The sequence below is a fragment of the Barbus barbus genome, assembly GCF_936440315.1.
Source record: "Barbus barbus genome assembly, chromosome: 27".
NCBI classification, from domain to species: Eukaryota; Metazoa; Chordata; class Actinopteri; order Cypriniformes; family Cyprinidae; genus Barbus; species Barbus barbus.
In genome coordinates this window covers 11,813,619-11,885,707 of record NC_136755.1, presented here as the reverse complement: position 1 = coordinate 11,885,707, position 72,089 = coordinate 11,813,619, and the positions used below count along the sequence as shown (strand labels likewise).

The 72,089-nt window shown below is 37.7% G+C and overlaps 1 protein-coding gene across 3 annotated transcripts; it reads right to left on the bottom strand.

The window, feature by feature from the left end:
• Window positions 1-29,222: 29,222 nt before the first annotated feature.
• LOC306847035 (triple QxxK/R motif-containing protein-like) lies at window positions 29,223-57,704 on the bottom strand. 3 transcript variants are annotated; one of them, XM_079380773.1, is made up of 4 exons: window positions 57,641-57,704; window positions 51,762-51,833; window positions 41,977-42,062; window positions 29,223-31,038 (listed from the first exon to the last, which is right to left on the bottom strand). In XM_079380773.1, exons 2-4 carry the CDS (start codon window positions 51,820-51,822, stop codon window positions 30,931-30,933), a joined length of 255 nt encoding a protein of 84 aa, XP_079236899.1. In that variant the 5' UTR covers window positions 51,823-51,833; window positions 57,641-57,704; the 3' UTR covers window positions 29,223-30,930. The 3 variants fall into 3 exon arrangements, with proteins under 3 accessions (XP_079236899.1, XP_079236897.1, XP_079236898.1); XM_079380771.1 differs by lacking the exon at window positions 57,641-57,704 and adding an exon at window positions 57,300-57,405; XM_079380772.1 differs by lacking the exon at window positions 57,641-57,704 and adding an exon at window positions 57,304-57,405.
• Window positions 57,705-72,089: the final 14,385 nt, after the last annotated feature.

The window sequence follows — 72,089 nt, the reverse complement described above, 5'->3', positions numbered from 1 at the left end:
CGAGCCAAATGCAACTCAATTCTATATTCATTATGACAAAATCAATAGCTTCACACCCATTACACCTTGAATAATATTGTAGTTGACATAAATCGTTGTTACTATTTTGTGACGTAACTGTGGTAAAGCGACCGAATTTCAGAAATAGAAACTATTGACATTTCCCCACTCTATATTACAGTGTGCCCTTATATATTTTAAGGGCATAGTCAAAACATTAAGAAAACAATCAACATTCAGTTTTTAAGACTGCAAATCTAAACTGCCATGTTACAACATATACTCAAGCTGACGCATGTTAAATACAAGTAAATGTTTCAGTTAATTTTTGTGAAAATAAAATGTCAATACACAAGTGAAATTATGTTCTCTCATCATTCATCATAACAGATATATATATATATATGTACAAATGAAACACCATATTTATTCTGACCTGTACTTATTATTAAATCTAAAGTAAAAAGAATAAAATACTAAATGTCTTGCTGACAAATGGGTAAAACCTAGTGAAGGAAAGGATAGTGCCGCAGATTGGTAAAGATTAATTAATTCATAATGATTGTATATGACAATGATTGACGTTTTTGTGGATGTCTTCTGTAAATCACTGTAAAAATGTAAGAGTCTTTTTTTCACTTTTTGCCTTTGATCATATATAAATAGCTTTACATAATGTTATTGCTGCAATTAAAGTTATTATAAAACGTTAAGAATGTAATTTCTTTGAAAAGCAACTACCACATACAGTCTATATGCTGTATTTGTAGACTTTGCTCATTAATATCTATGATGTTCGCCCATTAAAGAAATCACACTATTATCAAACAAAGGACATGGTGCTATTAAAAAATGAATGAATGAATGAATGAATGAATGAATGAATGAATGATGCATTTATATAGCGCTTTATTGTGTATTTGCTGTACACCCAAAGCGCTTTACAATCATGTGGGGGTCTCTCCTCAACCACCACCAGTGTGCAGCATACACTTGGATGATGCGACGGCAGCCACACTACAACGGCGCCAGTGCGCTCACCACACACCAGCTACAGGTGGAGAGGAGAGAGAGTGATAGAGCCAATCAAGTGTATGGAGATTATTATGAGGCCATGATAGACAAGGGCCAGTAGAGGGAATTTGGCCAGGACACCAGGGTTACACCCCTACTCTTTACGAGAAGTGCCATGGGATTTTTAATGACCACAGAGAGTCAGGACCTCAGTTTAACGTCTCATCCGAAAGGCGGTGCTTTTTGGCAGTATAGTGTCCCCGTCACTATACCGGGGCGTTAGGACCCACACAGACCACAGGGTGAGCACCCCCTGCTGGCCTCACTAACACCTCTTCCAACAGCAACCTAGTTTTTCACCGGAGGTCTCCCATCCAGGTACTGACCAGGCTCAACCCTGCTTAGCTTCAGTGGGCAACCGGTCTTGGGCTGCAGGGTGATATGGCTGTGGCTATAATGAACATTAATTGAGTTATAACAATAACAATTTCGGGGCATAAACAGCCCTGCAAACATGTCCTTGCGGGGCCCATGCTGGCTTTTTGCGGGCACAGTGGGTTAGGGCCAGCCCAAACCAAACCTATACAGGCCCAGTGCAGGCTTGCCCAGGGGAGGCCCACAGCTTTGGGCTCACCGCAGGCTCTCTGTGAGCAGACCACACTATGGGACTGCCCACATTAATCCAATGATGGCCCAGTGTGGGCCAGACATGAGCCTGACATGAGCCAGACATAAGAATTTTGTGGGCAGTTTTCATCCTTACCACTAGGGATGCTAGAGTGTTTTAGGTTTCCTTAAGTAAAGCCATGTGGGTAGAGGGAGTTAGCAACAGCAAGCAGGAGTAGCCAGCATGGCACACCTGCTGAACACATTGTGCTGTGTCCTGGTTGGGAAATGTATAATTTCAAGACCAGTTTAATTAAAGGAGTTTTTTTTTTTTTGTGTACATTGTTGATGTTTTTTGCAGAGATGGTACATGTATGTATGGCCTATGTTTGGATTGATGCTAAGAGTTTAAGACAGTGTATTTGTATGTATTTTAGAAGGACTCTTTATTGGTGAGGTTACCACATCATGGTCCAGTTTGAATTGAATGTTTTCTATTTTGGATTTAATAAAATCCATTGATTTGAAATCCCTTTGACTACTGTATATTTGTGACAATACAGACATTATAGGTGGTGACTGCATCCATTTCAGATGTATAATAACTGTTTTTCCCAAATATTTAAGTTATAGTAGCTGAAAAGTTTTTAAAGTGAAACAGATGTATTGTTATAGATCAGGGGTGCATCCTGTACCTGGAGATCTACCTTCCTACAGAGTTCAGTTCCAACCCTGACTAAACAAACCTGTCTGTAATTATCAAGTGCTCCTTCAGATCCTAATTAGTTGGTTCAGGTGTGTTTGATCAAGACCAGGGTTGTAGATTAATAGTGTGGGCTAAGTGAGGGCTGCCCGTGCAGGGCCAGCACTAAGGGGCCAACGTTTTGCCAATGAGCAAAATCTCAGAGGCCCTGCGCTGGAAGACCGCTGGGGGCCCTTTGGCTAGCCCTAATTGGGCCCATAAAGGGCCAGTGCAGGCTTGTTTGCAGGGAGGCTATAGGATGAGTTTTGGTTAAAAAAAAAGAAAACGTTTGAAAGCGGCTCATGACAGAGTGAAACGTAACTTGCATAGAGACGCAGAGAAAGTGTGCCTTACTTTGTTGAACAATGAATGCCTTGTGATCGTTCACCCTTGTGCTGTTTTTAATCACAAAACTAGCACGGAAGACGACTGATAAAACAACTTTAAAGCCGCTAAAGTTAGCAGTGCCCTCTCTGGGTCAAAACCTTCTTGATTATTTTACCTTAAACACGTGCATGAGCATTGACAAAACTGTTTATTTTTTCATTTGGAATATCATGGACCATCCATAAATATGCATTAAGAAAGTAGCCTAATTAGGGACAATTAACAGTCAGAAATGATTTATATAGCTAATATATAAAACTGATAGAAAAACAGAAATGAGTTTAAATTGGTACATCTAATTCAACCATGTAAGTGATCTTGAAATATCAACAATCATCTCATTCCAGGGTATCACACTACATACAGTGTAATTGTCTCTATGAGAAGCCACAAAATGTGCCACAAAATAACTTTGATTTGGCTTTGCAACAAGAAAATTGCACTGATTTTGGCAAACAACAGTATCAAGTTAAAATCTCCCTCATTCTCTTCCTTCCTTTTCTCCTCAGAGACCATTAAAGTGAAAAGAAGAAAAAGAGAAAGAAAAAAAAGAGAGAAACTGAGAAAGGGACCTGCTGTGCAGTGCATCACAGCGCCTCATCATTGGGCTAATTATGATGAGTATTCTCCCTGCAGGCGCGTGGCTGTGGAAATGTACAGGCTTTGTTCTCCCACATCCTGATGGAGCTGATGGGGCATGGCGCGGTGTAGATGAGCAGCCCCCCAAATGTGTGCTGCCACCAGGCTCCCCACAAGCAGAGAGAGAGACACTCTCACATACATGCGCACACACACACATTAACCTTCAGCAGAACATTACACACAATCAGATGCACCCAAACAGCAATGTGTCATACTCAAACACAGAGCTACAGACAAAGACACAGAGGCACATAAATGCAAACATCTAAATATAGGTAAGCATGTCAACTGTGTCTATAGCATTGAGACTGAAGAGTGTAGTGGAATGCAAGAAGTCAGATTCAGTTAAGTCAAGTTTATAATTTAACAGCATTTCTTTTATTTTTTCAGTGCAGTAAAACACTGGCTTACATTGCATCAGCTCTCTCTGTAAAAGGAAGAAGAAGAATCAGTTTCCTTATGCCACACCATTATAATGATAAACTTTAAAACAGACAATAAACATGCTTATGCGAGTAATGCAGTTTTGCACCTGGCTTGCATCATTTCCTGATTCTGTTCGTTTTCTCTCTCGTCAGTTCCATACATACATGAATATATATATATATATATATATATATGTGTGTGTGTGTGTGTTATAAATACCATTCACAAACATTCTAATAGGTGTGAATGAATGAATTAATAAACTGTACAAAGCAAAAACACTACACTTTTTATTATCTATTTATTTATTATTATTATTATTTTTTTTTTTTTCATTTTTAAATTGTGTGTAAATATGTCTGTAATTTAATGTTACCATTATTTTGGCAATAAAAAGCCTTTTAGCCTTGCCAGTTAAGGCCACCTGAATCTACATACATGTTCTAATGGGCAAACACAACACAGAAATGTATATTATAGTGATATGCATTAATGAGCCATATGTTTTTTTGTTTGTTTTTTTACAAGATCTCTTGAGAATGATGTCTAGAATACAAATAGGCTACAATATCTGAAATAATGCAGTCTGTGGGTGGACAGCTATGAATCAGAAAACACAGCGCAGGTGAGCAGTGCTTCTCAAATCTCACACACACATATGTAAATGATTTAACTGAAAACCCTAAATGTGTGTTAAGAGTGTCGGTGAGAAAATAACAGGTGCTGGAGCAACGTACGCCCTTGCCTGGCCTCCACGAGATGTTTTGTCTCAAAATTAAATTTGTACTGTTTTGTCCCCACTGAACACAGAATTTCCATATAATTTACCATATCGTGCGATCCAATAGCGACATGACCAGGCTAATCGCTCCTTCAGTTAACAATCTGAATATTGTGTAGGACAAATATCAAGTGATATCAATGAGCAATTGCTGGCCTATCAAAGGCCCATATGCTTCAAATCAACTCCAGGTGTAAAAGTGTCCCGAGCTTAAGAGTTTACTTACTTCACCCAATCCTGACAATACACGACCCGGGAAGTCTTTGTCCAGGGGCCATATTGAGTCAATGGCTTCCTCATAATGACAGAACCAAAGGCACATTCAAGTGCAACACAGTGAAGTTAAGTTTCTTTTTCAAGACTCAATGGGAACAGAGTCCCGGCTGGCTCGTGATGGACTACGGCTGCCATTTAGGCAGGCATGCTCGCAATGGGAGTGAGAGAGGATTAGGGTGCTTGTGAATGGGATAGACAGCTCTTTGAGTGGCCAGTGTGTGTGTGTGTGTATGTTTAGGGGCCCCAGGCACTCGGGAAGTCTTTGTGGCAGCTGCCCTCGCACAGACTCGCGCTTCCAGCTCCTCCTCACCACTCAACTCCTTCTGCCAGGTCCCATCATTCTGGCCACACCGTTAGGCTGATTGTTTGCAGCTCTCTTCAAAGCCCAGTGAATAAATGCCTATTTTCTCTCGTCCTCCCCTGCTGCTGAGACTATCAAAGCTCTGGAAGTGGCCCGCAAAGGCGCAATTTGATTAGGCAAAGACTGCGTACACTCACCTCCCCCAAATAAATGCAAACACAACAGCACTGATGTCCAACTTTTACTTGATTCCATCTTTTTTTTCTGGCATGTTTAAGCATTGTTCAGACCTGTTTAGCACTTGCTTTTGAAGCCTGTCCGAGGCCAATTTAATTTAATTAAATTCAAAATATATAATGCTTTTAACTAGAGCTGTCAATTTAATTTAGCGTGATTAATTATTTAAAAAAAGCAATGCAATCATCAAATACCACCATCATGTTATTGTTATTATGGTAACGTTATTCTTGCAACTTAATAGCATGCAGCAGAAAGAAATATAATGCAGGTGTTTTATGATTTTTTTTAAACTTTTAACATGACATTATGAAGTAGTTTTTAGTTTTATTTTTAAAAAATTAAATTTTAGTGATTTTTTGTGTGCTAATGTCATTTTATGAGTTTTTTTTATCTCATCTTTATTTATTTTATTTCAGTTTTAGTCATCTTAGTCTTTACATTGCTTTTTTACTTTTCATCTCATATTTATATTTAATTTCATATTTAATTTTTATTTAAATTATTTTTAATAGCGTTAGTTTTGATTAACGATAATAGCCCTGGGAAAATGACTTTTATTTATGTGATGTAGTTAGGTTGATTCAGTCATACTCAATTATATTTTGGCCTTTAATTTTAACTAAAATTAGATTATTTTTAACAGTCAAGTTACAATAATTGTTAAATGATAGTAACATATATGCTTCTGTCAAATCTGTAAATAAATGTCAAATTTGTAATTCTGTCCGACCTGTAATTTGAGCTTCAAGTTTTCTTAGGATCATCCCCCTTTTTCCATCATTACTCTTCATTAGTTTGGCCGAATTGCACTTATTCATCAACCCTTTTAAGACACTCAGGCTGAAATAACAGGAGTTGGCAGAATTGTTTTTCTTTCCCCTGCACATCCCAAGGCTTCTTAAGTGTCTTTGTGTGTGCGAACCTCTTATGAATGCCCATAATCCAGTTTTATTGAGAGGCAATTCTGCCCCTCAAAGTAACAACATTAACTGAGATGAATAGAACATCAATAGTGCAAAGAAAATCTGTGGCCCCCATTCAAATGGAATTGCTATGCAGTTTCAATTGGGTAAACATAGATTTCATTTTCCTTCTTCTTTCTCCTCTCCATTTCTTTTTTAACAAAGAGGCCTGGAGATGTTTAAATGGAAATAAATGCAACATGACAGAAACAAATTCGGCAAACATTGCATATGAAGCAGGTGCATCGGTGATGAAAATGCAGTGAGGGAGAAGGAATGAGGATGGAAGTGGCTCCAGTGGGGCTTTGATCATATTGGTGTTGGAGATCTTTCATATGATGCTGTGATGATGAGACTGGGGCATCTGTGTATGTGACAGATTGATCTATCTAACTGTATTCAGGTGAACGCTCGTCTTCAGAGATCAGCTGGCTGTGAGTGTCAGCCAGTTCACAACATTTGTTGTAGAGCTAAAACAAACATTTACAGAATCATATGACATTTTATGATACTGCTTTTGAAGTTTGCCTCCAAATAATGTACAGCTTTGTTCATTAAAATGTTTTCAAGCTAGAAACATACCTTCCATTTCATAGGAGAAAGAAAACAAAACATTTATACCAGGTCATAAAGTGCGTATTGTATGTTTACTGTTGCATTAAAACCCTGTTTCATTTTTCTTTCATAACACCAAACAAATCTCCCGCGAGTTATTGTGGTCTATCTCTTAATATTGGTTAACTATTATTATTAAAAGAATTAATAAATTGAAATGCAGTTATTAAAAAAATTATAATAAAATGGTCAAAGTTTGGGTTGAAGATGCAAATGTACATTTGTAAAAATGCATAATTATGTCTGTTTGGACGTTTGCTCTCATTGCTCCAAAATAAATGAAACCTAAGCCTCAGTAATTTACCTGCCAAACAACAGAGATTAAAAGAAAGAAAAGAAGAAATCTGTAAGAAAAAAATCAACTAGACAAGCGGAAATGTTGCTGGTAATTTTCTGCCAGGAAATTACGAACATATCCTTCAACCCCAAAACAAAACACAATCCAACACAATCCAAAGACACGTGAAAATTAAATCGAATAAAAAAAGTTTAAGTTATAATTTAAGTTACAGTCAACACACACATACAGTTTATAACATATGGCCATATGGATGTACAAAGAATACCGCAAATATTTATTATATTATATTATCAAAATATAGGCATAATGTCCATAGCGACCAAAATGTAAAAAGACGTTTGGTACAAATATCTAAACATCACCTAAGTAACATTTAATAATATTGATTATTTACCATGACTTAATGAATTCAAAATTTTAATGAAAGCTATCTGGCCTATACCACATACCTGTATTTTAAAGTTCTCCAGTTTTTACTGTACGTACAGTAGGAGGAAGGCACGAGAGGGTGTGTGAGTGTGTGTATGTTAACTTATGATGCGTAGAGAAGGAGGGATTTGACTTCATGACCTGGCGGTGGGTGACTCAGGGGGCAAATATGCAGAGATGCGAGTCGGTACCAGTATGTGTAAAGGCCTGTGATCTGTCTCTCCCACATGCGGCCTGTCTCCGGGGAGCAGAGGAAGGATACTTTCGCTTGGGTACCTCCAGACTCCCATAAGACCCACGAGGCACAAGTCCCACCCGCAGTGCTCTAACCACAAGCTTCTGTTCTAATGGCTTACAGGTGGCGAGGCAGGAGACAGAGCTTCACACACTCTCACACTTTAGCGGCAAAAGCAAAAATATAAAATGTTCAAGAAATATTGCAGGTTAATTTCAGGTTAAAAGGGATAGTTCACCCAAAAATGAAAATTCTGACATTTTTTACTTTTTACTACCTCATGACATTTTGTTCTGTGGAACACACATGAAGATACTTTTTAAAGATGTATCAGTGTTTTTTTTTTTTTTTTTTTGTCAAAACAATGAAAGTCAGTGGGGTCCAATGTTTTTTTTTAGACCCAAATGACTTTCACATAACAGTTATTCAAAATATCATCTTTTTTGTTTTGCAGAAGAAATAAACTCATACTGGTTTGGAATGACATCAGGGAGATTTTTGGCTGAACTATCCCTTTAAGCTATTTTATTTAACACATAAAATAACAAAAACTTGTATCTCAGTTTGTAAACGCAAACAAAAACATCTGGGATAAGTATTAAACACCTATTTAAACTTTTAAGTTGGACTGTTTGCTTCTTCTAATTTCATTTTAGTCACAATCTACATTCAGTTTGTACCACATGACCTACGTTAATAATATTTCATCCCATCTCAGCCATAAACAAATCAGCACGGATCATCATAATTCTGATAATAAACATAACAGAGCTGATTATTTCTTGCTGTCTCCAGATATCACTGCTGCTCATTTAAATCTAAATGTAGCGAGCTGAATGGGCCCATGAGGAGCCATGTGTGCCAGTGTTGGGGCTACATCGCACCAGCGTTATTGGTCCAGTCTGGTAGTGAGACTATGATTAGGGCCACAGGTGTGCCATTCTCATTCCCATCATTAAGTAGGGGCTCGGCACTGATAGGTGCTCGCTTTGGCCACACAATGGCTGCCGCAGCTGTCAAAACATATTATGTGTGCAGCTTCCCCATCTCTATTCTTCAGCTTGTACCATAAAACACGCTGTAATTACTCAACTGGACAACTGGCTCTGCCTCCCTTAGGAGAACCATGTCAAGACACACACCTGAGGGACACAGTCCCTGCTGGAAGAGGAGAAAACATGTCAACAGTTGACCATTTTCTCATGGTCTGCCGTTCCTCAATGTAAATAATGAAGTAGAGAGAAACTGGCTTGTTGTAGTGAAGATTTTTGTCATATGTGCTACAGTATATGCCAGTATATGCCAGTAAGTTTTTTTATTTTTAGGCAAAAGTTCAATTACACAAATGCATTTTTCTTTCTTGCAGTGATTCTGTATGTTAGTTTCAAATCAGTTCAAAACCTGCTTATATTAAAATATCTTTGTTAACTAAATGTTCAAAAGCTTTTTTTTGTAGACGACTTCAAAGTACACTTTTTTTTTTTTTTAGAAAGAAGTCTCTAATGCTCACCAAAGGTACATCTATTTTATAAAAAATACAGTTTATTACGATTTAAGATATCAATTTTCCATTTTAATATATTTTAAATTGTAATTTATTCATGTGAAGGCAAAGCTGCATTTTTTTGCATTATTGCACCAGTCTTCAGTATCACATGATCCTTCAGAAATCCCTATAATATGCTAATTTATTGCTCAAGAAACATTTCTTATTACCAGTGTTTTCACTTTTCAGGGTTGTTTTTGGTTGAATAGAAAGTTCCAAAGAACTGCATTAAAAATATATATATATTTAACATTATAAATGTCTTACCCACTACTTCTTGCTGTCACTTTTGATCAATCAATCAATCTTACTGACTCCAACTTTTTAATGACTGCATAGGACTAAAAACTGTTGATAACCCTGTGAAAACAAACAAAAAAAAACATGAGATGAGGCTAAAGTGGCAAGTGTACCTCAAGTTGTGTGTTTCATCAGGGGTATTTGAGAGTCAAATGGCAAAACATAAATACTGCTTTTTCTAATGGCAGTTTGAGACACCTGTGCAAACTGTCAACATGCATGTAAAGTTTTGAGTTCATGAAGCTTGAGTGTCGCTGTCATTAAAACAAGAGGAAAAATCTTCAGACATTCAGCAATTCATGTTCACTTTTCAGTTCCACATTTCATTCAATTATTCTGATAATACATTTGCAATTAAAAAGATATCAAATGATTAAAATGTAAAATAGAAGCCTTTTTACTAGTGATCTCAGATCCGCAACTGAACAAACTGAAAATAAAACTATAAAGCAAGTCCTGAGACAGACTGAATAAAGTCTTGATGTTTCCCTGTTTGGATCAGACCTGAGTTAGCTTCACATGGGATCTTATGAATAGTCTCTGTTGTGTTCATTCTCCCACAATCTGTCCCACTATAATATCACAATGCACTAAACATCTAGAATGACCATTGAAAAGAAAAAGCAAAGAAATCAGAGGATGAAAGACATCCCTTCATAATTCGAGCCATTCTTTGAGAGAATATCTCTCGCACTGACCCCTACTGACCCACAGGCCATGCCGTGGTCCCTCATTGGTCTTGTTGTAGGGAGGAACGGCGGCATCTGTGTGGAAGAGTGGCGGTTGGTCTCTCCTGCCCTTGGGGGACAGCGGTGGACTTCAGAGAGCGAAGAGCGGCGGTGGACGTGTTTAGCGCCTTTAATTGCATACTCCACCCTGTGCCCTTGTTACGGGGCAGTGCCCCTGCTTTCATGCTGAGGGCAGTTCTCATGGCCCCTGCTCGTTTCCCATCTCTCCCCAGGGGCCCCACACAGACCTCACTGTTCACTGCAGACAGGAGACCCTCAGCCAGGTGAAATAAAGACAGCTGGCTTCAGGCAAAAAGAGCGAGGGAGAGGTAAAGGGCTGGTTTGTACATAGATGTAGGTTTCACAGTGAGATTGATAGCTCTCTACTTTCACAGCATCTCTGCTCATCTTTTACCAAATTGCTGCCAAACTGAAGCCATTGATATTACAGGCCTTTCAAAATTTAGCACTGATGATTCATTCTAAAACATCTGTTAGACACAAACTTTACTTAAGGACTTTGTGAAACCTAAAGGATTAGTTCACTTCCACAATAGAAAATTGTCCCACCATGTCATACAAGATGTTCATGTCTTGCTTTCTTCAGCTGAAAAGAAAATAAGGTTTTAGAGGAAAACATTCAAGGATTTTTATCCATATAGTGGACTTCATTGGTGGCCAACGGATTAAAGGTTAAAATTGCAGTTTCAATGCAGCTTAAAAGGCCCTACGCAATCCCAGCAGAGGAATAAGGGTCTTATCTAGAAAAAATGATCAGTAACTTTCTAAGAAAAATACAAATTTATATACTTTTTAACCACAAATGCTTGACTTGCACTAGCTCGACTTTACACATTACGTAGTCACATTGGAATGGTCACGCATGACGTAGTCGGAAATACCAACCCAGTGTTTACAAAGCAAACGTGGAAAGAAAGTTAAACACCCTTAACAAAAAAAGGTAAAACAACAATGTTGGACAATTCTGAAGATGGAGGAGAAAATTAGATTTTTGCCCTACCCTACCTTTCTGAACCGGAGTACACTGATGAAAAACTAACCACGCGTGACCTTTCCAACATAATTACTTAATACGTGAAGTCACAAATTAAATTTTTATTTTGGAAATGAACTAATCCTTTAATGAAAAAAATGGACAATAAATAAAAATAAAAATAAAAAAAATCCACAAAACTTGAAAAGCAGGTGTTCAACCAACTGCAGAGAAGATTCAACTTAAAAAATAAAATAAAATAAAATTAACATTTCAGCCAACTTTAAGGCCTTTATCAGACATCTTTTTAAATAGATAAGGTTAAATTTATATTTGTAGAGTGAGTGTACTTTGTGTGCACTTTTTTCTTGATATATATATGAATATGCCATGTATATGAATATATTATTAATAAAGTTGGAAAATGGATGCTAGTTTCACTTTTTTTCTAGTGAAAATTTTAATTTGTCTATAGTCAAATACTACAAAAAAGCTACCAAACATTCCCACCATAACTCATGTTATGCACAACAAAACAGGTTGCATATGATTGTCTTGCTTCTAAAATATTTTATTGGACCAAGATATGTTCTTATTGTCTACTTAAAATCGAACAGCAACAATAAAAAGCACTATCTATATTAGCTGAATTTCTGAAGACGAAAGCTATTAGCATCAGTTCATAACAGCACGTCCACAACCAACATTGACAATCAAAAAATGTTTTTATAGACAATATATGTCCAGTCATATTCAAGTTAGTTATATAATGAATATGGGCTTAAAGTGCACACTGTGAGCTTTAATTTGTGTTTTCTCATCACGATTGGAGGAAATATTAAGGAATTTCATGGACAGATGTGGGTTATTCCTTCGTTATTTCTACATCAATTAAGCAGGTAAAAGGTTAATTCTAAGTGTGCCATTTGCATTTGGAAGCTGTTGCTGTGAACCCACATCATGCGGTCAAAGGAGCTCTCCATGCAGGTGAAACAGACAATTGTTAGGCTTCAAAAAACAAAACAAAAAAACAAATCCATCAGATAACAGGAACATTCAGAATGGCCAAATCAATAGTTTGGTAAATTCTGAAAAAAAAAAAAAAGAATGCACGAATGTCAACGGAGGACAAAAGTGGTGGATGATCAGAGGGTCCACAACATCCAGCCAAGAGAAGAACACTCTCCAGGAGGTAGGTGTGTGTCACTGTCAATGTCTACAATCAAGAGAAGACTTCACCAGAGCAAATACAAAGGATTCAGCACAAGGTGCAAACAAGGCCAGATTAGACTTTGCCAAAAAAACATCTAAAAAAGAAAGACCACTTCTGGGAAAGTATTGTTTGGACGGCTGAAATTAAAATGAACCTGTACCAGAATGATGGGAAGAAAAAAGTATGGAGAAGGCTTGGAACTGCTCATGGTCCAAAGCATACAACATCATCTGTGAAACATGGTGGAGCAGTGTGATTGCATGAGCATGCATGGCTTCCAGTGGCACTAGTTTACTGGTGTTTATTGATGACATGACAGAAGACAGAAGCAGCCGGATGAATTCTGAAGTGTACAGGGATATACTATCTGCCCAGATTCAGTCAAATGCAGCAAAGTGGATTGAACAGCGCGTCATAGTACAAATGCATGATGACCCAAACCATACTGCAAAAGCAACCCAGGAGTTTTTGAAGGTAAAAAAGATGAATATTCTGCAATGGCCAAGTCAATCTCCTGATCTCAACCCGATTGAGCATGCATTTCACAAAACTAAAGGCAGAAAGACCTACAAACAAACAACAACAACTGAAGTCAGCTGTAGTAAAGGCCTGGCTAAGCATCACAAAGGAGGAAACCCAGGGCCTCACTTATAAAGCATGCATATAAACAGATTTGATCGTAGAGTGTGCGTACGCTTAAATCCACACCAACGCTTATATTTAATATTTTTATATATTATAAAACCTGTCTTTGATGTGTAAAAGTGCTTAGTGTCACGTCAGGGTCTGAGCAGACATAAGCACTTTTTCTGATCGGAGTACTGCAGGTTTTTGAAAATGTAAGCTGTTCTTGCAGCTCGCTGTTCTAAATTATGATGATTGGTGATATTTTATATGTTAATGACATTAATTATGAATTGTTTACAAGACAGAAAGCTGAAACAATTCAGTTGTGTGCAAGTTCAAGACCATTTGCGATTCATAGATTTCACATCTGAAAGAGACGCGTACATGCGTTTTCTGTTCGTACGTTCATTCTATGAAATCACAAGTACACATATTCGAGAGATGATCGTAAGATCAAATTTAGGATAGTTTGTGCGCAACATTTTATAAATGAGGCCCCCAATCTCTGGCAATGTCCATGAGTTCCAGACTTAAGGCAGCCATTGCATGCAAATGATTCTCAACAAAATATTAAAAATGAACATTTTATTTATGATTATATTTATCTGTCCAATTACATTTAAACCCCTGAAAATGGGGAAGTGTGTATAAAAATGGTTGTAATTACTTAGCTTTTTATGTTATATTTTTGTTCAACACCTTGAATTAAAGCTTAAAGTCTACACTTCAATTTCACCTTCATTTTTTTTATTTTAATTCTATTATGGTGGCATATAGAAAATATATGAAAATTTTGTCAGTTCCCAAATATATATGGACCTAACTGTGTGTATATGTATAGTTAAGTCATGAAGCTCTAGATGGTGCAGGCTGACGGGTTGTTAACGTAACTGATGATATTCACAGCATTAAACAATTTGGCACAAACTGATTGGTTCATGCTGCATACGTGCCCAATGAGCTTGCATTCACTTGAGCATTTGCAGTGCGCTTTCAGAGTTCCTCTGAAACCCACCACCTTCTCCAGCTCCACCTGTATAGATCTGCTACGGGTTATTTTATATGCTATTTGTGCTGCAGCAGAATGTCTTAAATACTCAGCACTGTATCGCCGTTCTCGTACTTGCTTGCAACAGCAGCAATAATCTACAACTAAGGCAATAACCAGCCCGTATGTTTACATTTATAATTTACACTGATGTTAATTCACATGCAGGGGCGCGGGAACTGCAGCACCCCCTGTTTTTTTCTGTGGGCAACTGTAAACTGTTGTGAATTAAAAAAAAAAAAAAAAGGCTCTATATATATATATATATATATATATATATATACTGTATATTTATACTTGAATATTTGGGATTTGACTATGAAAAGAGATTTGATTATGTTTGAGTTTTGAGTTATTCAATAATTCAAATCAAATCACGGTGTATTATTAACCAATCAGATTTGTTGTTGCCGATTACAACGCGTAACTAAGGTTACCTTGAGGGACATAATTTCACTTAGAGAACAATGAAATGATGTTTACTTTTTAAACGTGTAAACAATAGTTTTGAATGAAGTGTGAATAGTTGCGTAACTTAAGAGAAATTTGTTATAATAATGATTCATTTAAACATTTCTATGGTTGCTCCGATGTTTATAACATTTAGTTTACATTGGCTATTTTGCTATCTATTTATATGTGCTCTTCGACATATTTACCATTTGCCCATTAATTTAACAGTTGTAAGAATTAAAGTTATCAAAGTTATTAAACTGATGCAGGGCTACTTGATGCGCACATCCTGCCAAATCAAGCACGCAGCACTGCCAATGCTTGCTTTTATGTTTGTGAATGTTATGTTTGTGTTGTGGGATCTGTAGGTTGTGGCTTAAAAGCGGAACATGGAAATATCATGGATGTACTGGGAAAAAAATATGTTTTAAACTTTTTTTTTTGTTGTTCTCAGCGATATGAGTCTTCGCCTTCTCCCAAAACAGCTTATTAAAACCTTACCTATTAAAATAGTTCAGTTTTGTATGTAATGGAAAAGTGATTAGGCTGTTTCGTTTTTTTCCTTCTTCATAAAGTTAATGTAGAAAAACCTTGGGAGACGGACACGGAGGCTCCAGCGCGGTCACTTGTATTTTTTTTTTCTTCTTACAGTAAAAACGACTTAAAATACGCCGTCGTTTTGCTCATAAAGGTAAGAGTAATATATCATTTGGAACTGTAAAGGGTCTACTTTTATTTGTGTGCATTCACAATATCAACATTGTGCTTTTATAAAATAGGAAAACAGAGAATGCGCTTTCTGCCGGTTTTGAACAAGAGCGCTTCAATGATGAACCGAAACTTGGCAACTCGAAACTGGCTCACAGATAAAATATATCTATAGAAAGCTTTAAATTACTACTTTAAAATGAAATAATAAAAAGCAAAGCAAAACTCTTCATTAGCCTATGAAATCCGTTAAGATACATATATTTCTCTCTGCGCGTCCAATGAGGAGATGGCAAGTAATTTTTTCCCCATTACCATCTAAAATATAAAAAATAAGGGAAAGCCTAAAACAGGCCCGATTATAATTTGTGTTTTATTTTATAATTGTATTCAATAATAATAAAAAAAGTATGTAATATTTGTCCTTGAAATTTAAAGGATTTGCTGCGATGCAATTTTGTCTGACTGATGTGAATTATTTATTGGCCTATCTTTTTAATCCTTGCAGCAAATGCTTTAAAAACAGCTTTAAAATTACTTTATTGCATTCCAGATGCTTTTAAACAACTTTTCACTATACATTTTAAGTTTTTTTAAGCTTGAATGTAAAACATTGTTATGAATTCATTGTAGCTATTCCCATTTGTAAAATAGCTAATTGATGTCTAACACGGTCTCATGAAAGTGCATGGGCTATAACAAGATTTTCTGTTTCTATTTGGTGTAATATTTATACGCAGAAATTGACTACCCCCCCCCCCCCCCCCACACACACACACACACCCTACATAAAACCCCTTCCTGCGCCCCTGTTCACATGGATTTTCCCATTTAATTGAATTTTTTTTTAAATAAACGAATTAATAAAAATAGTAAAAACCCATGTGACCCCTAGCAACAGTCTCCCAATAAACGGACATTAAAGTCATATTAAAAAGAAATATTAATTTTTCATGTAATTTTGCTTGTTAAGTAAAATGATCTCTTCAAGAATGGTGATATGTTTGTACTGGGTAATAAGAATACCATACTGATTAAAATAACAGATTTCTAGCAGTGTGACTCCTTGATGAATTGTGTTTCGAGTACCTTATTATTTAATGGAGTGTAAATGTATACTGAAAACAAGTGAAAATGTGCCACTGCAGTAAGACAAAATCCACTCCTATTAAATATGCACTCTCTTATGTATGTATGTCTTAATCTTATGTAGTGTTGATTTATCTTGTTTCCAGGATTTTTAGATATTTCAACTGAAAAATAAGATCAAAATATTACTATTATCTCTATGGGATTTTTTTTTTTTCATATTTCATAATGTTAATTCTAGTTTTTACAGTCTAATGTGAATGATTCCTTCTGATATACAATCAAAGCATTCCTGAAAGCCTTTATCTCTCCCCAGTCTTTGCACCTGTGGCTCTGGGATATTTTCTGTACAATTTAATTCTGCGATACTCGCTGGCTGTTGCTTATCAAGTGGAGGGCTGGATGTGTGTGTGTGTGTGTGTGTGTGTGTACATGTGTGGTTCCTGGTCTGGACAGGAACTGGCAATGCGCCACGCTCTGACGGCCAGCCGGACCAGGTGCGCAGAGCCCAGGTGTTTTTCTATGAATGACACAATGAGCCAGACCAAACAGAGAGAGGGAAAGAAAGCATGCAAATAGACAATACGTAGTGCCATAGCTCACCTGTTGAACATCTGCGATGTGCTGTCCAAAACACACAGATACATATTTCAAAAACAGATTCTAAACTGCTTAATATTTATTCGTCTCTGTTTACCTTGCTTTTATGGATGAAAGTAGCAGCACTCTTAAACAAACTCATGATTCACATGAATCAGATTTCTCTGTGTCCTTTCCCATACACATTCTATTTGGGTTGCTCTGCTCTGATATTAAAAGCACATCTGGGATTAGGGATCCAATCAGGCTGTGTGATAGGCTCAGAAATCCTTTAAGTCTGGCATTACCACACACCTCACAAAACACAGAGGTGTTCTAATCCACACAGCCGCCGATCCTGCTAATGCATGCACATCAGTCTCACACGCGCCGTGGCTTTGCTGTCTCAGTGCCCCACATTCTGTTCCCTGCAAAAACACGACGGCCTCTGAGTGGTCTTAATATGTAAATCTAATATTACTTCAATAATCATTGTGAATGCTGATGTCTGGTGAGACATTTTATTCGTGTATCGGAGGCTACAGATCATTCTGTTGAACTACACTGTTACACACTGTAAAGTATGTCACTTAAAATGTGCTTCATGAGGTAAAAAAACAGTATATCACAATATAATCTTTCATATTTTTTACCTGTTTTTATGCACTGGTCAGTTTTGAGATTTGGCACTATTTGGCGTTTCAAAAGTTATAAGAAAACATCCAAAATACACTTTTAAAGGGATAGTTCACCCAAAAATGAAATATCCCCTTTTCTTACCCTGTCAAAATCAGCTCTGTAGTCCATGCTGCTTTAAATGCTAATGAGCTCTGCTGAACCCGCCCCTCTCTTCTGTGACAATCAGACTGTAAACTTCAGATGCGAAACTGGCTAACTAGCACATTATTAGGAAAGGCGATTTGCAAAGATTCATAAAAATGATTTGCGCAAACATAGACGCATTTAGGCAGATCGAGAGGCGCATTCCCTTCAAAATTAAAGTAACATTTAATCCTCTGCGTCTTCAGTGGCTCAGATGTCGGGAGTTAATGACGACTGCTATATTCATTATTACATCCAACATCAAAACATCTCTCACTTAGTCTGAGTCATCTTGTCTTCCCCTGCACCGGAGTCAACACAATGGCGGACAGCTCTCAGCTCACTCAGGGCGGCTCTAAGGTAAGATGGCTTTGTCAATTAACTTTCATGGGAGTGGTCTGTGCAGAACTATGTCATTCTGACAGGAATCTCAGAACAGCCTGATTTGAGAAAGGGGATTTTAAAATAGGGATTTAAAAAAAAAAAAAACGGGGTGGATTTTTATCATTATAGAATCAATATTTGAGAAAGTACATAACCAGCCAGTGTTCAAAACTATCGCCTTACTTTAGCCCGATTCACAACGTTAAGCTTATAATAATGTTTCTAATTTGACTGGTATACGGGTAGGTTTTCGCGGGAAATTCAAGTATGGCACTGCGTCATTTCGTCACGTCTGTAAACATAAAGAAGTTGTTCCGGCTAGTAGGCTCTCTCATGTGAGGATCCTGCAGGTTGAGGATCGTTTATAGCCTTTTCTCACAGCAGCTAGAATAATTAAATGTATCATTTTGATGGCAGATTGTAATCCAGAAAGGATTGTGTGTTTATGAAACACATGTGAATGAAATTAAATTATATTCCAGTTTTAAATGCTTCTGATTACAGATAGCCTGGGATTACACACAATTTGTTTTTTAAAGAAAACCAGTTCGATGGGAGCATAGTTTGCTTTTGGGGTTAAAATAATTTATTAATATGAAATTCGAATGGCATGACAATTAGATTAGACTGTACAGAAATTGAAATCTACACGCTAATACACACTATACTCATAGTCAAGCAATGCTGATGTTATTAACATTAATAATTTGAGAATAAAGTATAACAATAATAATAATTTGCATGGCTAGATGTGATCTGAGCTAACCGATTGTTAGATTTAATCACCATTGGTAGCGTGATTTATGGTAATGCTTTTTTCCTCAGTTGGGCAGAACAAACGTGGCAGACTTGTTACTTACTTGTTCAGATGACAATATATGGTGAAATTTGTTATTTGGGTCATATTTCCAAGACAAAATCTGTGAAGTACAGTAAACATCCACACCAGTGCTGTGATTGACATTCACCTCAAAATATTACATTCATCCGCGCTGGAGCCGTGCAAACTCACAACCCCACGCAAGCGAGATAATTCCGCAAGCAGCTGCAATTCCAGGTTTTCAAACAGAGATGGCGACAAAGAGGCAAAACTTATGGATTGCAGCTTTAAGTAAGAAATCTCCAATTCAGAAGAATTTACACACATCAAACTTGATAATTTTATTCCTATCTATATTGTGAAGGTTTTTACAGATGGGTTTTTTCATATATTTGCCTGGTTTTATACAAACATGGTGATTGATTGATTGATTTATTTGGCTGTTGACAGCATTTTCTGATTTAAGAAGTGATAAAAAAGAGATATCTAAAATCTTTCAAAAAATGTCAACAAAATGAAGCAAGATTTTTCAGATTTATGTTCTGGAAATGCAAATTAGTGCATATTTAATTAGACAGACTCATTTGGGGCATATTTCAACATAACATTTCAGAAAACTTGTATTACAAAACAAAAGACTTAAAGGGATAGTTCACCCGAAAATTCTGTCATCATATACGCACCCTCAAGTAGTTCCAAACCTGTATGAATTTCTTTGATCTGCCAAACACAAAGGAAGATATTTTGAAGAAAATTTGTAAACAGGCTGTTTTGGGGCACCATTGACTTCCAAAGTAGGAGAAAAAAACACTATGAAAGTCAATGGTGCCCCAGAAGTGTTCTGTTTCCCCCATTCTTCAGAATATCTTCCTTTGTGTTCTGCATAACAAAGACATTCATACTGGTTTGGAACTACTTGAGGGTGAGTAAATGATGACAGAATTTTTATTTTTGGGTGAACTATCCATTTAACGTACTATGATTAATCAACTGGGGAAAGTAGTTATATATATATATATATATATATATACATACAGTCATGGTCAAAAATATCGGCACCCTTGGTAAATATGCTCAAAGAAGGCTGTGAAAATTAATCTGCATTGTTAATCCTTTTGATCTTTTATTAAAAATAAATTCACAAAAATCTAACCTTTCATTGGATAAGAATTTAAAATGGGGGGGAAATATCATTATGAAATAAATATTCTATCTCAAATACACATTGGCCACAATTAACGGCACCCTTTTGTTCAATACTTTTTGAAACCTCCATTTGCCAGTTTAACAGCTCTAAATTTTCTCCTATAATGCCTGATGAGGTTAGAGAACACCTGACAAGAGATCAGATACCATTCCTTCATCCAGAATCACTCCTGACCCTTGTTGAATCATCCAGAATCACTCCAGACTCCATGTTGGTGTTTCTTCTCGTCAGTTCACCTCACTCATTTTCTATATGGTTCAGGTCAGAGGACTGGAATGGCCATAGCAGAAGCTTGGTTTTGTGCTCAGTGACCCATTTTTGTGTTAGTTTTGAGTTTTGTGTTTGGATTATTGTACGGTTGGAAGATCCAAACATGGCCCATTATAAGATTTCTAACAGAGTCAGTCACTTTTTGATTTTTTTATCTGTTGGTATTTGATAGAATCCATGATGCCATGTGTCTAAACAAGATGTCCAGGACCTCCAGCAGAAATATAGGCCCACGACATCAAAAATACAGCATTATATTTGTGAAGTGAAATACTGCCAAGTATGGTTCTTAATTGCACCACTCTTGTTTAACCTGTATATGCTCCCACTAAGTCAGATAATGATGAAGAACCAAATTGCCTATCACAGCTATGCTGATGATACCCAGATTTACCTAGCCGTATCTCCAAATGACTACAGCCCCATTGACTCCCTCTGTCAATGCATTGATGAAATTAACAGTTGGATGTGTCAGAACTTTCTTCAGTTAAACAAGGAGAAAACTGAAGTCATTGCATTTGGAAACAAAGATGAAGTTCTCAAGGTGAATGCATACCTTGACTCTAGGGGTCAAACAACTAAAAATCAAGTCAGGAATCTTGGGGTGATTCTGGAGACAGACCTTAGTTTCAGTAGTCATGTCAAAGCAGTAACTAAATCAGCATACTATCATCTCAAAAACATTGCAAGAATTAGATGTTTTGTTTCCAGTCAAGACTTGGAGAAACTTGTTCATGCCTTTATGACCAGCAGGGTGGATTACTGTAATGGTCTCCTCACCGGCCTTCCCAAGAAGACCATTAGACAACTGCAGCTCATCCAGAACGCTGCTGCCAGGATTCTGACTAGAACCAGAAAATCTGAGCATATCACACCAGTCCTCAGGTCCTTACACTGGCTTCCGGTTACATTTAGGATTTATTTTAAAGTACTTTTACTTGTTTATAAGTCACTCAATGGCCCAGGACCTAAATATATTGCTGATATGCTCACTGAATATAAACCGAACAGACCACTCAGATCATTAGGATCGAGTCAGTTAGAAATACCAAGGGTTCACACAAAACAAGGGGAGTCTGCTTTTAGCTATTATGCGGCCCGCAGTTGGAACCAGCTTCCAGAAGAGATCAGATGTGCTAAAACATTAGCCACATTTAAATCAAGACTCAAAACTCATCTGTTTAACTGTGCATTTGTTGAATGAGCACTGTGCTATATGTCCGAACTGACTGCAATGAATTTTATTTATAATAATTTTCTTTAAATTCATTTTAAATAAATTTCTATATCATCTTAAATTTCCTTGTTTTTATTATTTTTATTTCCATGTTTTTATTGATTTTTAATGTCTATTTCACTTTCTTTTATGTAAAGCACTTTGAATTACCACTGTGTATGAAATGTGCTATATAAATAAACTTGCCTTGCCTTGCCTTAATTATTGCCCTGATGGTGGAAATGGGAATTCTTCGCTTTTCTTAAAGCCACTTCACTAATTTGTGAAGCTAAATTATCTTTTGCTGCACATTAGAAATATATTCTTTGGTTTTTCTCATTGTAATGGATGATTAAGGGAATTTGGGCTTTGTTTTCCCTCCTATTTAGATTTCTGTGAAACAGGAAGCCATGAATAAATCCCCCCCCCCATTTTAAATTATTATTATCCAATGAAAGGTTAGATTTTTGTGAATTTTTCAAATAAAAGATCAAAAGGAGTAACAATGCAGATTAATTTACACAGCCTTCTTTGATCACATTTACCAAGGGTGCCGATATGTTTGGCCATATCAGTATATATATATATATATATACTTTATGGTGTTGTAACAAAATTTTGGTGAAATTTCATAGACATAAAAAGTCCATTGTCTATTGTGTAAATAGTGTAGTGATTTATCACACAGACGTCACTATGTGGCTGTGCCTCCCAAGATTATGTATTTTAAGGATGCAACAATATTATTTTTACTGGAAAATAAGACAACAATATAAAACGATGTTTGGCAGTGTATTATTTTAGTTATTATAGTTAAAATATTATATTTATTATTGAATTAAATAAACTAACATTTGTTAATAGAACATTAGCATAAACATATTTAAATAACATGAGCAAATATTAAAACGGCCCAACCAACCCAAATACAAAAGTAGGTCAAGTAGAAATGTCTCTTAATTTGAAAATAAAATTAATAGTAAAAAATAAAAATGAAAATAATAAAAATATGCATAGATTATATAGCATTTAACATTTAACATGACGCATTCACATGAACATACTGACACCAAAATTCCACAATAATTAAAATTAGAATGACAAATTTTAAGTCTTGGTTGAACTGATACTTCAAGATAACAGCACATACACTGCAGAGAGTATGTAATATAATATATTGTCGAAATATGCACAAATATAGATTTGATTTGGGTTGCTCTGTTAGTGACGGATATAAAGCTCTTTATAGTAGTGTGCATCAGATTGCTGCAAAATCTGGAAATGCAATTGTATAATCATCCCTAATTGCGTATATGATGCACAGACTCTTTGAAATGCAAATACGCTGCAGGTAGCATGAAAGCATTACACTAAATTATTCTTCGGGGGGGTGCACGTGTGGTAGAAGAAAGCAAAAATAACCAGGGACAGGTGGAGAAAAATAGAGATGGGAAAAGAATGTTGTAAGAAAGACAGAGAGAAATGAGAAGGTAGGTGTTCCCTGTGTGGGATTAGAGGCTGTGTGTGATGTGGATCATGAGCTCCGGTGCCGCCAGTGCACCCTTAATGACTGAGTGGGATACTGTTACTCACACAGATTGGGACAGTTTTATAAGGGCTGCCAGGCCCACCTGTCACAAAGGAATATGAGGGAAGGGTACAAGAGGAGAGGGGAGATGAGGGTTATAGTAAGAGGGAGGAAAACTATACAGAGAGGTAGAGAGAGAGTAAATGAGCCTCTCCTGAGAGTGACCCTCCTCTCATCTCTCGCCTGTCTGTCAGTGCTGCAGGTGTCTGCACAGTCAGTGAGAACGAGTGTGTGCTTCACTGGAGCATGCAGCTAGACCAGGAAGTGCTCTGAATACTCAACACACACACACACACACACACACACACACACACACACACATACACGCAAAATACACAGGAAATACTATGAGGAGAGAGGATATACAAAAAAGCTGACCTGCTCCGAATGCTTAAAATCCTTATTCTGTTGCCCTGTGTTTCACAGGTTGTGCGTCACAGGTTGTGCATGGCATTGTTCTGGATAGTCCTGTCTTTTCATCTTCCTTTTGTGGCTTTTAGTCCATGTCTGTAAGTTTTGAGGCGATCTATTTACAAATGTACTCCTACATTTAGCAAAATTAGCTTTTAGCAGATTTTAACAGCTGTACACAGTTTATCTTCTACAAAAACAGACCAAATCATCGATGACTCATCCTGCACCACAAAGATTTTTGTCCAATCAAATGCTTTAAAATGGGAATGTCCCTCCCCCAATACCAGAGGACAAGTGACCTCATCAAGTGATTAAATGGGTCTTTAATGGAAATAGTATATTATATAAAATACATTACAATTTATTTTATAATTTATAATAATATTTTATATTTAAAATATTAATTTGTTAATAAATTAATGTAAAAGTGAATTATTTTTTTAAAATACACTACCGTTCAAAAGTTTTGAGTATGTATGTATGAATGTATCTATCTATATCTATATCTATCTACCCTCTAAAAAAATGGTGCAATATAGCACTAAAAGTGGTTCTTGGCACGTAATCATAGGGGAACCACTATACAGCACCTTTGTCAAATGGTGCTATGTAGAACCATAAGAGGTGCCATATTGCATTGCATTTCTTCAACAAAAATGGTGCTAAGCAGCCCCAACAGTGGTTTTTGTAAAGAACCTTTACAGGGGCTTAACAGGTTCTTTGACAGTGGTGCTATATAGCACCTTAATCACCCCAAAGAACCACTGAATAACCGCTGAAGAAACATACAGGAGCTTAACAGGTTCTGTATATGGTAGCGGTGCTATATAGCACCTCAGTCATGCCAAAGAACCAGTGAAGAACCACTGAAGCACTAAGATTTGATGCTATACAGCACCAAAAGTGGTTCCCCTATGATTACAAGCCAAATAACCACTTTTATTGCTATATAGCACCATTTTTTTGGAATGTAGATATATATAGATAAATAGATACATACATACTCAAAACTTTTGAATGGTAGTGTATTTTAAAAAATAATTTAGCAAGAAGGAATTAAAAATTTAGCTGTTATAAGCTGTTATTTTTTACTTTTTATTCATATAAGAATTCTGAAAAAGTATAATGTTTTCTATTAAATATTTAGCAGCACTGTTTTCAACACTGATAATAATAAGACATATTACATTATAATAAAATTAAATGATATATAAATCAACATAGAATGATTTCTGAAGGATCATGCGATACTGAATACTGGAGTAATGATGCTGTAAATTTCAGTTTTGCCATCACAGGAATAAATTACATTTTAAAACATATCAATATTAAAAACGTTATTTTAAATTATAATAATATTTCACAATGTTACTGTGTATAAAAAAATTGCATCAAAGAATTGTTTTCTTAACTCGTAACACTTACTGAAAGCAAAAAGCACATTGAGAAATGCAGTTACATTAAAAAGCCAGAGGCAGCTGACGATGGACTGGCTGCAGGTCTAGCAAGACTGAACACTTCCATTCCAAGCTACTTCTGGACTATGATTATGATTCATCACAGAAGCAACAGCATTTTTTGCCAAAGGGAAATGCGTGTACGTGTGTGGGAAGCTCTCAGCTTTAGCAAGCAGGAGGTGGACCTGAGCCGAAGTAATTACTCCAAATTAATTACTAATTACTCTGACGTACTTCACATGACTAATAAGACAATCTCAGGCCACCGCAACCAGTCCATTTGTCACCCAAAGCTACGGCGCCACAGAACGCAAACTCCTGGCAGCGCTGCTGAGGTTACGGTAAATGCTGCATCGGTAGCACCTGATTAATTCCCATGTAAAGGCAAGGAAATAAAATTCAATTGATCATTCCCAATTAGCCGAGATCTCTGGGATGACAAGGCTGCGAAGGTCATAGAACCTTTTGTAGAGCATGATAATTACAGAAAACCATGTAAGGACTTCTTATATCGGGCAGCGTCTCAGAAATCAATACGAATGTTGCAAGAAATGTACCATAGATCAATGAGAGCAGTCAGCTAGCAGTCCTTCCTTAAGAATGAAGGTAACAACAAAGACAGCCACGAGATGAAGAGCCAAGGTCAGAGAGCTAAACTATGAAAGTGCTGGAGGTGAAAAGGTTCAATAAACTCTGGTAAGGAAAAATAAAATTCAATAATATGACAATGGAAAAAAATCATACTCAAAATGCATCATGGATTTATGTCTTTAATGCTATTAAATGACTTCAAAAGAATAAAGCACTTGAGTTTTACGGGTAAGGTTTATGGTGCTGTGTGTGTTTTTTTTTTGTGGAAAATATTATGCACACTTTTTTTCCACAAATATATATACATACATATATATGTGTATATATATATATATATATATATATATATATATATATGAAATAACTATGCACGTTTGAATCATTTTCTAACATTAATGGCACTATTGTGCCAGAATGCTCATCAAACTGAAAGATATTTAAGATGCAGCGTGATGATAAGATGATAGCAGCACATTCATAAATACATACAGCCGTAGTAGCTGTAATTACGGATGCAGTGCCATTTTCCAGAGCTACATTCGGCTTCCACTGTCTGCCCACTACTGGCCACCTGTTGCTGCTAATGAGTGTAGTGGGGTGTGAATGTGAACAGCTCCCAGCTGTAGCCTAGGGTTCATGAACTAACACAGTGAAACTGGATATAATTGACATTGGTGGCATTGGGCATGGTTAGGCCGGGCTCCTACAGTTTAACTGCCATTGACTTAATGACCGAGGCAGAGGGGTGCTCACATCGCTAACCCGAGAGCATGTGACCTCTCGGGAGGGTTTCTACAGCCAGGGCAACCATGGCAACAGCTAAGCTTTACCTGCTAACTTACACAAACATTGCCCGCACACACCCACGTACAAACATAAAAACCCATCCCCAGATGTTAACAAGGCACAGTGATATGGACGGAACGAGGGGACTTCCTTATAAGCCAAGTTTGCAACTAATCTCTGACAAAAAGCCCCAGAATGCAGCCAAGTGTATGTCCACAAGTGACCCAATTCTAGAGTGCAAGTTGGTTTAAAGTATGGCCGACCAGCCATTAGGTGTGTGCACTGTTCTGACAAATGAGAGAATCAAGGAATATACAGTGCCTTGCAAATGTATTCATACCCCTTATTTTTTTCACGTTTTGTTATGTTATTGCCTCATGCTACACTGCTTTAAATTACTTTTTTACACATCAATCTGCACCCCATACACCACATTGACAAAGCAAAAACAGAATTGTCACAACTTTGTAAATTAATTACAAATAAATAAACTGAAATAAGTACATTGCACAAGTATTCACTAAATATTTAGCCGAAGCACCTTTACAGCCTCAAGTCTTTTTTGTTTGAGCCATTCTTCTCCTCGCCTCTTCACTTCTCAAGCTCTGTCAGGTTAGATGGGGGCAAATGCACATTTTCAGGTTTCTCCAAAAATATTTGATTGGGTTCAAGTCCAGGCTGTGGCTTGGCCACTCAAGGACATTCACAGAGTTGTCTATAAGCCACTCTTGCTGTGTGTTTAGGACCATTGTCCTGTTGGAAGGTAAACCTTCTATCTCTATATGTTGGTGCATTGAGCTTTTCTTCTACTCTGACGAGTCCCTCAGTCCCTGTCGCTGAAAAAAAGCCCCATGAGGCTGCTACCAGCACACTTTACTTTTGGGATGGTACTCTGCAGGTGATTAGCAGAGCTGGTTCCCTTCAAACATGATGCTTGGAATTGAGATTCATCAGACCAGATAATATTATTTCTCACAGTCTGAGGGTCCTTTAGGTGCTTTTTTGCAAATTCTGAGTGTGTTTTCATGTGTCTACACAGAGGAGAGGATTCAGTTTGGCCACACCGCCATAAAGCCCAGATTGATGGGAGTGTTGCAGTGGTGTTTGTCCTTCTGTAGATTTCTCCTATCTCCACATATGATCATGGAGCTCAACTAGAGTGACCATCAGGTTCTTTGTCACCACTCTAACCAAAGCCCTTCTTCATCAGTTGCTCAGTTTGAACAGATGTCCAGCTCTAGGAAGAGTCCTGGTTGTTTCAAACTTCTTCCATTAAGGGTAACAGCGACTACATGCTTTGGTGACCCTTCAATGAAGCAGATTTTTTTTCTGAACTCTTCCCCAGATGTGTGGCTTGACACAAACCTGTTTCTGAGCTCTACAGACTGTTCTTTTGACCCCAGGGCTTGGTTTTTGCTCTGATATGCATTATCAGCTGTTGGACCTTTTATTAAGACATTTTTGCCTTTCCAAATCATACCCATTTAATTGAATTTGCCACAGGTTGCCTTCACTCAAAGTCTAGTAACACCTACAAGCAATATGAATGCTCCTGAGCTAAATTCCAACTGTCCCAGAATGGAATCATTTAAGTTTTTTATTTTTAATAAATTTGCTAAATAAATAAATTTGATGTTAAAAACCTTGCTTTACCATTATAGTGTATGGAGTGTAGCTTGATGTGGAAAAAAACAGTGCATTTCTTTATTTGGTTGTGTTGTGAGCATTTGCAGCGCGCGTGTTGTCAAATTGATGAAGATGTTTTCTTAATTTGCTGGTGTTTTTTTTCTATTTGCAGCACGTTGAGCTCTCTCGGCCACTGTAGAACACTGATGTGTCACTTCACTTCAAAAGTAGGGAAATTTACACATTACTCATTGCACTAATTAAAAATTTAATAATATTTTAAAAAACATATTAAACTTACCAATTCGAAATTTCTGTTATCATAAACACTGAAACATTCATTTAAAACTACATTTAGAAGATTGCAGTTTATCTCTGTCTGTCTGTCGATCTATCTGTCTATTTTTTAAACTGATAAAATATATTAAACTGAAATATTTATTATATTTTATTTTTGTATAATTTTCCATGCTAATTTTAAACACCTGTATTTAGTGATAAATGACTGCTGAGATGACAATAATAAAAATGTTTTAAAATAAGTTATGTTTATTTATATTTGTACATAATCATCTTTTAAAGATACCCTCTAGTAAGTGTGCAGTAAACACTGTGTAGGGACCGTGTGAGTGTGAACACAGCTTGAGCCTTTCATTTTGTGCAGAGGGTGATGTGCTTCGGTCTCGTAGTGAGTGTTTGTTTGGCATTAACAAGTGGAACGCCACAAGGCACTGAAACAGATACTATTTATATGCTCAACATTGTTATACGATTTCGAAAATGAACACAATAAGCTTTTATCAATATCAACGTGTTTTGACAATGTTTATTATTTTATCTCAAGTATGATAGAAACAAGAGAAGAAAAAAAAGCAAAACAGTCAACAAGGAACACGAGACTCTTTGTTTTGGTTTAATTCAGTCTCACTATGAAAGAATTTGGAAAGCTCTCGAGTCCAAATCAAAAACAGACTACAAAAATGTTTTGTTCAATAGGGTATCAATCCTTGAATTAATGATAACAGTCAGACGTCCCAGGAAAATAAGGGTTGAGCAGCAAAGTAGTTGTCCTGAGTTAAGCACATATACCTCATGCAGGGAAAGATAAAACAACTCTCACGGCCTGGAATGAAATAAGTCGTTGCTGTGCGTTTGTACGAGATCCAATGCGCTATACAAAGAGAATGTAAATGAACTTTGAATGTCATCAGCTTCAGCCTTTTATTTTCCACCCTACGACTCTGTCTTACTCCCACGAACGCACACACACAGGCCCAGCAGCGTGTAAAGGAAGCGCTGGATGTCAGAGACCAAGGCAGGGCCATGCGTCTTATCTTCTGAGATAGATCAAAAGATGCACGCTAGCTAAACGTAACAGCACCTCACGCTGATTGATAATGCTTCAAATGCGGTTTCTATACGTCTCTAGGTCACATAAGCACACGCATACAAAAGTGGAGAGCACATCAAGGTCTACGTGGTAATGTTTGGTATCTTCACTGATGCTCTTCTGGCTTTCAATAACCAAGGTTTACGATGTTTGATATGCTAACGAGCTGCACACTGACGAGAAACGAGACAGAGAATGTCAGCATTACACACAAAAACAAGATCACAGATTGCCTCTGATCTCCAGCATTGAGATGTCTAGATCTGTAAGACATGTTTGTGGTATGGAATGCAATATACCTTCTTGTCTGCCTCATTTATCTGAAATATTTTCTCCACAGGATGGGGATTTTTTTTTCTCTCCAAAGGATTATGTAATAAAATTTCAACCAATTTGGTTAAAAATGAATCCATCTGTGCTAATACACAATAGTGAGATGGAAATGATTAAAGGGATAGTTCACCAAAAAAAATTAATTTACTCATTTACTCACTTTCATGTCATTCCAAATCTGTATCAATTCTTTTGTGGAACAAAAATAAGAAGTTTAGAGTTGAGCTGCTCTTTTTCATTCAGTGAAAACAAAGATGGACCAGTTGTTGTCAAACTACAAAAAGCACCATAAAAATTTCCTGAAGCCATGTAATAGCTTTGTCACTGATATTTGTTATTCAGTAAAAATCTAGTGTTTGATTATATATAAATACAACAGCCTAGAAATTGCGATTTAAATAACTCCTTTTGTGCTTCATGCAGAGAGTCAAATGCATTTCAAAAGACATGAGAGTGAGTTAAAGATGACAGAAGTTTAATTTGGGTGAACTATTCCTTTAAAGCTAAAAGATCCAAAAACAAGCTGGTTCTTCAAATCCCAAAGCTGTGGGACATGTGATGCTTTATTAATAATCAAAAAGGATATCAACACTGCATGGGGGGAAAAAATCTTTAACTTCATGCTTCTATGCACTTTAAGACTCATCTTCTTTCAGCTTCTGCTGGTATAAAAGGGGACAAAGATAGGAAATGTGTAATACTATCAAACAGCTGGCACACCGTGAGTGGTTCATGGGTTGAGCCACCCAGAATCCTCTGAGATGGCATCTGTGAGAAAAGTCCTTCAGTCCATGTCCACATCCAGATCCAGCTCGGTGCTCAGGTTGAGGTAAAAGAATGCATAGACGCCTAGCAGGAAGAGCAAGACAGCCACAATGATCAATATGGTGTCCTGCAATCAGAAAAAAATAAGAATGGTTTATTATTTCTGATTCATACATTGCATAAATCACTATTAATAACACTAACATTAAATTGTTCATAAAAGGTTATACACTTGGATAATGTTTTTAAATCATCTGCCAATGTGGAAACAATGATTCTGAAAGGTGCAGGTTCATACAAATACAGACATGAAAACAAAAAAAACATTTTACAGTCTGAAGCCATAGAAAAACTTTAAAATTCAATAAAGAACTTTTTATTAGATAGTTTTTCAGAAAAAAAAAAAATCAATGCTTCATAAAACCCAGAAACCATCTGATCTGAAGAACCTGTAATCTAACATTAAGAACCTTTTAATCTACTAATAAGGAAGCTTATTTGCACCAAAAGTTTATTTGTACCATTTCACTGTACCAAAAAAAAAAAAAAACATAATAATATATATATATATATATATATATATATATATATATATATATATATATATATATAGATCGGATAGCTCTTTGCTGGAGTTTTTATGGTTTTAATTAATCATAGACACATGACTGATCATAACCAAACAAAGATATGTAACCCACACCACAAATGCTCAGCAGAAGTATCAGTATATTTTGGGCTCTTTATCTTTCCTCTCACTGTGACACAAATAGGGTTTGGCAGACCCAGCAGGCTCAGAGAAAGTTAATCTCCCAGAAATGTCTTTGTTCTAATTAAGAGTTGTTGGGAGCTTAATGCCCGAGCTAAATTGATGATGGCTGAAGGAATGGTATTCAAGCATGAATTAGATTTAAAGCAGTCATTTATTACCTTTTGTGTTAAATTACAATCCTCATCAACCTCAGTTTCATTAAGAGCTCTCAAGTATTTAACAAAGCAATTGTTCTTCAGCTTGATAACTCGTTATCCAACTTTCTAATCAAAACTTGTGTGGTTGTGGGACTTTTTATGCCTTGTTGGAACATTCAGAAGTTGATGTTTTTCTAGAAATGAATTACAATTAGAGAAAACGTCTCAGGTTACATATGTAACCCTGGTTCCCTGAAGGGAACGAGACGCTGCGTCGAAAACGCTAGGGGAATGCCTTCAGCGTGACCGCGCTCTGAATACATGTGTAATCTGTCCAATGGAAGGGCGAGACGTCACGGGTGGGTGACAATCGACCAGAAAGCATAAAAGCACGTGTGGTGGAACCGGCATCAGCTTCTAGGAATAAAGCAACCGCCAGCAGGGATGCTGGAAGTATGGCCTAGAGACGCAGCGTCTCGTTCCCTTCAGGGAACCATGGTTACATACATAACCTGAGACGTTCCCTTCCAGGAACTCGAGCTGCGTCGAAAACGCTAGGGGAACGAGATGCCCACGCCACCAGACTTCCAAGTACCTGCCCTGTGTGTATCCCTCAGGAGCACAGCGAGGGCGAGAGAAAAAAAGGCCATGAGTGGCTAAAGTGGTCGGGCCTGCGTCCCAAAGGACAACTTCTGAGAAGTGAGTCTTGATCCCCAAGAAGGGGGAGAGCAGAGGACTCGAGGCTATGGAATAGCATCCTGATCCACCACATAGCATAGCTCTCTGGCCAGAGGCCTCAGCCTCTGGAGGAAACATGTACTAGGGGGTGCCTACCCATTGAGAGGCCACCAAGAAGGGCGCGGTAGGCCAATAAAGCCGCCACATAAACCTTCAGGGTGGAGTGGGTTACCCCTGCGGAGAAATGAGCTTGCAGGAACTCCAGCACTGTACCAATCGGTCAGTTAACTGGTTCGAGGTGGCGGTCTTAGCACCATGAAGTGACAAGTTTCCTCGTAGAGGGAGCTCTGGATTGGAAGATGGTCTCAGCAACCTCGGCTGAGAGACTGGAAGCTGTGAGCTGTGCCTCCTCAGAGGCCACATCCACAGCTTCCACAGCTCCGGGCAAGGGTGGACAATAGTGCCTCCCGCCTGTGAGAGGAGATCTCTCCTGACAGGAATCTCCCATGGAGAGCCGTCGAGGAGAGAAATCAGGTCCGAGAACCATACTTGGCCCAGCCAGAACGGTGCTACCAGTAGTAGACTGACCTCGTCCCGGCGCACTCTCGCCAGAACTCCCGGGAGCAGAGCGATCGGGGGAAAGGCGTACAGACGAAGCCTCGACTAAGTCTGTCCCATAGCATCCAGTCCCAGTGGAGCTGGATGACCTGTAGAACCCGGACTCTCTTTCGTGAGGAGGAACCACCTCGATGGCCTCCTTCCTCAAGAGAGTGTCTACTTCCTGTTCCATGACCAGAGCCTGCTCGGGGCCCACCAACATGGGAATCACCCCATTGAAAGGCGGCGGCGGAGTGCCGAACTGAATACGATAACCTTTCTCTACAGTACGCAGGACCCACTGAGACACATTTGGCAGTAGTTTCCACGCTGCCAGATGGTCTACTAAGGGAACCAGTCTCTTGAGACTGGCCTCTGATGTACTCAGAGCTGCTGGCTGGGTGCCCTGAAGCGGAGGACCGGCAGGAGACGGCCGAACCAGGAGCTCTAGAGACCCCCGCAGGGGTGGCGAGCTTCTCAGCTCCGCTACACTTTGGGGCGGAAATAACTGAGATAAGCGCTCGCTAGAGCCAGCTGCGCCCTGGAACTCTGGCAGGGTTGGCAGACTGGTCTCCCAAGGGCACTGGGGGGAAACGGACACCGTATAATGAGGTGAAATCCGCTCGTCCCCAGAGGGACCTGCCCTCAAAAGTCCTGGGCCATAGCATCAGGACTGCCTCAGCTGAAGCCTCCTATTGAAACGACGGTCCTCAGACCCGCGTCATTCCTAGGAAGATCAGGCTGATAGAACCAGAACCTGTAAGGCAGGACCCAATGAGACACGCTTGGCATGGGCTCCCACATCGCCAAGTGCCTACTAAGGGAACCAGTCTCTCAAGACTTGCCTCTGGTGTACCTAGAGCTGCTAGCTCGGTGCCCTGAAGCGGAGGACCGGCAGGAGACGGCTGAACCAGGAGCTCTAGAGACCCCCGCAGGGGGGCCAAGCTTCTCAGCTCTGCTACGTTTCCGGGTGGAAGTAACTGAGAGAAGTGCTCGCTGGAGACCGCTGCACCCTGGAACACTGGCAGGGTTGGCAGACCGATCTCCTGAGGACACTGAGGAGAGATGGGCACCGTGTAATGTGATGTACGCTGCTCTTCCCCAGAGGGGCCGGCCCTCAGAAGTCCTGGGTCATAGGCAGCAGGACGTTTTAGCCAAAGACTATCCAGCGAGAATGACGGTCCGCAGATCCGCCTTCTGCTAGAAGCCTTTGGCCCGTGAGCGCCACTCTGACTCCAATATCATGGGGAGTACGAGAAGTGATGCTCCCTAAATGAGGAGCTGGAACACGGTTGGGGTTGCTCCGCCCAGCAGCCCCTGCTAACCACCTCAACCTCCTCAGAGGAAGAGAGGTAAAGCATCGTGCTCTCACTCGAGAAATGTCCCAAGAGGCTCCTATACACACATATATGTATATGTATACATATATACACATCTAACTTCTCCTAGTTAGATGAAATGCATCATTTAATTCCTCAAAATTAAATGCAGAAAGACAACCAGATGAGTAAACACGGTCTGATATGAAAAGGATTCATAATAAGAATGAGAATGACGTAATGCACGTGTCGCCTCGGCAACGCGCGCTGCAACAGCGAGCGCTCACTCAAATGGGGAAGAACCGCACCGTGGGCTTCCAGCCCCGAGCTACCGTGCTAGATCTGGGGAATGCAGGTGGAGATAGGGCAAACCCATCTCCAACCCGTCCGCCAGATCCATGTTGTGATCTCCGCGATCTCACTCGCCGCCGTGCCTCAGCAGTGGCGGACCGGAACCGTGAGATCGTACGGCGGGGAGAAGCACAATCAGCCCCTTATCTTTAGAGCTGACTGCGCGAATATAATGATATCGTCATTCATAATATGCTTGTGCAAACACTGCAGCTTTACAAAGCTCATCGACGTCCTTCACGTCCATCTTCCGATCCCAGAGAGCAGGTGCTGGATCTGATGGGAAAGGAAGAAGATAGGGGCTCGCCCGTCTTCATTCCCTCCACCTGATCCATGTGCGATTCCTACGAGCGCAGCCGCCGCTCTGCCTTTTTTTCTTTTTCTTCGGCAGAAGCGGGACCGGCAATGCGAGGAACACTAGTGAAAGCTCACTCCTCAAAGAGAGCCTTCCGAGAGCAAGCATACGCAGTGACAAACGCTCACAAAGCGGGCAGTCAGCTCCCTCGAGAGCTGACTATGCGTGCTCTGCTCTCAAGCAGACCACACACGGACTGTGTGTATCCCCAGCAGTGATGTAACGTTTGCAGGGAGGAACATACAGCCTGTAATGCGATCTGCTCTCGCCCAAGTGCTTGCGCACATTGTGGAGCTTATTTCAAGTGGTTGTAAGGGACAAACAACACTAACTAAGATTTACAACACAGATTGACAGACACACACACACACACACACACACACACACACACACACACACACACACAGAGTAGCGGTTGCTGAATGACAAAAAGCTGATGCCGGTTCCACCGCACGTGCTTTTATGCTTCCTGGTCGATTACGTCACCCGCCCGTGACGTTTCGCCCTTCCATTGGACAGATTACACATGTATTCAGAGCGCGGTCACCCTGAAGACGTTCCCCTAGCGTTTTCGACGCAGCTCGAGTTCCTGGAAGGGAACTGCAAGTATATACACTGAACAAAGGAGTGAGAACTTTTTCTGCTAAAAAGTTTATACACCTCTTGTAGAATCTCCAAGTTTTTTTCTCTTTTATATATTTAAAGGAATAGTTCAAACAAAAATTAAAGTTGGCTGAAAATGTATTCGCCCTCAGGCCATCCAAGATGTAGATGAGTTTGTTTCTTCATTGCAACAGATTTGGATAAATTAGCATTACATCACTTGCTCAACAATGGATCCTCTGTATTGAATGGGTGCCATTAGAATGAGAGTCCAAACAGCCGATAAAAGCATCACAAGCAATCCACACAACCTCAGTCCATCAATTAATGTCAAGTAAAGGGAAAAGCTGCATGTTTATAAGAAACAAATCCATAATTAACATGTTTTAACTTAAACCGTTGTTTCATAAAATACAAGTCCATGATTCATAATAACACTTCTTTCAGCCCATTTCATCCTCTCACATAATAATCCTCCAACATATTTGTTTACAACTGTTTTGGACCATTTTTGCTTGTAAACAGTGTTTGATCTTTGCATATTTCTCTCCTGATTCAGACAAGATGGCTTTTTCACTGGAGAAAGCAATATTAAGGATTATGGACTCATATGGCTTGAAGTTTAAAAACATCAAGATGGATTTGTTTCTGAAAAACATCAGCTTTTCACTTCATAAGACTTTAATTGATGGACTAGGGTTGTGTGAATTACTTATTACTTATTATTAATTATTGTGATGTTTTTAATCAGCTGTTTGGACTTTTATTCTGACGGCACCCATTCACTGAAGAGGAACAATTGGTGAGCAAATAACAATGCTAAATTTCTCTAAATCTGTTCTGATAAAGAAACAATCTCATCTCTTGGATGACCTGAGGGTGAGGATGAATGAATCAATGAAGAGAAAGAAAGAAATAATAAAAGAAAAAGGGGTATGTAAACATGAGCACAATTGCACTTGTATATTTGCTAGGCAATTCGATCAAATATACAATAAGTGATTGTAAACAAGACCTTAATTTTCTAATATGCTAAAGGAATGTGATTAATGCCAATAATTTTGCCTTTGCTGCTGTTGTTTATCACTAATCCATGGCATCACGCATCCTCCTGTAGACGTCTTAAAGTATGTTCTTCAAAGACAGAAGAACATAGAAAGAAAGATGGACAGAAAGACAGAACGTGAAATAATATCACACATATCCATCTATTCCCCCTCCTGTGTTCCTTCACACACAAACACACACATCAAACACAGAGCAGCATGCAAATCCACCCCGAGCAGGCAGAGATAAGCCACCCAGCAAACAGGAGGCTAATAATAATTCTAGCAGATAAATTGTAAGGGGCTATTAAAAGCCTCCACGACGGCCATGACTATCTGTGTACAAGCTGTGGCGGCAGTCATCAGTGTGTATGTCCTCATTAGCACTCGCTGCCCGCTGAATTTATCTTGTTCCAGCCAGACTCCAAACAGCTTAAGCCTCTCTTAATTGGAAAACTTTTAAATTTCATGCACTGTAGTTTCATACATTACCAGAGGCTCACGCTGATTCACGTTCTTTATTTAACCGCTTTGTGTTGGAGCCTAAGTGTCATCGCATCCAAAAGGAATTGTTTTGCATGTCTCTGGTGAAATGTGGCAAATATTTCTAAATTTTTAAATACAGACTGAGTAGCAACAAAAGGGACAAAGTAGTTCAAATGTGTCCTGTTTACAAGAGTGTCAATGACTAATAAGACTGTCCAAGCCGATGAAAAACAAACAAAACAAAAAAGTCTACACTTTTGTATAAAACATGTTATGACTTTAAAAATGTAAAGTGGTTCAAGCAAGTAAAAATGATGAAAATATTTACATATCTTTTATCCTATATTTTCACAAAGGTTTTCAAAAATATTTATCAAAGTTTTTTTTCTATTTCCAAATAGAAATTTTACATTATTATTGAATTATGAAGATCAAAAAGTTATGACCTTGACACCTTCTTGTGATATCATTTACAGTTTTGTATTTTTCTATTTTTCTCATGTGATAACAAAATGGTTTCCTGCATTTTAGTTACACCACACTGCGCACACACACACACATATACATATATATATATATATACATACATATGTATGTATATTTCGCTTTGACTTTTATATATTTTTATTTACTTTTAATTGTGTTATGTATTTTATAGTTGTTTTTTTTTGTCTTTCTATTTGGTTTTAATTTATTTTTATTTAGTTTTCATTTCAGAAATTGTAGTACTTTAACTTAAGCCGAGGCAACATTTCTAATTTTTATATTTTTTCCATTTACTCTTTTCATTTAGCATTGATATTTTATTACAAGTCTTCATTTCAATTACTAAAATGATGTTTAATGATTTTCGTTTTAGTTAACAATTACAACCGTCTTGCATTTGTGCTTTATTTTTGTTGTTTTTGTGTTCAAGTACAGTTGGACACAAAAAGGAGCATCATGTCATCGACCCAAAAATCCTTTCCTGAAAAGTAAAAAGTAAAGTAAAAAGCCTGAATACAGATGTGGTCTCATATTCTTTGATGAAAAAAAGACATACAGTAAGTCCAGAGGAGGCTGTGTGAAAATGAAATTGTCAGATGAGGGTATTTGAGTGAAGAGAGGGGACCTTGTTGTCTTGAGGATGCTAATAATTCAGCGGCCTACACTTCAGTCTCCCACATTCTGATGGAAAACGCTGGAATATTCCCAAAAGCATCATGTGGCTCTCAGCAGCAGCTGTGGCATGCCGGGAGTGAGTTCCCATTCATCTGGCGACAGGCCACTGTCTCTTACACACACACACACACACTCGCATCTCCTCATGTGTCCTTGTATGAATTCTCACGGTCTTCTGGTTTCACCCAATTCTGTGGTATTTTCTCATATAACCCTGTGTTCATAACTTTGGCCCTCACGGCCAGGTGCGGTACGGCATCAGCGTCCAACAGAAACAGCTGAAGTGGGATTTTCCCCCTGTGTTAAGTGGTTGTGTAGTTATCTCGGCCCGACCCAGGTGTGCTGTAATACCTCACCCTTTGCCGACCGCTTTTACAGTCAATACTGTACATTTATTCATGTATGGTCATTTCCACTATTTCCACTAAAAATAATAATAATTAATAACACTGTAAAATGCAAATCTCATAATAAATTACCATTTTATATTGTACATTACACAATTTATTATTAGGATTTAAAATGATAAGTTTTTAGTTTTTACTGTTAGTTTTGTTTTCATCGATATTCCTATCGTTTATTTATTTCGATAAAATAAAATAGAAATGTAATATCTGCAATTTATTTATTATCAAACAAAAATAGTTACTTCCCAGAATTTTAATATATCTATGAACCCCTATTTAATATGAATCTCTAATTTAATATAAGCCTTATTTAGAATTCCAGTTGAACATGAATGACAGAATTTGAATTAAGAATTGTTCCACATTCTAAGAATCGATTGTTCCACACTGATTGATTTTCCAACTGAACATGGACAACTAAATTTGAATTCTAGATTATTCTAAGTATTATTTCACTAAAATAATACTTATAATTTAATTATACATAAGTTAATTCAGAGGCCTGGTGCTGGTATCTGATATTTTAAATCAATTTTAATTAATTAAAACAAAATCTCTGTATTTAATTTCTATATTATTTTGTCTAAATAAATATAAAAACTATAAAACAATGGATTTTTTTTAAATATCTGTAATTCATCACTTATCAGTCACAACACAATCTGAATATGGATTTGTCTGGAAGAAAGTCATACACCTAGGATGCCTTGAGGGTGAGGTAAAACAGGCTAATTTTCATTTTTGGGTGAACTAAGCCTTTAATAAATAAATAAATAAAATTTTATTTCAGAGGCTTGGTGTTGGTGTCTTGCGCCAGAAGGTATCAACATTTTTTTTTAAATGTGGTACTACTATGGCACTTTCGGGTATTTTAGAACCTTAGATAAAAATCACTGGAATCACTTACTTATGCATGCAATGGAATGTACTGAAGAGTGAAACAGTTAAAAGTTGGCCGGCGGGCTCTCAATATTCAGCTCCAGGGCTAGCAAGTTGGCACCGATTTTTTCAGGCCAGGCGCCCCACACAGCTGAGGCCGCCAGCACCTCTACTCCGTGCCAGGTGATGCCATCCGCTCAGCCAGGCACCAGGGAGCCAAGCAGTGCCCACAGCAGGTGGTCGAGCGCCCGCTGCCTCCCCAAGCCGGCAGGCAATATCCCAGCAAACCAACTGGCCTACAAGTGGAGAACAGCAGATTGAGCAGACTGCCAACACGGACCCCAGGACGGCCCCAACCTCAGCCTCAACCTGCTCTCCAGAGCCTCACATACGGGAACAATGCTAAAGAACGATGGAAGACGAAAAAGAAGAACGTGTGTGCGTTTGGCTGGGTTGTGTGAGGGATGGTCATAGATGGAGAACCACCTCCCAAGCATGCACAGCCAGAGAAAATGGCCTGTGGAAAAACAAGTGGTAAAAGTATGAGTCAACTCCTCAGAAAACCAAAGCCAAGGAGACATACCGCAGAGAAGCACACACCAGAACAAAACTCAAGCTTGGAGCTCAGGGGTCCATTAGTCACATTACGAACCAGAACAAACAAATCAGCGTCCTCGTTCTTCATAGGCGTGCCAAGTCAATGACCAAATCTGTACGCAATGAACAACATTTCTGACAGAATGAGGGGCCGCTGCTTTCAGCAGTAAACAAATATTTTAACCATTGAGCTCATAGGCTTCACGCATACCTGTGGAAAGACATTTAGTTGCTCCCAAATGTCCCAAACGAACATTTGGAGCCATTAAGGACGAGAAGGTTTTCTTAAAACATGCACATGGAATTCATGTAAATAATTTTCTCAGTTTTAAGCTCTCAGTAATTGGATAAAAGACTAATGAGACTTAGAAGAATTGTGATGAGGGCTTGGCTTTATAACAAGAACAATTGAGTTGCTAAGACCAGTTAATCTTCAGCCTTCACATTTGATTTCTTTATACCAAACTTAACCCAATACAAGCAAACGCAATGTTTTAAGTTGTATTCAGCTATGTGCAGCCATGCTCAGTGTTTCTACATTGTTCAGTCCACAGTGAAAATATTGCAGCTTATGAATTATGAATTTGTTTCAGATCATTGTTGTCAGTGAGAGGTCTTAGAATGGATACTAGCGGTTTTGGCTACAGTTCCCAATGTGGAGCTCTGGATTCTGAGAGAACTGATAAAACATATTGCACCACAAATTATCATGCCAAAAAACAACCAAAAATAACATCCTTGCCAAAATTAACAGGAATGAAGAGAGTATCTTCACAGATCATTTGAAGGCAGTTGTTTTGATTAATTCTGTTAACAATACACACATTAACACATTACATTAATGTTTACATAAAAACTAATAATTAAACAAGAATAAAAAAAAACATAAAAATAATATTTAAAAGAAATATAGGGATAGTTCACACTAAAATTCTGTCATCATTTACACACCCTCATATAATCCCAAACCTGTATGATATTTATTCTATGAAGCATAAGAGTATATATTTTGAAGAATGTTTATAACCAAATATTTTTGGTGACTATTGACCAAAAAAAAAAAATTCTCATTTTTCAAAATATCTCCTTTTAGGTTCTTTTAGATTTTTTGGGTGAACTACACAATGCTAAGATCTCTTTGAAACCTTTACATACAGGACAAGTTTCTCTTTCAGTGCAAGCCTATGGGATTTTCAGTAACCTTTTTATAAAAATTGTAAGTCTGATGCTTAGAAAAGTAACAGTCAGGTATTATTTGAGATGTCATGTCCACAACGCAAACGTCCAAGAAAAATTATGCACCAAAGTTTAATACAGTATGAGCAACATTTACAGTTATACTTGACCAAGCCAGTGCCATTAATGCATGGAAATCACCCAAAGACGGTGAATAAAAAGCTTTTTCCACAATCTCTCCATTATTATTCTGGAGTGACAGCTGAGAGAAAAAGAAAAATCGAGAGAAAGCAAAGGAGATGGCGAGGGAGAAAGAGAGCTACTCCTCTGAGAGTCAAACAGCTCTTCTCTGCCTCATCAATATGGAGACTGCTTGAGTTGCTCTCAGGTTGGAGAGGTGTGATGAATAATGTGTGTGTGTGTGTGGTTTGGCAGATGGGGGAGAGAGGGATCAGTTGGGATAGAGGGGGAGGTAATGAGAATAAAAGACAGCCATCTCACCCTTATTCCCGGAGCACTCCTCTTCGCCTCCGCCTTCAGCCGAGTGGCTCGCAGTGCCGCCTTGGTTTTCTTGTAATCCTGGTTTCCTGAGAGAGAAAATGAGGCGCTCGGGTCATTCATGCCATGTGACATTTGGAGTTAAATTTGCATTTTGAGTTAGGCTGAAAGCTTTTTTCATTTAACAGCTGAATAATGTTTTAACAAAACAAATATAATGCATTTGCGATTGTCTTCATCAGCGTTCTATTACGAATCATTAAACTAATGCATTTTGCTGAAACATTCTTAGTTCGCCTTAATGTATTTGCCTGTTTTAACCCTTATTAACATGACTTAATATAACCTTCTGTAATATCTTATATAAGATAAATTAGTATTTAATTTATGCATGACTGAATTAGTCTGAGTTTATCTTAAATATAAAAAGATGGACTATCACAAACTCATTTATTCCACATTAATTATTGACTTTTTATTGGATCAGACGGGCAAAATTTAAGTGTTTTTTTGGTTTTTGTTTTGTTCGTTTTTTTTTACACAAAATTGGATTGAAAGTGTCCCAAAATGTTCTTGGTTTCCCTATTGCATGTAGTGTGTCACATTTCATGTTTATCGTGGTATTGCTATTTTTTGTCCTTTATTTATTTATTTTATTTTTTCAAAAATAAAATTAAATGCTATTCATGCATATAATGACTTGCACCTTTTATATGATTGTAACGAGATAGATGTTATATAAATATCAGTTCTTAGGTTCTTTAAGTAAATCCTGCGTTAATGAGATCGCAGTTCCTATTGGTTGCGCCGGTGGCGCTATGGCCCAGTGAGTTCTAACAGTCTGCAGCAGAGCTATGGAGAACTGCTGTGGGTGAGTCATTTTTGTTGTAGCTCCACGCTAAAAGTAAAAATATTGTTTCATGTGAAATGTTATACACTGGTCGAAAAGTATTGAACATCATAGACATTGATTGATGTGTGGAATGTGTTTTCTTTTATATACATGTTATTTTGATACTTTTATTTCCCTTTGGGTGTACTCTTTTCCATGTGCGCCATTTTGCCATGTGCTAATGAAATGAAACGTATTCTGAATAGGTGGAACTATAACTTGACTGAACTTTCCATTTGTCTCCTACTGCTCTGTGTGCAGGTAATTATGTCTTTATCACATAGTGTTTACGAATTTATTCTGTTTATGCAGTTGTGCATTTTCTGTATTTTTAAGTAAATGTTTTGTACTAATTGTATTTTGTGAAGCACTTAATTCATGGTTTTACTAAGAAATTTTGTATTTCATTAATTTCTCGTACATACAGAGTTCCATAAAATGGATGATGTAAGCTGTGTAATTTATGTACCTCATATTATCCATTACTTTATATTTAGTTTTACTATTCATGTTATTCATGTTTGATTTAAAATGTCTTATACGATCACAAAGCAATAAGTTTAATAAGGAAAAGACAACATTGAATTGTTTAGAAAAAAGGAACATCTGTTTGATTGTCATGGAGAAATTGACATTTCAGATTCCTGTATTATTTTTGTCTGTTTTGTTTAGAACACCATACTGTTATATTAAGGGCAGCAGAGCTATGGAGAACTGCTGTGGGTGGAACTATAACTTGACTGAACTTTCCATTTGTCTCCTACTGCTCTGTGTGCAGGCATCAAATAAATTCTATCATCATCCATGTCCAGTGTGTGAGTGCTGATGAAGGGTGAGACAAACCGGGTCAGATAAAGACAGGAAAGGTCACATGATGAGCATGTTTTCAATTTCAGAAATAAAAAATTAATTTTGATATTTTTGGGGGCATAAAATCAGTCCTGCTGTCGTAATGAAGAAAAAAAAAAGTCACATTAAAATAATGAAATTAAAACCTGATATTAAAAAGAAAGCCTTAAGTATTTTGGCATAATAGTTCATTACTTATTAGAAAAAAATAAAGAAAAAGAATAAAAGAACACTGCTTCACTACTTATATATATATATATATATATATATATATGTGTGTACAGTATCTCACAGAAGTGAGTACACCCCTCACATTTGTGTAAATATTTTATTACATCTTTTCATGTGACAACACTGAAGAAATTACACTTTGCTACAATGTAAAGTAGTGAGTGTACAGCTTGTATAACAGTGTAAATTTGCAGTCCCCTCAAAATAACTCAACACACAGCCATTAATGTCTAAACCGCTGGCCACAAAATTGAGTACACCCCTAAGTGAAAATGTCCAAATTGGATCCAATTAGCCATTTTCTCTCCCCGGTGTCATGTGACTCGTTAGTGTTACAAGGTCTCAGGTGTGAATGGGGAGCAGGTGTGTTAAATTTGGTGTTATCACTCTCACTCTCCCATACTGGTCACTGGACGTTCAACATGGCACCTCATGACAAAGAACGCTCTTAGGATCTGAAAAAAATAATTGTTGCTCTACATAAAGATGGCGTAGGCTATAAGAAGATTGCCAAGATCCTAAAACTGAGCTGCAGCACGGTGGCCAAGACCATACAGTGGTTGAACAGGACAGGTTCCACTCAGAACAAGCCTCGCCATGGTCGACCAAAGTAGTTGAGTGCACATGCTCAGCGTCATATCCAGAGGTTGTGTTTGGGAAATAGACGTATGAGTGCTGCCAGCATTGCTGCAGAGGTTGAAGGGGTGGGGGGTCAGCCTGTCAGTGCTCAGACCATACACCGCACACTACATCAAATTGGTCTGCATGGCTGTCGTCCCAGAAGGAAGCCTCTTCTAAAGATGATGCACAAGAAAGCCTGCCAACAGTTTGCTGAAGACAAGCAGACTAAGGACATGGATTACTGGAACCATGTCCTGTGGTCTGATGAGACCAAGATAAACTTATTTGGTTCAGATGGTGTCAAGCCTGTGTGGCGGCAACCAGGTGAGGAGTACAACGACAAGTGTGTCTTGCCTACAGTCAAGCATGGTGGTGGGAGTGTCATGGCCTGGGGCTGCATGAGTGCTGCCGGCACTGGGAAGCTACAGTTCATTGAGGGAACCATGAATGCCAACATGTACTGTGACATACTGAAGCAGAGACTGGGCCGCAGGGCAGTATTCCAACATGATAACGACCCCAAACACACCTCCAAGACGACCACTGCCTTGCTAAAGAAGCTGAGGGTAAAGGTGATGGACTGGCCAAGCATGTCTCCAGACCTAAACCCTATTGAGCATCTGTGGGGCATCCTCAAATGGAAGGTGGAGAAGCGCAAGGTCTCTAACATCCACCAGCTCCGTGATGTCGTCATGGAGGAGTGGAAGAGGACTCCAGTGGCAACCTGTGAAGCTCTGGTGAACTCCATGCCCAAGAGGGTTAAGGCAGTGCTGGAAAATAATGGTGGCCACACAAAATATTGACACTTTGGGCCCGATTTGGACATTTTCACTTAGGGGTGTACTCACTTTTGTGGCCAGCGGTTTAGACATTAATGGCTGTGTGTTGAGTTATTTTGAGGGGACAGCAAATTTACACTGTTATACAAGCTGTACCCTCACTACTTTACATTGTAGAAAAGTGTCATTTCTTCAGTGTTGTCAAAGGAAAAGATATAAGAAAATATTTACAAAAATGTGAGGGGTGTACTCACTTCTGTGAGATACTGTAATTATAATTATATTCTGAAAAAAAAAGGATAGACTATTTTAAGGTGTTCTTGTTACAGTGTAATTATACTTTTAAGTACTGAGTAATATTAATTAACTACATGTACTTACTGTATGGTTAGGGTTAAGATTAGGGTTTGGTTTAGGGTTACTAATTTCACACCTTATTTTTTAAAAATAGTAGGCAGTATACAGAGTGCATACTGCGCACAGAATGCAGTAAGCAGTGCTAGTGCTCTGTTAACACAGAGAGCGCACTAGTTCACCTCAGTGGCAGTTATCAGGCAAGCACTGCAACAAACCTGCCGGGCAAAGCCACCACCTGGAGCATATGTGTGCAAGGTGTGCGAGGAGCGTGGTGTCTCTAATTAGAAACAAACAGACGAAGGAAGAGAAGTGAAAAAGTGGGAAGGCAACAGCTTGGTGGGAAAAGGAGGGGGCCGTCCTCAGTGGCTGCAGCAGACCCAGGTCAGACTCGAGGTCTCCGTGAGAGCTGTTGACACACAGGGGCCGTTTCAAGTGCAACTCCTGCCTCATTAAGACTTATTTACATGGAGCAGGAGAAAGAGAGAGTGTCCTTATCCATCTTCAGCAGCAGATTGCCGGGCTGGATACTCTCAGATGCCTAAGCTAGACACTGACCCCTCCCCGGGGACATTCGCAGGTCTCTTCTGCCTTATGGTGCACCTTCTGTGTGTGACGCAGGCCTGCAAGAGGCCATTATCAGAGGTAAACATCCTGTTATTTTGTTCCAGTGCTGAATAATGGCTTGGTTCGGTACAGACTGGGTTGTTAAATAATGAACAGTGTGTTTGTTTGCATAGACTTGTGAAATAGTTCTCAGTGTGGTCTCCGTGGGAAGAGACTGCAGGGCATTAATGCCAATCATCTGTGCAAAATACTAAACTGAACTGACCATTTGCACCTTGAAAACATTACTGACCAGTCTTAGCAATTGTCGTTGTTGACCTAATCATCAGGCAAGCTTTCCTCAATAATTGTTCAATTTACCATTTAGCAGATGCTTTTATCCAAAGTGTCTTACAAATGAGGACAATAGAAGCAATCAAACCAACAAAAGTAATAATAATAATAATGTATTTTTAAATAAAGAATAATGTAATTTTCAACATAGGCTCACTGGAAATACATGCCTCTACCTACAGTTCTGCGACCTGTACCTGGAACACTGGAGGCAGTAAAACTTTGACAACTTTTATTCCTTTTCACACAAAGCATGATTTGCAGGTTTCGATTAACAAATGGTAATATTTAAATAAAAAAATAGAGTAAAATGTTGCAGGGGCATTCACAATAGTGACACCATGTAACCATGATGGTACACACAATATTTTTTTTCTTTTACAAACCTTTAAATTATTCGGAATATGCTCTGTGTCAGCCTTAATTTTCAAAAGAACAAGATTAAAACTGCATATTGTATGTTTTATTACTGCAATCTAATGTAGATGTTTTTATTATTGCATTTGTCAAGTCAAAAGAAGCTTTTATTATTGACTGAATTTATGCTTTATTTACTTTGAATTTTTTATTTATATTTGTTGATATAAATCTTTATTAGACTACAATGATAAATGTTTTGATCATAATAATAATAATAATTATTATTCTTGTATTGTGATCTGAATGGTGAGAATTGTATTTCCTCATTTTGAATACTGTATACTTGTTAATATACACATTTCAAACTTGAGAATAGTTTGACTTGTAAATAAATTATCCTAACAGTATAATAAATAGATTAATTTACCTGTGAATACTATATGGTAGTTGGGTATATTCTAGAGCAGTGGTTCTCAAACCTCTCCATGAAGTACCCCCAGCACTGCACATTTTGTATGTCTCCCTATATCTGATAAACCCACTTCAGGTCTTGCAATCTCCACTAATGAGCTGATGAGCTGAATCAGGTGTGATAGATGAGGGAGACATACAAAATGTGCAGAGCTGGGGGTACTCCAGGACAGGTTTGAGAACCACTGTTCTAGAGATTCAACAAATAGTGCCAAATATCTGTAGAACTGATATCTCAAAAAAGGTATATATTTTAAATAGTATATACAAATGTATACATAAAAAAAAATAAGAATCCAACTCAGTCAGCAAGTAGAGCAAAAATATATTATGTCAGTTTTCAAACACTCCTACAACATATTATGACTGTCTTTCTGTCTCTCTTCCTCTATTAGTGTCTACAGGAGTTTACGCTCGCACCTGCGGAGATTTTACATGGTGTGGAAAGCAAAACTCGTTTTGTTTCAAGCCAACTGGGACAGATTAGGTGTGTGTCTTATTTTTCTTGAAACTTCCTGTTGTGGTGTAAATACCCACAACAAACAGCCTCAGCCATCTGTTCCAAATTAATAGTTAATTGTAATCATATCAGAGTTTGAAATAAATTGTTTATATAGCGAGAATTTGTGGCCCTGCCAGTACGCAGAATAACACGCCATCGAGTTCAATGAGGCGTTTCTCTCTGCGTGAGCACTCGCTGATGATGACGACTCGATGGCCTTCTTGGCTTTGCTTTTTCACCGTGGTTGCGCTCAAATTGGCCAGCGATACAGAAGCGGGCTTTGAACGCACCTTCGCTCATTAATCACAATTCAACTGCATCGTCGCAGAGCAATATCTCCCCCTACTTTACCAAAAGCGGAGTAGAGCCTCTCTAATATAACATGCCATTGTTTCCTGTGTACTTGAGAGGTATGACCCCTCCGTACCCACTGTGCTGTCAGATGTTGACAGGGAAGTGACAAGAATCAACCCACAGGGCCAAAGGTGCTTTTCAAAACTGCTGCAACTGATTTCATTTCAAAAGCCATGACTCCTCATCCACAGACAGATTCCCTTCCCATCAGCCCGGCGCTTTTCTAACATGATCTGGCTAATTCATAAATTGCATTTCATTACAGTATTTGCAAAATATATGGAAGCAAATAAAAATTATACAGTTAATTAGGTAAAGCGATACATGAATTGAAAGGAGAAATAATACAATTATATTTATATGAAATAAATATAAAAATATAGCCCTAACAAGTTAATATAACCTAATAATAATAATAATAATATACAAATATTAAATGAAATGTTTAATGTTAATAAAAATGTTTTATCCATCCCTGATAATCCCAGGTTGCTATGGTCACGTAGGTTTGTTTACACATTAAACTCGTGGCCACGAGAAAAACATGCCGTTCCCTCAACATAAGAAGTCGTGGCCATGAGAAATGGATGTTGTTTCCTCAACATACCATCTCGAGGCCACGACATAAGGATGTCCTTACCTCGACAAAACGATCTCGTGGCCACGACAGAATATGAGTTAATATGTTGTGGCCACGACAAAACTAAGTGAACTGAAGATGGCCCCTCCCGGTCACCGTAGTACACAGAGGGAGAGAGTACCATGTAGTTTAATTTACTAACATTTACACTAAAAACACTGTGACATGACCAGGTCAGACCACGGTTTTGAAAACTGAGAAGATCTGTAACATGCAAGCTCCATTCAGCCCTCATATCAGAGATATTAAGAACTTATACAGATCAGCTGAGTGCACATTCACACAAAAATGATCACAAACAGAGAGAGTTAATAGGCAGGTGTGTTTGGTCATGTGAATAATTGCTGGACAAAGACATAGAGGATTGGTGTGAATGATCTTGACTCAAGGGGGATGACCACACAAACCCGAGGAACCCTTTTGGTGGTTGACAGCTCTCCGGAGTCCATTATACAGCTTAATAACAGTATTTAAAGTCAATGTGTCTACAGCAGCTCTACAAGGTACTTGACATCACAAAAGCTCTCTCCTCTTAAAAACAAAAGGGAGAAAGCAAGACCTGTCAGGATAAAAATTACCTTCCCGTTACAATCTCAAATTATGATGTGTATTCTCCCTTTGTGTTGCTTTATGCTATTTTGGGGCGCTTTTTTTGTTAAACAGCGATTCTCTGAAATAGGCTGATGTAGACTTCTTTTCAAAGCAAACCGAGGGAAAGAAAGGAAGGACCGGGGAGGAACTCAATTGTCCACAACCTGCTGTTACGACTTTGAATTGATGAGACGCAAAAGAAAGAAAACAAAATGGGATATTTCTGAGATTCGCAGGCTCCAGCAGGAGTTCTGCTTGTTATGTTGCCAGCACAGTCATGCAGCACAGGCACAATAAGACAAGGTGACAGAGCAACGCAAGCTTAATAGTCCTACTAAAAGGTGCAATATGAACTCACATAAAATCATGTGTATGAGACAGGTTCTTTCTGCGGGGAGATGATATTGGCGTGCACTGTGTTGCAAATTACATCAGGGATGTGCCAATGGGAAAAAAAGACATTGCTTTAGTGCCATTATAGAACTATGTCTCCATATCTCATCCCTCCAATGTACAATGGAGAGTACAAGTGGACTAACAGCACTTTTTGTTTTTTCAGTGAATTTTTTAAGGGGTGAACTCCAGTCACTTCAAAAGGAATCCACAAAATTAGGAATTTCGCATGATTGTGAAAGATTTCGCCACACAGATTTTGCTGCGGGTTTCAGTTGCTCACAAAACCAACAAAAAGATGCTTGGCTGAAAGTGACGTCTGAATGAACAGTGCTTCATAAATCACTAGTGACAATACATAATGGATCCTTTTTTGACTATAAAATTCCACCAAAATTTTGCTAATGTGATTACACTTTAACTGTAAATAGAACCAAAAACAATAAAACTTTTCTATAGACCCTGTCTGTTACTAAACATTGTGATATTTTTTTCTGTGGGCGGAGCTTAGGTGGAGGCAGTAAAACTGTTTGGCACTATAAGCACAAAACATTTCCTGATCTTTAATGTGACTGTGTTCAATGACAATAGCTTGATTTTAATATAATATATTCTAATGTAATTTTTTTAATAATGCTGCAGATATACGGTATGTTCTATCTATTAAGAATTCCTGAAATTATTAAAAAAAAAGAAAATAAAATCGGGGTGGGTAAGATTTTTTTTAAGATGTCTCTTATTCCAAGGCTGGATTTATTTAATCACAATACAATAAAAAACAGTAATATTTTGAAATATTTTACAGTTTAGAATAACTGTTTTCTTTCTTAATATATTTTAAAAGGTATTTTTTCCTGTGATATCAAAGCTGAATATTCAACATCATTACTCCAGTCTTCAATGTCACATAATGCTTCAGAAAGCCAATTTGCTGCTTGAGAAACTATTATCAATTTCGATGAAAAAAATAAAAGTTGCGCTACTAAATAATTTTGTGGAAACTGTGATACATTTCTTTAAGGATGCCATTTTTTTCTTTGATGAACAGAAAGCATTTATATCAAATACATATTGTCTTTACTGTCACATTTTAATCAATTTAACATGTCCTTGATAAATAAAAGTTAATTAATTTTAAAAAATCTACTGATTCCATACTTTTTCACAGTACTGTATTTAACAACATTACTGTAAATCAGAATAAACTACCATTTGTTTCAACACTATCGATGTTGCTCTTTCAGTGAATGTGTAACATGCACAACCAACCAAACTCACACCTTAAACTTTGGTCTTTTACCAAATGAACTGGATTTGCTATTGGAGAAATGTCATTTAAACAGCTTTGCTTGATGTTTACAGTGCTGTTTCTCCTCATATAGCCCCTAGCATCTATACTGACATTGTCTAAGTTATAAAACAAACCCCACTTTCCTTCCGCTATCACAGCTGGAATGCTAACCGGTACTACTATGATTGATAGGCCGTACAGTGCCTTGGTTAAGAAAGAGGAGGCAAAACGAATGATTGTTTCCTCTAAAGCTGTGTGCTAAGTTATACAATAGAAAGCACAAGTCAGAGAAAAATGGAGACTATAGAAGCTAAACATGAAGACTGTACAATATATGCGGTTGTTTATTTCGGTTTTTTTCTTAGTCATGCTGGTCTGTTCCCAGCTGAGCATTCTGATCATCAAGTCTGTTCATGCGTAAAATTTATAAGCCATATAAATCACAGTGGTTGAAATGAAGGAGAAAAAGCAACATTTCAGACTCCAGATGAATATTTGATGAAGGTTACTAAAATCCATATAAAAAAATAAAGCCTACTGGAAAGCACAGAGGTTCTCACCGATCTGTTTACGGTACTGATCGACCGGCAACTTGACAGAACTTGCATCCTTTTTCCCCATCCTTCATTCACCTGAGAGAGAAACAGAATGAAAAATACACCAAATATGAGGAAAGAGCAAGTAAAAACAGTGAACAGTGAGAGCTCTGTCTGTTTGCTTACAAGAATCAAATGAAAAATACTACTGCAGTCCTCAAGTAAAGATATGCTATGGGTATGGCTCAAAATACTAAATGCACATGGTTGGGAATACTACCAAAGCTTACTTAATGGATAAACACTGCTCATCTACAAACCACCAAGAAAAGTGGTTCTCAAATGGTTTTGCTTCAAGACCCAGAGTTTACATTGAATGGCAATGTGACTCAGTGCAACACTATAAAATATTCACAAATCCTATAACACAACAGGATGACTTTGAGAACGACTGACAATTTTATAACTTTTTTTCTCATGGATTTGAGGATGAGAAAATGCCACTAAACCTCTGACATTTAGCAGTTCATTCCCTCTAGTTCCCTTTTTTATTTCAGGTTGTGACCGACCAGTTGTGAACCATACCCTTGCACTACACTTTCAGGACATCACATGCTAAATTGCTGCAAAATTCATGGGTGATTGTGTAAGACGGAATGCATCTTGAAGCTAGAAAGAGGAATTTGATGTAAGGCACATCCCCAGAAGTGGCAAGGGACTTCAAGAAATTCAATCATGCGAAGGTTGATTCCGAGGCATAGTCTATTTGAAAGTCTTCCCATGCCCTTACACTAGTGAATTTGTTAAATTGCACTATGCTGAATACCTCCGGCCAAAAATATGTATTCTGAATTAATCAAACGAGGGTAGAAAATAATTTTCAGAATACCAAATTGTGTTACATAGAGTTAATGATTCATATAAATTATTAAAACTTTGGGTCAGTGACATAGAAGCCTGTCTATGATAAAGAAAAGCAAAAATATTTTAAAAATCTTGTTTGGAGCACATGTGCAAAGGTCTAAGAAAGGTCCTAATTGGTTCTTTATATTCATGTTGGTTTCGCATGCTTTTTTGAAAAACGTTTCTACCATATTCAAGAAAAGATTCTTTTTTTTTCAAGATATACATACTTTTTGTTTTTACAAATATTATTAATTATTAATTTATAACTATCATTCTGTTTTTAGGGAGTTGCACCACTGATTTTTTTAGGATATTAATTAGGATATTAATTGACTTGGAAGCAGTTATAAGGGAATGCAAGGGTCCTTTATATGATTTCCTGTTTTAAGTTTGGTTTTCTGGACAGATAGCATGACCCTAAGTTAGTAGCCAAAGTTCTGCAAATATTATTAAACATTGAGGCAGTTTTGTTTATATATATATATATATATATATATATATACATACATACATACTCACCGGCCACTTTATTAGGTACACCTGTTCAATTGCTTGGTAACATAAATTGCTAATCAGCCAATCACTCAATGCATTTAGTCATCTAGATGTGGTGAAGACGACTTGCTGAAGTTCAAACCGAGCATCAGAATGGGGAGGAAATAGGATTTAAGTGACTTTGAACGTGGAATGGTTGTTGGTGCCAGACGGGCTGGTCTGAGTATTTCAAAAACTGCTGATCTACTGGGATTTTCACGCACAACCATTTCTAGGGTTTATAGCGAATGGTCTGAAAAAGAGAAAATATCCAGTGAGCGGCAGTTGTGTGGACGAAAATGCCTTCTTGATGTCAGAGGAGAATGGGCAGACTGGTTAGAGATGATAGAAAGGCAACAGTAACTCAAATAACCACTCGTTACAACCAAGGTATACAGAATACCATCTCTGAACTCACAACACGTCGAACCCTGAAGCAGATGGGCTACAGCAGCAGAAGACCACACCAGGTGCTGCTCCTGTCAGTTAAGAACAGGAAACGGAAGCTACAATTCGCACAGGCTCACCAAAATTGGACAATAGAAGATTAGAAAAACGTTGCCTGGTCTGATAAGTCTCAATTTCTGCTGCGACATTCAGATGGTAGGGTCAGAATTTGGAGTAAATAACATGAAAGCATGGATCCATCCTGCCTTGTCTCAACGGTCCAGGCTGGTGGTGGTGTAATGGTGCGGGGGATACTTTCTTGACACACTTTGGGTCCCTTAGTATCGACTGAGCATCGTTTAAACGCCACAGCCTCCCTGAGTATTGTTACTGACCATGTCCATCCCTTTATGACTACAGTGTACTCATCTTCTGATGGCTACTTCCAGCAGGATAATGCACCATGTCACAAAGCTCAAATCATCTGACTAGGGGTGTGCGATATATATCGTCTGCGGTAATATCGTAATTGATGTTTTAACGATGCACAATTTAACAATATCGAGTATTTTGCAAAAACCAAACAAAACACCTAAGGAGTGCATGCTTCCATTAGCCTACGTGGTGATGAAGCCGGTTAAACCGTGCATGTGTGCATTTAGAGTGTGTTATTTCACTGCGAGACTATTAAAATGCATTAAGAATGATCGCAAAATTCAAGATATGGGGGCAGAAAATGTATATATTTACATTTCATGCAGTTTTTTCTTCAGAAATAAGCATGATTACAAATGTTGTATTGATTTTATACAACAGTTCTATAAACTATAAATTAATATTAAGAGAGTTACGTTTTAGACACCATGTTGCCTGTTTTTGCTCCATTTCACCGACAAAAAAATAATTCCAAACAGCTACAGCATTGTTTTGTGTCTCTGAGCAACATGAAGGTGTTTCGTTCCTGAATGAATCAACCGTTAAATGATTCGGTTCAGTCGCAATGACTCACTTATTAACAGACTTTCTGCCACCTACTGGTGGTTTTAATTTCACATTTAAAATCAATTTTCATTTTTAAAATAATTTTAAATATCAGTATTCAGTGTTTTATGTTTAAAATGTCAAAAAATTATGCATTTCTAACTAGTTAAAGCACTCCATGTCCCTCTGAGCTGCATTAAATAGTGTGTAAATACATCTAAATGCCACTTCAGATGCAACTTCTGCGAGGATTAATTTTGATGATACTGGTTTCATTTGTTTGGTAACAGCCTAAATGTGTATTATCTTCATTGACTGGTTAAATGTAACAATTTGACTCAATAGATGTACACTTATTAAAAGGTAAAAATCAATTTAAACTTAAATGAAAATATTAATTAATCACTGATGTGAACTGACCACACAGAATATGAAGAATATCAAAAACTGCAGCTGTCCACAGTAGTCAGATATCAGCACAATAACACACTATGCAAAATATCGTCTAATTATCGTTATTGAAAAAATCCCAAAAAATATCGAGATATCATTTTTTTTCCAATATCGCACACCCCTATCTCAGACTGGTTTCTTGAACATGACAATGAGTTCACTTTATTCAAATGGCCTCCACAGTCACCAGATCTCAATCCAATACAGCATACAGGATGTGGTTGAACGGGAGATTGCTGCGTGATGCTATCATGTCAATATGGACCAAAATCTCTGAGGAATGTTTCCAACACCTTGTTGAATCTATGCCATGAAGAATTAAGGCAGTTCTGAAGGCAAAAGGGGGTCCAACCCGGTACTAGCAAGGTGTACCTAATAAAGTGGCCAGTGAGTGTGTGTGTGTGTATAGGCATGCAAAACGTAAAAATCGTATGCCACTGTACATAAAAAAATCCTTCAGAAATTCAAAAAATGCTCAATAGAATACAAAAAATGGTCAAATTACCACATAGTATTTTGAATGCATCTGTTCATTCAATGCAGTATTAAAGTGGGGTTTAACACTGCAAAGATTGTCCATTTAGATTAAAGAAGCATACACTCCATCTCATTTTACACTACTCTGACTTTCCCGATAGAGATCTCAGATTGATTTCCATAGCAACTGAAGTGAAAACACCAGAGGAGAAAAAAAGCACCTTATCGCGTGATATATATTATAATGTATGGTTTGGACGGCAAGGAATTTTGACATTGGTAATGGGTTAAGTGTGTTAAAGCATTAGCCATACTTACATAAGCTGTTTTTATTGTGAGGTGGTCAGGGAGCCCTTTATCAAGATTCTGCGCTCCTCACAATACTATTTGAAATCAATACTGCTCCTTCTGTTAAAGACTTAGAAAAAAGGGTGCGTGAGCCAAAGGGCAAGTCTAGGTTTCATCTGATGATGCTTAAACCTTTCTGACCTATTCTCTCCCAGAGAAATCGAGCTGTAGACCTTCGACCTGATCCATTTTGGCTCATAAGCCAGAGATCTCCTGAGGAAAGGTGTACAGGCTCTGTGCTAAGAGCCTAGACTGATTAGCATGGAAAACAGTGAAGAGCTGGAGGAAGTGCAGAGGTGCATGAAAACAGAGAATTACGAGGCTGTTTTCATCCTCTCTTGAGGCACGACTGTGTGAGCTGAAACCTCGCCTTTGGCTGCCTATGTAAGATGAGTTCAAGGGTCATCTCAGCATACTACTTTTGATGTCTTTAATCTTTACTTGAAGTTGATGTAATTACAAGGGCTCCACACGCAACAACAAAGTGGGAGAAAGAGGAATGGATTACTTTTCCAAAGATACCAGAGGAAGAGGGCCATTACTTTGTTTACACAACATGGTTTGAGTCAAGCCCAGGGGCATGACCTACAATGACCAAACACTTCCTTTGTAATGAGTGTGACCACTAAAGGAAGTTGGCAAGGCCTGTTAAGTGGCAAACATGGCCATATTTGAAAAACTTGTCTTATTTCTGCCCATATACCCTTCGGCTTTGTAAACAGTGATGATTCAACCAGTGGTCAAGAGATCGTAGGGTCACAGAGTGGGTACCAATCTGAACAACTCCAACTTCAATGCAAAATTCCCCACCGCACTACACATGAAATGCTTAACCTGGCCACTCAACAGAGACAAAACACTAAATAGTGACATGAAGGATATCTTCACAGAATATAAAAAAGACATAAACCTTACATAATCTAATACGTATAAAAATCTTCAAAGATAACAGTGTCCAAAATTGCAGACCATATACATAGGGTGAGCTGTGGTCGATCCACAAATAGAGGGAGATTGCCAAGGGCTATGTGTACTAGTGCTTTGAAGACTCAAATTGAGACCAGGATCCTTTTTCAGAAGCTAAACTACAAAGGTTTCGGTTTGAAAGAGATTTAAGATCAAAATAAGCACCGCAGGCATTTCTTTAAAAAATGAATTAAATAAAGACAGCATTATGCATTTTAGTAATCAAGTGCTCATTACAAAATGTTACCATGAGTGCAGCCAGGAGTTAAATTATGACCTGAACTAGATATATTTGATATAAAATAAAATTATTTAACAGAATCTGGAATTGGGATGTGCATTAGTTTCATTGATGCAAGGCATGCACAAGGCATATTGGCACACATGCAATAAAATCAATCAGTTTAAACACAAAACATTCACTTATCAAATGAATAACAATGTCGATTCTTTAAAATAAAAACGAATAAAATATAATTTATAAGACAGAGCAATAAACATATAGCTGACCTACGATTCATTTAAATGCCACGTAATGGAATTGCACTGTTTACAGTTTCTATCCTGACAACGTATCATCCAGTTCCTGCAGTCTGACCTGAAGTTAAAACAGTCTGCGGGATTATCCAATCACAGCACAGAAACCGAGAGGCTCGCCCAATCACAGACTGTGCGGGGGGCGGGCGCTAAATCAAACAGAATGCTTGGATTCTTTAGGAAACAGTAAAGCGCTACAAATGGCAAAAAAATGATTCTTATTAGTTTTCCTGGCGAGTAACAAATATCTAAATGCAAGGCAAAATTCATAGCTGTGTAAAACGAGAGCGTTATTTGTGAGGACACAGACTTACTACTTAAAAGAGGGGAAGAATCTCTCCGTAGTTCCGGGTTCAGTTTTGTGGATTTCAAATGGATGCGTGATTCAGCCAATCACGAGTTACTCCCTTCAAATAAACTCCGATTGCGTCATTAGGTGGGCGGGCCCACAAACCAAACCTTCAAAACCAAGATGTCAAATGCATTGAAGACTGAACACATACACACATAAAATAAAATAAAATATCTTACATATAATATCTGTTCATATAATATATCTGTACACAATGTATTTAAAATCTAAAGCTAAGTAGCCTATATTGTAAATGTAAGTTTTATTTTAAAATGCTTTATAATTTGTATAGGCTTTTGTGAGATAAAAATGCATAATAAATCAAACTGCAAACCCATGTTTCATGCACCATATCCTCTCCATGTTTGTAAATGTAATATGGCCTTCAGTTCTTCCTGTTTTATAAGGCTGTTGAGCTGTTTGATTACATGGGGTTCACACAAATTGCTTTTCCTTATTTAAATTACCACAGTTAAATTATTAGAAAGCATGAGGCTTTTTTTTATTATTCCAGTCATGTTTGGTTTATCAGTCATAAAACATCATCAGAACATGGTCATTTCAGTTGGCCTGTGTGATATCCGCATTTTTAATAGTATATTTCAGACAAATATGAATACTTAAGAACAAATAATCTACTAAATCCCTCAAGCAGTATACAAAGTCATAAACTGTGTGCATAAAAACTTGAAAATAATTAGTGTTCTTTCTAAAGGAGTTTAGCACATCACACTGGGGGACAGAGGTAAAATTTCCGAAGGAATTTAAGGTAAACGTCACATCTCTATTTTTATGTCACCGTGTTTACCTTCACAAAATTCACATTTTCTGTTCAAAGCTTTTATAAGGGCTGATGCAATATTTAAAAATGTGTCATACGTTTGTTGCCTGCACGCAACCCATGAATAAATCACATACAGCATCTCAGGGAGAAGGCTAATTTACCTTAACAATTCCACATGTTTGTACCGCACGATCTTTACACAATGCTTTGAAACGCACAATGTGAAATTTCACAATGAAAGAAAAAGCGAGAGTGAGACAGCAAGAGACCAACTTGTTTTCTCCTCTCTCCCTTTTTTTTTGTTTTATTTAAGGCTAATTTCCATTTCTTTTGTTTGTGTTGAATTTTGTCTGCATAATTGCATCCAGTTTTATTGCTGCCTGGGGCAGTGTGGATTATGGAGAGGCTTGCCACTGCTTGTAACATATTGAAGTTTAAAATGATTTTCTGCTCTCCTATGGGCAGCTGATTTGAGAGTAGCACAGCGGTAACTAATAGATCTAATCTGCTTATAATGAGCCTGTATAACACATTATTTACTCAGCAGAGAACACGGATACAGAGCAATTTACCACCACTTTGATAAACCGAAACAAGTGGATGTGGATGAAACTGTAATGACCTGTGCTGTCTTTTGAGCCATCAAGATCAAGAGAATGTAGCTACTGCTTCAATAGCCAAAAGGGTGTATTCAGTAAAAATTTGCAGTAAATGTTGTTTCTTTTACAACATGTAGCTTTTCTCATAGCACAAGGACTCTGGGCAAAAATCTTTTTCAAATATTTAAATAAGCCCTGCCGTCTTCGTTGAGGGAGAGACTTGCTTACCATGTGTTTTGCATAATTAATTTTCTCATTTGCATGCTGCACCCAATCTTTTGTGATTAATTCAAAGAGGTTAAGCTTCACTACAGTGAATATTGTGGACTGAAAAAAAAAATGATTTGCTTATATCTTTGGATGTTATTGCTGCAAAAACTGTCCGTTAATTTTTTTCATCCAGCAAGCCGATAGTATTTCAAGAGATATTTATGTCCCTTGAGACTGTAATGACTCCATGAGAAATAACGCTTGTCAGAGAATCTATACTTTAACTGAAGTGACAAATGAAATCTCATCAGCACATGATACCACAGTACCCTCTACAAAGAACCCCACCCTCGCTTGAGATGCGCCAGACAGCTCCGGTCTCAGAAAATAACCAGACAAATAGCATGTCCTTAGGATTGATAAAGGATTTCTCAGCAAAGATTTTGTGAAATCGATTTTTTATACTTTCAACAGACAGGAAATTTCCAACAAAATCGCAGCTGGAGGGGCCGTCCAATCCTCGGCTGTGTATCTGAGCTGATTTTAGGCTGTATAACAGGAGACAACTGGTTGTAAAAGTACGAGGAAAACATGCACATTTCACACATTTTATCTTCACTGGGTGCAAAGCATTATTTGAATTAGCATGTATTACCAATCCTAATTTTAATTTAAAGTGATTTCTCCCCCCCACCATCCATTAGTCATGGTAAATCGATAAAAACCCACTGGGAGAATGCTTTGCTAATGACTGGCACACAGTTTCGCTAGAGCACTCATCAGGACTATCTCTCCCTCTCTTACGCACTCTCTCTTTTTCTCGCTCTTTCTCCAGGCAGTGGTCCTTAATTGCAATATTTAAAAGAGTGCAAGCACAGAAGAATTCCCTTGTGTGTTTTGACTGTCTGCTACGATGTACCATTATGACAGTACACTTGCAAATGATGTAGGATGGATAAACTTTAGTCAAATATAAAAGTCATCATGGAATGCATAATCATTTTCACATTTTCTAAATGTATGTTATTGATATTACTGTGAACAATTCATTTTACTTCTTTCGACCCAGTGGTCTTGGTCTTTGTACTGCCACCTACTGGCATGGATGTATGAAGCTTCACTGAAGCTGTTTACCTTTTGTTTTGTCCCTTTTATATTTCTTTGCTCATTCTACACAAAACATTCTTGGTTTCAATAAAAATGAGCACTGTGTGCAAGTGCTATTAATATTATAAAATGACTATCCTTTTTTTTGTAACAAACAACATTACATAAAAACAGACTCCAAAGTCAGTAGTAACTACAAAAATAAGATATATATACAAAACAAAATTCGAAAGATATTGGAAATGTATCACATGTTCATGTGATGTCAACAAAGTGGCTCCTATAGTAGTGGGACGGTCTAAAAATTAATGTAAAAGTTTTGTTGAAGACTGATATGAAAGTAAGTCTTTATCTTGTGTCAGTATAATTAGTAATTCTGTAATTAGTAATTAGTAACTCAAAAGTATGATTAATTTATTCATGATTAACTCATTTAATTCACAAAAAAATGGAAGCACTTAAAACTACACTGTATAGTATATATATTGAAAATGTGCTGAAAACATACAAATACTTTCAATTCAAATTACATTATGCCAACTGAATAACACAAAATCTATCTTTTCGAAGTAGTCCCTGAAACAAATTAAAAACATAAAACTGACATGAATTGAGCTACCATAAAATCTATGAAAATTTGAACAGTTGCTATTCCCAGCCCTGTTCCCAACACACACACACACACACACACACACTCACTCATTCAAATAATATTTTTTATCTTTCCTCTTATTCCATGCCTGACGTCTATGGTGGATTTCTTTGCTTTATCGCTGTTACACAGAAGCTCCTTTTTGGCAACAGTGTGCAAGCACTGATAGCCACTAAATGAATTTGGGCTCATGAGATGCACAGACTCATAAATGCCTCATGCACTGATAACTGCATATCTTACCTTGAAGTTTGTTCTGTTCTATCCACTAAGCCCTGCTTCTGTGGAGTCGTGTGTACTTATGGCTCCCAGAACATCCCAAACATGAAGCAGTCTTGCCATATTGTCTTTGGAATAGTTCCTTTGGACAAAAATTCTCAGTAATGCTCTCTATTAGCACTCTTCTGGGCTCCTCTTATCCCTTTTTCCCCTCTTATCAAACAGAGTGTTTTTAATTTGTCAATTAAATTACGAGAGTCCAGACAGCTTATAAAAACTTTACAAACTCCAGTCCATCAATTAATGTCTTATGAAGCAAAAAGCTGCATGTTTGTAAGAAACAAATCCAGCATTAAGACTTTTGTTTTACTTCAAAACCACTGTTTTCAACTAATATATGAGTCATCTATCCTTAAAGTGCCTTTTCGAATATTACCTTTCATGCAGTGTGTCATGTAGCTGTATGTGAACATAAACTACCTGCAAAGTTGTGAAGCTGACAATGCACAATAAACAAAGTTATTGTCTATCAAAAAACAGAGTCGGCTCGCAATCGCCTAAATGAGTCGTCAGGAATTCAAATCTTATTCTTTTACGGCTCTACATCACAAAGTAAAACATTTGCATAATGTCCGCCCACGTTCTACGTCGCGAACAATTTGCCCACCCACAAACACAGTAAAATTTCTGTGTGGTTAGCATCATGTTGAGAAGACGCTGTATTCTACGCTGTGAGAGTAAATTTGTTTTATTTTCACTTCCAAAAGATGAAGCTACAAAGAATCAGTGGTTAACATTCATTTTTTTTCAACAACACCTCAGCAGTACAATTCCAATTTTGTGTTGTGTTCCCGTCATTTTACTGACTACTGATTTTCCAATCTTGGGGAGTTCAACGTGGGATTCACCAAACGCTTGCTCTTAACCCTCTGGCCCTCTTTGGTAATTTTTGACCGAAAAATTTTATATTTTGAAATCTTAAAAATCTTAGCTTCATCAGAATGAGATGACACTTGCTGACTTCTGTCACATTAGCAATATGAACACACACAACAAATCATGGACATGATTCGGATATGTTAAAGGGTAAAAAAATAAAAATAGTCACACTTGACTTCTTCGCGGTCAAAAATGACCGACATAGGAAATTAATGGGAAATACGAAAAAAATGTGAAAAGTCAGTGAATCTTTTGGTGGTACAAACTACAAATCAGTCACTGGTCAGAAAAAAAGTGTGCAGCAATCAAGGGGTGACTGTCTGGAATATCAGGAGTGCAAAAAAGACACCCACACATGCACACACACACACACACACACACACAGAGAAATTAGCTGGCAAGACAATTTTACGGTTGGTGACTGCAGAGCTGGTCCCTGCGCGGCTCGTGCCTCAACGGCTGGTCCCTCCGCGGCTTGTGCCTCACCTCATCTAATCTTTTAGAATGTCTAGATATATATCCAGGGGCGTAGCCATCATTTCAAAAGTGGGGGGGACGGAATATCTAGTGTTATACCTGTTTTTTTTGTTGTTATTTTTTTCAGTTAACCCTTGTCTAATTGACAGGTTTTATTTTTAATCATACCTTTTTGCTTAATATGCTTTATGATTATATTATTATATATGATTATAAAATAGAAGGAATAGAAAAAAGAAAAAGAAAGAAAGAAATACAACAGCTTGTCACTGGGACAGTACCCTTAAAAGCACATCTTTGTACCTTATTTACCTCAAAAAGTTTCATAGTTGTACATTACGGTTCATATTGGTATTCTAAGGTACTAATGTGCACCTTTTTGAGTATAAGTTACAAAGATGTCCTTATAAAGGTACTATTGTTTAGATATTTCAGATTATATTTTGTGAGTGTTGTATGTAGAGTACATGGCACACAGTATTGGATACTTGCACATTCACATACTCCTTTATTCTGTTCTGTTCTATTATACATTAGTCTGATTACTCTATGTTAAAATAAATATCTTATCATAGACAATGCTGTAAATAATCTTACCTCTGAAGCCTCACTGAAACCTTCTGCCTCATTCACTCTCAACTGTGAATTCACTTCTGCCTCTGTCTATAGCAAATAAAGTAGTGTTTGAAACATGTACATACAGGGAATAGTGACATACAGAAGAAAATAACACATTAAGTACACTGCTGGACAATAACCAATCATTTGTATCCTAAATTATTTTTTAACACTTTAGAATGGGGAACACATTCACTATTAACTATGACTTTTGCCTCAATAAACTCTTCATTTACTGCTTATTAATAGCTTGTAAGGTAGTCGTTGTAGTTGTTAAGTTTAGGATTATGGGATGCAGAATATGGTCATGAAGAATACAGAATTAATATGTGCTTAAGTGCTAATAAACAACCAATATGCAAGCTAATAATTACATACTGTAGTTAAAAATGATAGCTGAGAAGTTGTTCATCATACTAATGTTATTTTTTATTTTTCTATATTTGACTAATTATGTGTTTTCTATGATTGGTCCATATATAATCCTACAAACACTTGTGTATTAATAGATTTTATACAATATAAAAACAGCCAGGTGTTAAAAGCCACTCTTCTCACCTGTCACTGCGTGTCGTCCTAATTCTGTCCTAACAAACCTAGGCTGACTGTTTCTTGTTCATTCTTGATAACACATAAAAACGTCAAATTAGTGCAATAATGACAGAGCAGCCCTAAATGAAGATCGGTCCTGTATCAGATCAGTGCTTGCATGTTTGATTGAAATACATCATGTATAGTATTGGCAGAGTGTCACAATGCTGCAAACGCTGTAAAATCTCAGTTCAACATGATCTTTATTCTTATTTGAAGGGTTCTGATAACATACATACGTGTTAAAATAAAAGACATTACAAAAGAGTTACGGAAAAATACACTGAAAATAAATAAGTGCATGTTTGTCCAGGCAGCTTTTTTTCTCCATATAATGAACATCAAACTTGCTAATTATTCAACAAGAGCAATAGGCAGAGTCACTCAACATTGTGCAACACTATTCGGATCCCACATGACAACTTACGCTGCTTGACTTCGTAAAAAAGGAGTGAAGAGTTTGTTGCCGCTTTCAACTCATCTCGACCTCTAATGAATGATGGATACAGCGCGGGACCGCGAGCGCGAGCCTGGGCATGTTGTGACATCACAAACTGAGTGACTGATTGGCATGGAAACGTAAACGTCATGTATAAATTATCTTGTCTCTTTGAATTTTAAATCATTCTGCATTTATATACATTGCTCCATTAAAACCTCAACATGTCGAGAACACAACTGTCCAATGAAAAAGTGCGGGGGACGAATTTACTTTTTATAAAAAGTGGGGGGGACATGTCCCCCGCGTCCCCCGCGTAATCTACGCCCCTGTATATATCTAAATGCAAAACCTAAAAAAATTAAGAAACTTATGTCTAATAAACAACAGGAATCCAAAAGCCTCTGTATATATCTATATAGGGTGCTAATACAAGAAGGTTATGCAACATTACAGTTGCGTACAACATTACAACATTACATAAGTTTTTATTTTTTAATACCTTCAGATGGCCCAATTCTCACTTAAAAAAAATTATTTTAAATGCCTTCACTATTTTAATGTGAAATATTGCATTTATTAAAAAATACAAAAAAAATTAAGAAATTAAAAAATGTAAAAAAATACATATGAATTCCAATGGAGAAAATAGCTCATTAAAATTGTATAAATATTGCATAGTATCATAAAATTCCCTCAAAATCATAAATAATAATAAAAAAATATTACATTGATTTTCCTGAAAAAAAAAAGTTACATTTCAAGGCTTTGGTCACTTTTGACCGTGAAGAAGGCAAGTGTGACTCCTAAACGAAGAGGGCCAGTAAGATGTATCAGTGCCCAGTTTATTTGGACCTACTTGCTCCTCTGAACCTCTACCTGTAAATATTATTAATAATTGTTTATAAAATTGTTAATAAAAGTTGTGTATGTTATGTTGTGTAAACCCTGCAAGTGTCTTGCTAACCAGCTACGCTTCTGTAGTTCTGTTGTTCAGCTGTGGGCCCACTGTAGTCTAAATTAGTCGATTGATGCAGCTTGTCTGTCTGTCTGTCTGTCTTATTAGTTGGTGTAACTTAATGTTAAAGGATGGCGCACGACTTTGGTTTACACACAGTGTAATGCATTATGTAATGTTGAAGTTTACAACATAGAGGTGTGCCCAGTTCCCTTACATAAGCAAACTGCAAGCAGTAGAGAGTAGTGAGTAGTATTAAGTTATCTCTCCGTCGTGTCCCGCAAAATCACGTCTGCTGTCCTGCAAAAGAGTAATAGCCAGCTGGTCACTCTACTAGTAATGTCAAAGATTTTACTTTTTGGGCACAAGGTCTGTGTACACCTCTGGCCTAAATGTTTATCGAATTAGATGTACAAAATGTTGTTTATAAATTTAATACAGTATTTTATCAAATGTTTTCTGTGTACTTTTCTTAATTATAATTTTCTACTTTTTCATTTAGAGTATATCACAGCAGAACATTGTTTCACAACCCTTCTCAATTACAGGCATACGTAGTGAGGTGGCTTGTCAGACTGACCTTCCGCAATTTAGGACAGTGGCGACACAAACTGAATTGGCTAAAATATCAGTTGGCAGTCAACTTTCCAGCAGTACACTGAAAGACAGATACACATGAGGAGCAAAGGTGAATATTTCAGACAATAAATGTGTTGTAGTATTTTTTTTTTCCAGTCATACTTTCTGTTGTTTATCTTTGCACTACATGAAAATGATTATATTTTAATGTTTTTATTTTCAGGCTCACAGGCAACGGTTTCTTGTGTAACAGTTGGAACGGTAACCACTTCAACTTTCCATGCTCCATTCTCGTCAACACCTGTAAAGCGTCATAGTTACAGACCACACAAAAGACCTCGCCTGGAGTTGGAGGATGAGAAGGAGGAGGAAGAGTTTAACAGAGACAAAGAACTCCAAACAGAACCTCACGACTCAACTTTTAACCCAGGCGACTCTCTAGTTTCAGAGCAATCAGAAATGTCGTAAGTAATACACCATGTATGGTACTAAGTGGATTTACAAACAAAAGATGGAAAGGTAAATTTGCATAAGTATTTATTTTTCTTTTTTTAGGTTTGTGCAAAGGTCTATATATGGTGACAAAATATATTGTTTTCGAAACCTGTCTGCTTCAGCTTTTTGCAACCTGTCCCATATGCAAGTCAAAGTCTGATGTGCAGACACACCGAATGGGTACATTTGTGACAATGAGCCAGCTTAGCCCAAATTGTAGTTACCTCAGGAAATGGCAGAGCCAGCTGATAGTTGGAAGTACACCCATTGGAAACCTTCTCTTATCTGCAGCCACCTATTTTACTGGAGGATCATTCATTCAAGTACAAAAGGTATGCATGTATAAAACTGTAAGTCTGCACAATTTTAGATTGTGTTCTCTATATTACCATTTTACTTCTTTTCTGTATTCATAGATTTGCAAGGCCATGGAGTTGCAAATTTCCCAATATGACACTTTCAAAATACATTGTTGTAGTTCTTAGAGCCAGCCATTATACACGCTTGGAAAATTCAACAACAAAATCTGTTCCAGAAGTTCCAACAGATGGGAAACATTGCAATAGCTGGAGACATGCGTGCAGACTCACCAGGTAAGCCATGAGTCTGTCGGCAATGAATAAAAAAATATATATTTCAATTGATTATGTATTGTTGAACCTTGTAAAATCACATTTTGAAACATAATTATGTCCTCATCTTTGTCATGATATGTGACCCGTTCTGGCGAAATGAGTCGGAAGTCACAGTTCCCACACAAGCACATATAAAATTATAACAATGACAATGCTATCACATCTTATAATTAATTAATTGTTACCACAAACGCAACACTTGACACTTACCACTGAGAAACATCCAGTCGTTCTTGCGAATCAGTTTCTTGTCGATCAGCCACTTCAACCGTTTCATCATCAGAGTCCGGCTCGAATTGGTAAGGTACAATCGATACCATCTTTTCTATGTATTGACAAGTCTCCAAGGCTGTCATTCCGTTATGGCAATGGGTATTTCGTTTCCGACACGCACTGTACGCGGTAGACCAATTCTTCGAACTGCTTCGCATGAGTCGTTTACGAAACATTTAAAAGTTAAATCTATTTTTTGAGAAAACTAAAGTGTTTTTTGACCTTGCATGTATGTAAACCTGTTTTAGGAGACTCATAAAACAATATTAGCAACCTTAAAAATGGCATAATAGGGGCACTTGCTTTCTCCAGTGAAAAAGTCATCTTGTCTGAATCAGGAGAAAAATATGCAAAGATCAAAGACCATTTTCAAGTGAAAACAGTCCAAACAAGTTACAAATATGTTAGTGGATTTGGTTGTGAGAGGACAACAGATGATGGACCTTTTCATTGGAGAAAGTGTTATTATGGATTATGGACTCATAATGCTCAATTTCTACAAATTTGGTCTGATGAAGAAACAAACTCTACATCTTGGATGGCCTGAGGGTACATTTCCAGCAAATTTTAATTTTTGGGTGAACTATTCCTTTAACTATATCCAGATTTTTGAATGAATCAGTTGAATGTATGATTCAAACAGCTCGCTCATAAGTACAGGCACCATGCTTGTCATTAAACTTTTGTATATCAAACAATATATCATACACGACTCAAAATTATTCACAATATGAGAAAAAGTAATTTAGAGTAGTACAGTTAGTGTGAAAAAATATGAAGAGAATATGAACGAAGAGAATATGCAGAGATGTTCTATAAAATAAACTTTGTTTATTGGAAATGCCTTTGATTGTGGGTTCAGTATGGTTTCTTTTAAGTGCTCTGTTAAGTCGAGTCTTCAGATGTTCCTAGAACATTGTGATGGTCTCAGCAGATCGGATGGAGGCTGGAATCTCGTTCCACTGCTGTGAAGACCAGACGTTCCACCACATTCTAAATGGCACATCTCCAACATGCGACAGATGTCAACATCCCCCAAAAATCTTATACATATATCTTGGCTTTGCATACCTTTATACATTGCTATACTTTTATCCTCAAACCTCACTGCATCCAAAAATAAATCTAAAAACATATTTGGTAACACCTTTCTATATAATGCATTATAAAAGTATTTTTATGCAGTATTTATTTCTTGTAATGCATCTTACACTGCATTGTACGATCTTATGAATAATTGTACACAGTTACAATACATTTTACTACTAACCTATACTTATATACCTTTAGAAAATATAAGGCATTAACATGCTTAAACAGTCAGTTTCATATGTAACAAGGAATCTGCAAATATTATAATGTATTTTTTACTTTGGTTATAATAATTTATGAAAATATATGCATTACAGCATACATTATACTTTACGATGCATTAATGCATTATACAAAACAAAATAAGCTTAAAGTAAAGTGTTATCAATGTTTTAAAAATATTTTAGTGTTGCTGGCTAGATGCATGATACTGATGAGCTAGAAGTCAAATTATTTGTTGTTGTCTCTGTTTGTTGTGTTGTCCCTTTTATGTTACATGCTTTCTAATCCTTAATTAAGATGCTTAATGGCAACTATTTTGTTTTACTTTCCTTTAAAACCTTTTGATGTATCTGATTTAGTATTTTATGCAAGGCCGCCTGCTCTCAAAAAAACACTAATAAAAGAGAAAAAAAGGGAGGACATTTTCACTGTCTCTGTTTACCATCATGTTTACCATTTCTTACAATTTCTGTCATTTAAAAATATGAAGAAAAGCTCTTTTGAAGTAAAGCTTACATGACATAATGCAAATTTGTTTTGTGTAAAAGCCCAGGAGGTTGGCTATCTTCCGCATCTGGAGTTTTGAGGATTAGTCAATGACTTGACCTTGATCAACTCCAGCCTTTAAGAAAGTTCAAGACCCTTAGTGGATGAAATCTGAGACTGGGAGCAATTTTCTAAGGAGAATTTCAGAGAATGTTCTGTGACCTGAGTTATTGAATTAACCGAGGGAATGGAACATGTGTTTCTGTCAAATATTCCTCAGCAAACAATGAATCACTAGAATCTCACTTTAGCCACTGTGAAACTGGCCTCACACCAGGTGCCCAAATATTCCCATAATTCCACAAGATTTGCTGAAGGCTTCAAAAGACATTGGGACCGTTTGACACTCTAACCCAGATTAAGGTGGTAGTTAGTTTGGTATCTGCATGTACGATCAGAGTTGAGACGTTTCCACAGCCTCCTCTGGCAGTGATGGGCGGTTGTCTTGCAGCTGTGGAGTTCAGTTCCTCAGGGAGAGAGTGTTCTGTTTACACAGGTGCAGCCGCCGGCCTCCCTCATCATCACGCTCAACACATCAGTCTTACTGTTTATACTGGCAAGTCCGGCTCCAAAGCAAAGGTATTTTCAGGCAGCGAATTAGCCGCGCACATAGCTTCATATGTGCCGTGCTCGTTGTGAAGTACACGGCACATGCACTAGGGCCCAGATGCGTATGGCCAAAGCCAACATCTGCATTAGTAATATTGAAACAATGCCTTAATCACCCGAGAGCTTCAACTCTGTAGGGGTGGAAGATTCCAGACACATTGTGAGACCAGAGAAGTCCCTTGACTCGCTCATTTCTGTTGTGACTTGACCTCGGCGGTAATTATCCTTGAACTTTATAAACAGTGGTAGCACAAATTAACACCCATAAATGGTTAGCAACCACGGCCAGATGCTGGGGAATGTACTCACCCTTAACCGGCAGACTGTTCACTACACTTCTGCACTGAGATCTGTCAGAGACAGTATAAAGACCACATGTAACAAAGAAAAAAAGGATAAATTTAGTGCTCACTGAACTATGGTGGCCATAGTAATGGAAGTTAAAGTAATGGTGCTCATTATAATTTGTAATGTTAAACAGATCATTTGAATGAAGACTTTGATTAACTGTTGTTTCTTTAATTATCAATGCCTTCAATTATTATTTTGATATGTTCATACTAATTCTTCTTTACTAATTATGTACATTTGATAAGAATTTAAAAAATATAACGATGTAGCAAAATATATTATCATAAATCATTCAAAAGTTTGGGGTTGGTAATATTTTTTTAAATATTTTTGAAAGAGCTCTTTTTTACTCACCTAGGCTGCATTTATTTGCTCAAAAATACAGTGAAAACAGTTATATTGTAAAATATTATTACAATTTTAAAATAACTGTTTTCTGTATGTATATATATATATATATATATAAACTTACTGACCACAAACATATGTTTTAAATTGTGTTGGCCTAGATGATGGCATAGGCTATTCCTGATATTTCATCAATATGGATCTACGCACCTATTTGAAAAGAGCAATATCTCACTTTTTAGTGTAAATCATACATGTACATTAATTACTGAAATATAGTCTATGGCTATATTTATGGTGTCACTTATCACATTTTAGCATTGATTTGAAATAACTTGATTAGCAGTTTTGGATAGGCACTTTCCCTTAAAAAAAATAGCTTAAGCTCTGCACTTGTAAGTCCATTGCCACCATAAAAAAAAATAATAATAAATAAATAAATAGCTGCTCAATGGACGTCAATACCATGGCCGCAGAGTGAACTGTCCCACCTTAAAGGGATTTTGGATGTTTCAGGTTTCAAATGTCCTAAATCAGGAAAATACAAGAACACTCAGACCGGCTGTAAAGGGGCCCTCGCATTATTGAAATGAATTTCTTCTTTTTTTTTACTCTCCCAACAGGCTACATAGGCAAAAGACATTACTCTCGATCTGTTTGCGCGTTTGTTGATATTGATTTCCTGTGTGCGTTCATGGCTCTCCTGCCAACTGTACGGTTGCCAAGGCGAGCAGGAGCGAACGCGGCAGGCTCCGGGCCCCGTCAACAGCTGTGTCACATATGCTGCTGATCGATATAAACAAACACGGTCGCCCCCGCGCGAGACACGATTGACAGGTATGATTCATCTCGTGCCACCGGAGGGTGGAGGAATAATAAGTACAGATAGATCATCGCCCGTCCCAGGGAAAGAGTGTCGAGGTTAGCGGGGGACACAGGCAAGATCATTCGCCTCCCACGGCAACGTGCGCGACTCCCCGCGCAAGCCGGCGCAGCGAGAGCAGATTAAAGCCGCGTGATTCCGCCAGTTCTTTAATTCCAAAAGTTCCACACTGTCTGACTCGGAATAGATAAATTGGTGCACTAGGCTCATCAGTGCACTGAGGTTACTGTAGAGAGTATTCAACAAAGTCAGTGGGGAGGATTACTCAAGTGTCAGAAGGCAGCGCCGGCGTGTTTAGCGGCGGCTTAAAGCGCACTACATTTGGTGCAGCTCAGGACTGTTATGTCTCAGCGCTTGAAGACGCATGGGCTTTGACAGTGGCGCGCCACACGATGGGGAGAGCCATTTCAGCCGTGATGAGAAGTAATGGTTTGAAACAATATTCCCTCGGGGTCTCAAATTGAAATCCGAAACAGTGATATTGTTTCATCCCAGCGCAATTTGAAATGTCAAAATGACTTTGGCGAATTCGATCCGCTGAGCACCCAATGGCTGTTGAGAGCCATTTGGAGAGGCTCCATAACACACATCATCTGCGCATGCAGATTCCCATGGACGACGGCGTCACTGAGTTGGGTGGCACACATAATATTCGGGATTTCACTGCTCCGTGTGGAGAATGGCAACACAGCTAGATGCATTTGTGTTTAACTACAGAGGATTGAGCACTGCTGCTGGGAATTCAACTGATGTCTCAACTCATTCAAATGAGCTTCATTAATCAC

What these genes read in the sequence shown, in the direction of transcription:
- LOC306847035 (XM_079380773.1), bottom strand. Translation starts at nt 51,822, where the DNA reads ATGGGGAAAAAGGATGCAAGTTCTGTCAAGTTGCCGGTCGATCAGTAC. An exon ending in TCAGTACCGTAAACAGATCG is followed by an intron (nt 42,063 to 51,761) that starts GTGAGAACCTCT and finishes TTTCTCTCTCAG; the next exon opens with GAAACCAGGATTACAAGAAA. An exon ending in GGAGTGCTCCGGGAATAAGG is followed by an intron (nt 31,039 to 41,976) that starts GTGAGATGGCTG and finishes TTCTGATTGCAG; the next exon opens with GACACCATATTGATCATTGT.